The sequence below is a fragment of the Tubulanus polymorphus genome, chromosome 10 (genome assembly GCF_964204645.1).
Source record: "Tubulanus polymorphus chromosome 10, tnTubPoly1.2, whole genome shotgun sequence".
Lineage (NCBI taxonomy): Eukaryota > Metazoa > Nemertea > Palaeonemertea > Tubulaniformes > Tubulanidae > Tubulanus > Tubulanus polymorphus.
Genome location: NC_134034.1, coordinates 9,028,889 through 9,100,977, shown reverse-complemented (window position 1 = coordinate 9,100,977; position 72,089 = coordinate 9,028,889). Strand labels below are relative to the sequence as shown.

Genomic DNA, 72,089 nt, shown 5'->3' with positions numbered 1-72,089 from the left:
TTTTAGCCAAATTCTCTTTCGGAATTAGAGTTGTGTCAATAGGTAGTGACATATCCGTTCCGAATAAGACATGAAATGGAGAAAAGCCAGTCGTGTGAGACGATGGGGAAGCACGTAGAGCCATGAGAACACTAGATAGTATATCGGGCCATTCAGTCTGTTCCTCGCTAATATAGGAACGAAAAATTTGGGCAATTGACCTATTAGTGCGCTCACAGGATGCATTTGTTTGGGGGTGGTAAGCAGATGTGTGATATCTTTTAACTTGAAACATTTCGCAGATAGATAAAACTAGTTTAGCGAGAAAACATTTTCCACGATCTAAAACAAGCGACCTCGGAGCACCGTATCGGGCAAAAATTTCATTATATAAAACCTTTGCCACTTCTGATGCCTCTTGTGATTTTAATGCAAATGCTTCGGGCCAGCGTGAAAAGCTATCAACTACGAGCAAAATATGTTTCTCGCCATTCTTTCCCTCAGGAAGTGGCCCCAGGAAGTCGATATGCCAACGCCCTAATGTGTCCTCAATGGGCAGATTTGTCAGATGCGGGGTTTTGCGTGTGGATTAACCTTTGATTGCTGACAAGACACACAAGACTGCACATATTGGACCACATCCCGATACATATTTCGCCAAAAACATTTGGTTTTGATAGCGTCATACGTTTTTTGGATACCTGCGTGGCCACCCCCAGCACAACAATCATGATAAGCTACCAAGATATGCAACTGAAGGTCTTCCGGGACGACGATCTGAGCGACGACACTGGCCAACTTTTCCTTTTTGCTTCGAAAATCACGATACAAAATACCGTCATACATATGAAATAGGTGTTCTGCAGCTGTTATCCATTTAGCCAGTTTTGGATCTGAGGGTAAGGTACCATTCTCAAGGAAAGCAATCATGGGTCCATAAGTTGGAGAGCTGCATTGTTTTGACCTGAAATCTACATCTTGAATGGACGAAACCACAGGGGGTAAATCCTGTACATTCATTAGTTCCGTCTCCAACCAGGTTCCCATCGAGTCATCACTTGGAGTAACATTCGGAGTAACATTAGGGTGGCTGGATAGGCCTTCACCTATGCGACTAGCAGAGACTGAAACGTCTGACCGACTTGACGGTAGAACGGCCCCAAGTGGGGCGGGAAAATCGTCATGATCGCTGTCATCTTCAATTGGAGGGTTATCTCGTCGGGACACCCCATCGGCATTGGAATTCTGCTTACCCGGTCGGTGGACAATGGTGAATTGATAAGCTTGTACTTTTGTCGTCCACCTGGTAACACGTTGTGATGTATCCTTAGCCTTAAGAAGTTGGGTCAAGGACATATGATCGGTGAAAATGGTAAACTCCCTGTCCGATAGATATTCACGATACGAATCGATACCGAGAACAATGGCTAGACCCTCTTTGTCTCGGGTAGGCCAATTTCTTTGGGGAGTAGACAGAGAGCGACCCCCATAGGCGATGACCCTCTCTCGGCCCTCTTCATCGAACTGACCCAATATATAACCTACAGCAGTGTCTGACGCATCGGTTGACATGAAATAACGACGGTTATTATCAGGATAGACCAGGATAGGGGGTGATATCAGATTGGATTTTAATTGGTTAAAGGCTTGTCAATGTTCGTCAGTCCAGATAAATTTGGCATCCTTTTTCAAAAGAGGAGTCAATTTTGTAGATACATGAGAAATCCTTAACAAAACGCCGATAGAAATTGCATAAACCTAAGAAAGCCCGGAGGTCCTTTCGACACTTAGGTTCAGGGAAAGAATTTATGGCCTCACATTTGCTTGGATCAGCCTTGACTCCCTCTTTGGTGAAGATGAAACCTAGATAAGTGGCTGAGCTGACTGCAAACTTACACTTCTCAGGTTGTAGGGTTAGATTTACTTCTCTCAATCTATCAAAAATAAGTTGTAAATGTTCCAAGTGTTCTTCAAATGAGCTACTATAAATGAGAATGTCGTCAATGTATACAAGAGCAAATTTCCAATGAAAGCCCCTAAGAACTTCGTTCATAGTCATCTGAAATGTCATGGGTGAGTTTCTCAAAGCAAACGGGAGGCGTTTGATCATATACGCCCCATTCTGTGTTACAAAAGTTGTCTTATGGGCTGTAGTAGGATCTAGTTTGATCTGCCAGAAGCCACTTTTTAAGTCAAGCGTGGTAAAAAGCTTTGCCTGAGATTCTCCCACAGAGTCAATCACATCTGCGATTCTGGGCAATGGGTAAGCCATGGGCTTCGTTATTTCATTTAACTTGCGATAGTCGACAGCAAATCGGTATTCCCCATTTTTCTTCTTGACTATGACTACCGGGGATTGGAATGGAGAGTTAGATGGAGTGATAATATCAGTTTTAAGCATTTCGCCGATTTGTCTATTCTGTTCATTTCGCACAGTGGCGTTTTGGCGGTACGGGCGAGAATTCACAGGCGGGTGATCACCTGTATCAATTCGATGTTGTTGAATATTCGAGAATCCTAGTTCATGTAAGTTAGTGGAGAACCTGTCCCTGTTCTGATGTAAGAAATTTTGTAAGACCTGCTTTTGCTCTTCAGAAATGTCTGACTGAGATAAATCAAACTCAATCTTCTCCTGCGGAGGGGGCGGCGCTTTTGTATGAAATTTCAACGTATCTACCGTGTCGTGTGTATATTCAGAGGGTAAGCTCATGTTGTTGACCGAGTTATGAATGACCGGAGATGGGTCGGAGTCTTTTTCATCAAGTCACGACGAAATCGGTACTGAATTATCCAGTTCAGAGACAGAGGCGAGAGGTTGGTTATTCCTGATGGAGATGGATTTATTGGTTGGGTTCATGAGCCGCATTGTAGCGTTACCGTTTCGAATGTGAACCAGGCATTTTGCGCCGGAAAAATTCTTGAAAGCAAGCTCATCTAGAGGTGATAGTAGCACGAGCTCGTTACCTACGCGTTTAGGAATCCTAACGGGAATATTTAATTCTGACCTGGGGGGTAATTTCGTTTTAACAGATGACCTAGCTATAACCGAGTGTACTTCCAGAAGTAATGGCTTTTGAGGAGCACATTCCTTCATAGTAAAACATTGATCAGAATAGAACAAATCGACCTTTTTCTGATCCATAAAGTCGATGCCCAGAATTAGCTGTTGATGGAGTTTCTCAAAAACATGAAAAGATGACCGGAGTAGCGACATCGGGAAAAGTCAAGGGCAGTTCTATAGTCCCTAAGACAGGAATCAGATGCCCACCCACACCGACAACTTCTTTGATATCGGACTTATGTAACCTACTATGTGCAAACTTAGTCCTATTTAGGCATTGTTTGGATATACACGAAATGTGTGCTCCGGTATCTAGCAAACCTTTGACACGATGACGACCTATAAAAATGGTAGTCAAATTGCGTTCCAAGGTAGCCTTAAGTTGAACCTGTGGGTGCCCGTCCTGAGTACTTTGAACCGGGACAGGCGCGCACCCCTATCTTCTATCGGGGCATGCACGCACGACATGACCTAATCTATGGCAGTTACGACATTCTAATGATTTGGCATAACAAGTATCTTCTGATTCACAATCTGGCTTAAAACACCTTATACACTTACTTGAACCGAAATTTCGGTTCCGGGTCTGTGACGAATTTCTAACTGCCTCTTGGTTGGCCTCTCCCGCGACTAAATCTTGGTTGGCGTCGGTGGTCAGGAGCCCAATGTCGTGAGCGGTATTGTTCGCGGTCGAACGACGGACGGTCTTGGTGACGTATGTGTCGAGTATCAATGGCGCATACCTCCGATCTGAGGGTTTCCATCGCATCGTCGAATCGGTTCGATAACATTGCAGAGGTGTCTTTCAAATTCTGTTGAAACTGCTCGGCGATGACGGTCGTAAGAGCCTGCAATTTCTCCACAGCAGCATCCGTTGAAGTTGCAGCAGCGGCTACAACAGGTGTAGATAACGGCACGAAATTGCTTGAGTTTTCGACGGTCAGGGCGATTTTTCGCAGTTTTGGCATGCTATCGGGCAAATGGCCAGCTAGAGTCGCCGCAATGCGTGGCTGTAACCCTTGTATTGCCCGCGAAACGATTTGTTGCGGGGTCAGTGACGATTGTGACGCGAGAATGTCGATAGGTAAAGATAATAGTTCAACGACTCGTTTTGCGCTTGCATAATATTGGTCGTAAGCAACTGGTCCTCCAACGGCTGAAAGCGCTCTTTCAGTGCGGTTTTTAACTTATTGATATCTAGTTGGTCGGCAACCGGAAGGCTGTTCTTTATATTGGCCGCATGATGCCCTAAATGATATAAAAACACATCGACGTGTTTCTCCGCTGGTACGTTGTTCAGCCTGAGATATTGGTCGAAACGGTCCAACCAGGCTGGTACATTGGTACCATACCCGACGCCAAAATAATCTAAACTAACTTTCGGCATATTGCTTTGTTCGTCCCGTACTAACGCGTGCGCTTCCTGATTGTCCGTGCTGTGCACACGTATATCGACGGGCTGCAGACGTACCGGAGAGCTCGGTACAGCCAAATTCCAGAGAGGATCGTTCCTCGAAGTCGTCGATCTTGTTATTCTGCCGTTGTTTTGTGCTACCGAGCGGGGATTCATTTGCGAGAGGTTTCGGAAATCGTTAAAGGGTTCTCACCATTTTAGCAACGGACTTTTTGCGCGTTGCCAATTTTACAAAACTGAAAATTCAAACGATTGAATTTATGTGTTAATACCAGTTTATTTTACGTCTTAATCAGTTGGATGGCAGGCACAGAGTGTATGATAATTAGTTAACAGTATACACAGAATAGAATTAAATACCATTACTCGTTTAATCAAACTACATCAGATCGTAACTGAGATTGTCCTAAAATTACTTTTCTTTAACTACATACTTAATACAAAGGCCTATTTCTACAAACAAATAATCATTAGCTGTCATTTTAGGTTAAATACCTAATCTATAAAAATTGACTCTCAGTACCAAATGTACGTGTTACATAAAGGTCTGATTTCTCAGCTAAGCCTAGGTACACATTTATGCCAAAACATATGTAAAAATTAACTATGAAAAATGGATGTAACTCACCTGAAAATTCAAACGATTGAATTTATGTGTTAATACCAGTTTATTTTACGTCTTAATCAGTTGGAAAGCAGGCACAGAGTGATCAAATCTGTGCTGCCAAAAACTAAGTTGATTAAGACACTCCCATCAAGAAATTAGTGACCAAAACCTCTAGCGATTGGTTCATCCAAATCTTAGTGACATATTAAGACACTAATTACCTGATGAGAGCTAAACTAGTTGCGAGGGCAGGTGAGTTGAAAGTTGTTTATATTGCTATTATATCACTTATTCAAAAATAGTGCCAGTTCGCTAGGCAGACAAAATACTCAATAAACAAGACAGCCTACTTGAGCTGCCAAAACGGTATCCGGGTAAAAGTGACAAAGACTAAGGGTTAGATCCATTAATGGACATAGGAAAAATCTACAAATATGTTTTCTTAGCTACAAATGACCTGGCAAAATATTGATTACAATATTTAAACATCCGCAGCAATCCAGATAAAAATTATCCTTGCTAAAGACGGAAGCACGCAGCTCCTCGATCCCAGCCACTTTATATAAGGGTAATCCACGCACACAATTCACGCACACACGCGGCCCCTCGATCCCACTCTATATAAGGGCTCGATCCCAGCCACTCTATATAAGGGTAATCCACGTACACACCACCCCTCGATCCAGCCACTCTATATTAGAGTAATCCACACATACACGCAGCCCCTCGATCCCAGCCGCTCTATATAAGATTGTATAAACATGATTGTAGACATTGTCGACGAGTGAAATTTGAAATGTGTACATAGTTGATCTTTTTCAGTGTATTTGGTCATGTATCATATTGGATGATGGTTAATTTAAACTATCTATTGAGAAACGAGTCCCAGAGCTGTATCCTTTATTCCTGTAATAAAGGATGCAATCTATTTGCGACAAACAGCTAGTACAAATAGCTAGAAAAGGTAACAATAGTGCATTGGCAAACTTAGAGCAAGCGCACATTGGTTGTTTAGGTTTTTCGAAGGGGAGACTTTTTGGGAAAATTAATCATTACTGAGATATATCCGAGGCGAGCTTTTCCAGGGATTTAAAAAGTTGAGCTGTACACAAGGAATTTTGTGTAGTCCAGTATCCGTGATTACCTCTGGCGTGGAGAGATACAATCTAAAACCAACCCTAGAGTCAAATATTTTACCACAATGTTTTATGATCAATAAAATGATTGAGTAATAGACATTCAAACAATATTATCTAAATTCCACTCCATTTTAAACTCATTCATCTCTACACAAACTCCAACTTGTTGAACAGTCCACATTAAAATTAGGGACTACTATTCTTGCTCATCTACACTGGCTACCAATCTAACAAAGGATTGAATTTGAGTGTTTGATGTTATAACAATACCAGTCTGAATTATGGATTTTGTTTCTACTTTTTAATTGAACATTTATATCACATATTGGGCATCATTTTTACCAGTATATATGGAATAACCTATCCATATATCATGTTCAATTTTATATACTTTTGAGATGTCATTCAATCAATGCATTCGTATGCGGTCGTCGCTTTCAATAGCCACCACGCACTGGCTCCTTATTATTTCTTCGGCGATACCATTGGCGCACGATCCCACACGTTTCTTGCCCCAGCCCTAGAACGCTCAATATTCGTCATGAACCCCGATTTGAATCTAAATTCAAAATACTCCTATACTCCTTAACTAGATTACTCTAAAACACCTTTATGTGCAAGAATCAGTGAAATTGGCGCTTTATCAGTTGTATTCATCATTCGTACCCACGAATCTCGTATCGTATCCTATGAATGTGGAGACCCATCCTCGTAAAGAGAATGAATAGGCTCTGTTGCGGTCATATCATTTGATATGAGGTTACGTGTCATCTTCAATTGAAATCACGTTGTTTTTTTAAAGGGTGGGTGAGAATATATTCTTATGTTTTTGTTTCTCTGAATGTTGCTATTTAAGAGTTTTGCTATTTAATCATTTCAGTCTACCAAACAAAGGATTTTCCGTATGTTTCGTGACATGTTTTTCCATAACCCTAGGACAGCATTTTAGGTATTTATTCGCAGATGACCGAAAGCTGCTGTCCCTTTCTAGTAATTTGATGATATCCGTCGAAATCTAAATTTTAAAATTTTAAAAAGGAATCAGTTCCCATTAAACCACCGACCGCGAGACGAGTCGATGTGAGATGTAGCCTACACTGAAAATCACAAGTGCTATACAACCGGTTTTTTAGGTGCCTCTGAATGTCGGCCGTTAAACAACTGAACAATTCCCATTTGGAAAGGGCCTACGTAGTTAGAGAAAATTCAAGATGTGTATACCGTATCGTGTGATACAGGCTCCATATTTCATGTGCGTTTGGAATTTAACCTTGTTTATAACGAAACACACATGTTTTTATGATATTTTAGATTTTAAAAGAGCGCACGAAAGTGTTTCATGAGACCCGCAAATAACGTCAAGTTATTCATGCATTTTTGATTTATATAAATAAATTTCGTTTCGAAATCTTTAAATTGCTCAGGTGGATTATTCAATAAATTCACAACAGTCCATTATGGATTAGTTTGACGCCAATCGTTCTTTTAAAGATCTTTCTTTCTCGGTGAAAGATTTTCTTAAAAACTTTGGTTATGGCGAATCTTTTATGTGTCCGATAGTTAAACCTTCGGGTATTACACTAGAACACAAATTTTTAAAGATATTCATAACATACGAAGGATATCACAGTTTATACCCGAAGATATGCAGTTGATAGATCTTTTTGTGTCGAAAAGTTGTCCGATTCGTGTTAAATAGGGGGCTCGCATGCGACAGTAAAAACGGTACTTGTGTAATAAGTGAACTTCATCATTGATATTTTCACTAATCTACTTGAATTCCAAAAAAGAACTGACAATGAAAAAGGGTTACAGCTGTGACTGATATCACTCCAAATTTCAATTCCTATGAACACTTTTCATATAAAGAAAACTATTAATGAAACAGTTTTTAGAGGCGAAAAATCCGCGTTACCATCGAATTTTCAAAACTTGAAGGAATGCCTCGGTGACCACTGGTCTAGTACGCGGTTTTCTGAAATGAAAGTGGCCAAGTCTAAAGAACAACTATTGTATCACATGATTTCAAATATTAGGAACCCAATGCGTTTAATGATTTAATTAATTGGTATCGCGCAGATTGGTTGAAAGACGGGTGTTAGTCACCTAGTGATTTAATTGTTTTTCATGCATCGATTAATTAATCTTATTATAACTTATTTGTAGGCGCTTCCCGCATTTGTAGGCGATTCCGCAACATTTTCTATTCGTTGAGTTTTCAAACGCAGTACTGTTCAGATGAGTCAAGTAGTAAAAAAGTTTATGTATTAGCATTACTATGCAGTGAAAATAACGCACTGCGGCAAGTGAGGTGCTGTGATCCAAATGTGTAACCCATTTATGGGTAATAAATTTCCGGGTCTGACTATTTCAGATGGCTGGGAGTCACCTTCATTTCGGTCAACGAATTATACATTTAGACTTCACCTACGATGTAACGTAGCACAATACACTGGGTTCGAATCCCGTAAATCGTTCCACGAACTCGGTCCCTCAGCGCAATTCGTTCAAACAAAATTCCCATTTTTTGTCTGAATGAAATTCAATTTAATTACCAATAGAAACTTATTTCCAATCAGGAGATCTGCTAACCAAAAGGAAATTCCTTAAAAAGTCCTCGTAAATTACATTCAACTTGAACAAAAATATAAACTAAAACCATATATATGTACCATACAAACTTTTTTATTTCACAAATTTCTAAATTTGAATAAACACCACATTGTTCTGATATAAATCAAATTACACAATTTTAAAATTTGAATATACATGTACATAGTTCTGATTGACTTGGAAATTTGAAAATTGGATTACAACACGGCCTTACAGCATTTTAATAGTGCATACGGTTCAGATGATGTTAGGTGACATTGAGTACAATATGGTGAATATTACAAGTCATTGATATACAAATATGGTGATTGTCAAACATTTCTCTACAACGATCGGGTTACTAAGATATAAAAAATTATTATGTGTAAAAAGTTAAAAAGCAAACCAAAATGGCCAAATTAGCTCACCTGTTGCCGAAGTGTGCAGAAAATAAATGTTATCATATATATATATATATATATATATATATATATATATATATATATATATATATATATATATATATATATATATATATATATATATATATATATATATATATATATATATATATATATACCGGTATATATATGCCAATGAGTCCACACATTTACAATGGACAAAAATTTTCCACAACTTTAAATGTTCCTATATTAAAATAATTAGCATATTTTTTATGTAACTAATCGACACCACATTTGTGCTGTGTAATGATCCCAATAACCATTATCAAAAATACATCATATACATGTTATATGGAGTATTAGACAAAAACATTAAGTCAAAAAGCAGTAAGTGAAAGAGAAAAAAGCATGTTGCACCCCCCAACAAAAATATGTTTTGGTATTAAGTCCATTCAAGTCAAGCATTTATAGAATTAAAAATATAACCAGAAAATTATAGTTTAAGTAGGCTAGGCCAAGCAAAACTGGCAGCTTGTCAAAGCGGCATCATAGGGGGGGGGGGGGCGATGAAGCATCTGCCCCCCATAATTTTGGTTACGACCATTTTTTTTGTAATGATCACCATTAGGCTATATATTGTGATTTCGCTGAAATGAAATGAAGTGGTTTGCCCCAATAATACCCGTAATTCCGGTGACGCGCGCCTGCATGTATTAGCCTATAGACATACGATCATATCGAAAAACAGTACAGGAAGGCTTATTCGTACTGGTGCATATATGCTGTTTGCGAGGCCATATGTCAACACGACAAGTGTTTTCTTAACACAACACTCATCAGCTTATAAGTTATTATACTGTACTATAGGCCTAGATAGATAGAACAGAAAACAATTAACAAGACTAGAGTCAGAGAGACATTAAAATTACGGTAAAAGATAAACATACCACCACAATATTCAGAGAAATTTTCCTTCCACCAGACGCACCACTTAGTTCTTGACTTCAATTCGTGTTCATTGATGAGTGATGACACCGCCATAAAATCATGACAATCATGACAACAATAAGACGGATCGGAAGATGAAGTTGAATCGTCCGCCATTTTAGGTACGTAGGTAAAGTCTAAATGTATAATTTGCAGACCGAAATGAAGGTGACTCCCAGCCATCTGAAATAGTCAGACCCTAAATTTCCATCATGTCAACGCCATTCAAAAACAGTAGCAAAACTTTCTGCTGGTTTCTAGAAATAGCAATACGACGACAAGCACTTTCGAATTCGACCACGATATTTGAGAAGTCTCACTTGGGCAGTGGTGGTCAGTGATGGTCAATTTATTCTAGTAAATCCTTTCTAGTTCACACCAAATGTGGTACCGGTATATCGTTCTTTTCAAGAAGTTTCAATTGGTCAGTGGTGGTCAGTGATGGTCAATTTATTAATTTTCAATGGCGAATCCTTCCTTGTTTCACCAAATGCGGTAGCGGTATATCTTTCTTTCAAGAAGTTTCAATTGGTCTGTGGTGGTCAGTGATGGTCAATTTATGAATTTTCAATGGCGAATCCTTCCTTGTTTCACCAAATGCGGTACCGGTATATCGTTCTTTCAAGAAGTTTCAATTGGTCTGTGGTGGTCAGTGATGGTCAATTTATGAATTTTCAATGGCGAATCCTTCCTTGTTTCACCAAATGCGGTACCGGTATATCGTTCTTTCAAGAAGTTTCAATTGGTCAGTGGTGGTCAGTGATGGTCGATTTATTAATTTTCAATGGCGAATTGTTTCTAGTTTGACACCATAACGCGGTGGTCAGTGATGAATTTGCAATGATGATTCCTTAGTAGTTTGAAAACAAACATTACATCATAAATTTCCGAAATTCGACGTCAAGTGTTCAGACTCGGGGATATCTCAATTGGTCAGTTTCTGACCATCATGGTGTCACCATTGTGGTCTATAGCTCAAATGAAACATGTGGAACCGACGAAAGGGCCCAAAAGCGTTAAGTCATTTCCTGGAGTGACGTGATCCAAAGATGCCCTAACTGGAAAAGGCAGTCTCTCAATTGGATGAAACCAAATCGGACAGGACAATTAAAATTTGGGAAGGTCACAGGTGAGCGTATCATTATGAAATCTTTTTTTAAACCACCATGTACCACGAAGTAATAAGCATCGTTGTAAGCACTTGAAACAGCCATTTACCACTTGAAACTGTCAGATCAAACATCATACCGCATCCCCGCAAAGAGGGGTAGTTCAGCAAACCGGAGTTTTCATTGGCCTCTCTAGACTACCCCGCCAGTAGGGGTAGCCGAGCAAACCGAAAAACTCATAATGCCTACTCTCCGTGCGACGTTTTGGTCCGTAATTTCGTTAATAATCGGTTTATCTACCTTAATAACGCATTAATTTGTTCAGTGAGGAATTTGCATTCAGAAATAAACAACAATATTCACTAAAGTTGTTTTTGTTTTCATTTATGAGCGATAGTTCACTCAGCATACGCTCGCATAATGCTGAAAAATCCGCTCCGCGGACGCTCGGAAACGTAACAGTGACGTCATCACCTGCTCATTAGCATATCAAAATACAGTAGGTGGCGCCACGTGACGGGCCATAAAAGCCGTTTTTTAGCATTACGCGAGCGTATGCTAGGTAAACTATCGCTGATAGAAGAAAACACAAACAAATTTCTGCCAGTTCATGATTTATTTCTGAATGCAAATTCCTTACTGAACAAATTGATGCATAATATTTACAGATCAACCGATTATTAACGAAATTACGGACCAAAACGTCGCACGAAGAGCATGTGTGACAGACAGTAAGTCGCGGAAGCCATATACGCGGTGATTTTAAATTCTTTTTAATTAAACTCTAATTATATCATCACTACTCAGCTCTCATTCAGCCGATTTCAAAAAATAAACCATCATTGCAAACCTCTGATCTTTCTCGTTCTTACTGTTGTGTTTATTTAGTCATTTTGTCATCGTATTTTGTGTATGATACGATTTTTCATGACTTGTCAAATATCCACAAGTCCGCGCAGAGCGGTATCTATTGTAGTGTTGCTAAGATATAGAATTTTTCATGCGGGTGAGTCTCGCGAGGAACCGTTTTTTAGTAAAACAAAAGCGGTACTAAAATATTTCTAGAGGTAATTTCCAGCCACTTGAACTTCAAATGTATTCTTTGGAGTGTAAACAATGAAAAGATAAGAACATAAGGTCAGTGTAGGTAGTTTATTTATTGAAATCGGATGAGTAGTTGCCGAGTACTGAGTGGTTAAAGTGCCGACTGAGCGCCAGTCGGCAATTTCGACGTAAAATAACGACTACGTGACTGGGTGGGTGGTTCACGCGAGCTCTTTAGTATGGCAGTATACGGAGCTCCGCGAACCAGCCATTCTCAGGACTGGGTGAATATGGGCTTTGACCTTGTTGGTGTGTTAAAAATGATAAAATTTATCGTAATCTACGATAAAAACACCAACGGGGTTGCCATCTTAGTAATAGGGATAATAGGGGTTCATGCCAAAGGTCGAAGGGTCGAGCTCATGAAAAATGAAAAAATAAATTCTCGCACAATCGAATTTATTTTTCATTTTTTACTCACTCGCCCATTCAACCTTTGATATGAACCCCTATTATCCCTATTACTCCTAATAATGTTCATATATATGAATAACATATAAATGAATAACTTCTAAAATCAATTTAGTAAAAAAATTTGATATTAAAATGGAACCAGAACAATCACAAACTATCAATATTACAAATAACACTGGTGTTATAAATATATACTATAAGAAGTGTTCTAAATATGAATTAGATAAATTAGCTAGAACAGAATCTAGTAAGCGTAAGATTAGCAAAGAGTCTTTAGTAGTTCAGTAGTTTTGAAAATAATTTTATTCAGTACTAATAAAATAAATATTTATTCTTTATGTACTAAAAGTACTAAAACTACTAAAGACAATAAAGACACGCACCTAATACGTATCTAATATGTATTATTTGAAAATCAATTTTAATAAAAAATTTAGTATTAAAATGAAAGCAAATAAGAAGTACTACTGTCCGGCATGTAAAATCAATATAGATAAATCCCAAAAAGCAAGGCACAATAAAACTAGAACACATTTAGAAAATAAATTTAAGGTAGAATGTAAAGATGATATATTAGAAACTAAATTAGGTGAATTAAAGAATGAAAAAGAAACATACGAATGTGATACATGTAATCAATCATTCAGTGATAAAAGATATTATAAAGAACATTTAAAACCTAAAAGTCATATTAGAAATATGAATAATGATATTTTAGGTGAAGATTATTTTGATAATGACAATGATAAGAAACAGAAGACAATTAAAAGAATAGAAAATGAATAGACTTTGAATTATCATCATGAATTGTTAAAACACGCGTAATTTTAGCTAAGTTATCCAATATAATATTTCCTTGATCAAAACATTCTTTTATTTCATAATGGGTTATTAGGGTTTTCTGTTGCTTCACAGAAAACCCTATTGAAATTCGCGTGATTATTAGGGTTTTCTGACTTTCGTCGAAAACCCTCTTGTAATTCTGTTTCTGTAATTTTTTCGCACATAAAATTCATCTTCTATCAGATTCGACAACTATCAGCTTCTAATTGAAATGTAGAATTCTGATAGTAGTTTAACACGCATTCGCTCCGCGTAGATTATATCTATGCACTCTCCGTCCTATTTGAAACTTTAAATTACTTACTGAAAGATAACACCGGATGTAATTAAGACCGATGACTCGCCCCGTCCGGTACTCCCACTAACGATAAAAGCAGCGTCCTGTCCTGTGGCGTAGAGGATAAGGTGTTTGACTCCCAACTGAGAGGTCGAGGGTTCGAATCCTAGTGCAACCATGCATTTAGGTAGGACACGTAGCTGCGCCGGCGCGCTTCAATTTGTTTATTAATGAAACAATATGGTGGATGGTTGAAATCATTTTCGGCTTAAATTTATCGCGAGTTTTAGGACTTAAATGAATTTCACGAAACCATGATTCCTAAAATGAGTCAATTGATTAATTCTATACGTAAATCAATTTACGTTGGCTACATTTCCTGATGATTTCGGGCTCAAATCAACGTGATATGGATAACAACACCACGAAGGTACAGAGCCGCAACTTTCAGCGACCTTGACACCAAACACGTGAACTATCTAGGTGCGCGAATGTTGTTATGACGTCATAATACTCTAAATAAACAACACCGCGCGGTCTCGCGATACGCGCGTGGAAGGATCTAAAATCTATTCTGCGATGTATTTTAAATAATATTTATAAAAGAATCCATTTAAAGACTATAATTAACATATAAAACATAAAATTAATTGAAAGCAACATCGCTGGATTAGTTTTAAAAATTTGATTGGTGTCAATCATCAATTACGCTAGTCAAAATGGCGGCCGTCATGATAAACAAGACGGAGAATTTTCATTAACTGATTGGATCTGGTATAAAATGTAGTATTTCACATCACAAATGGCCCAAGTCCGTTTAAAAGAATAACTGTACCGCACTCAAGGCACCAAGGTTGGAATATGGCTATGGATCATGATAAAATAGTGCGCTACGACCGATAAGATATCAGCTGTCGGTACTCGGTGATGCCATGGTATAAATTAGTTACCTAATCGTTGGTGGTAAGCTTTTTATAATCGGATGAGCTTATACCAACGTTAGGGATGACAAGGGCCAAAACACGGTTGAAAAAAGTAACTCTTCAAAAATATACTTTCTATTCACTTCAGTCCACAATTAATGGCTTAATTCACAAACTAACACAGGTACCTTTCGAAATAATCCAATTTTATGTATGTTTCGAGTGATTAATCAACATTATTTTGAGAAATTAATTAATTTCTCCACAAATTTCGCCATTGGCCGCCATTTCTCTGTATTGCACCTGTTGCATGATAAGACAATGGGACCTACAAGGATTTATATAAAACTTTCAAGACGAAACGACAATTTTAATTTTTGATGGTTTTCCAACTTTGATTCAAATCTTCGTGTTTTATATAATAAATATTAAAATAATAAATTCTGGTAAAAGAAAAATGGGAATAAGTGTTGATTTCTTAATTTTTTTCAATTTCGTCGTTTCGCTTCGTGAATGTGTGCTGTTGTCCTGGCGTCAGTCCACAGGTGCCAGCACCTCCAGTAATTTTAAAAATGGCAGCTGTTGACTCGACGGAAATTTACTCTTACTTTACGGCCGATTTGCACATGGATTAAGATCGTCAGATGAGGTGTTACAGGTATCAGACAAACTACGAATCTGTTGTGCGTCGATTACAACAAAAATTAGACGGATATCTTAAGAGACAATGAAATGCCAGGCAAATTACTCGTCAGTCAAATTGGCTGACGAAGATTTCATACAAAAATGACCTTCCCATTCCTGACTGTGGTTTGTGAAAATATCCGATCGTGAAACTAAACCACAGACAGGTTACTGACTAGCCATGGTACAGGCCTACTACTACTCTTCTGTCGCATCGAATCGGAACCTGATTCCCGAAGCAGCCAAGGTCCTAACGAGAAGAATAAACGAAACAAATGTAAGTGTCCTGCACTCAATTCTACGGTGTCTAATTATCTTCAAGTGTCTACTCCATCCACACTTTAATGTAGTCTACAAAAACATGGACAAGCGATACTTTAGTAGATTAGGTTCTCATCAAACAATCTACTGGGGGTTGAGTGTACGTGTAGGTAGTGGACTCACTGCTACTTATCTTATTTTTAGGAAACATTTTTGACAGACCACCTATCTACTATAATGATTTTTCCATGGACCCGAAAAGTAGGCCTAGGCCTCTTAGAGTCGTAAGAAGGTAGGCTATTCATGTCATTTATTTACATAACTATGAAGTCTTGAAATAAATTTCCACATGCAATGTTTTTATTTCAAAGGCAATGTTTTTTTTTCAGAGAGTTCAGCCTGTTACAGGAACCCGAACAATGCTAATTTAGAGGTCAACTTGTGACTAGATAAGCCAGGTTTACAGGATTGGAGATGATAAAAAGTGAGTAGGCCTCACTGACTGAATGGTAAATACATCATCTGTAGTCATCGCTGCTGTATTGAATCATTTAACTTTCAGCAATCAATTGATTTTTTTGTTTGCTTTTATTCATCTTTAGGTGATGCCGATATCAAGTACAAAGACATGAAGTTGAATCTTTAAACTGGGGATTGTCAAGATTTTACTTGTTTCCATCTTTTCACTTAGATGTTTGAATAAATCTAAACATATAAAAGAGCTTTTTCTTATGCGTATTCCTGAAGTCGTGAATTCCTATTCATTCCTACTAACAGAAGAAAATAAGAGAAGCTTCGTCTACACTTGCATCTTATACCGAGGTTATGCGTCTACACTAAGCTCGAAACACGGGTTGAATGCAAAGCCAGGTTTTTGAAAAAGGAGTTATATAACCTATTGAGAATTGAACCTATGTTCACGAAAAACTCTACAGATGTGGATTCAGTTACTGGAGCTAAATTGAGTGTAGATGCAGCCCTGCAAACGCTGGGTTTATATGAAGCCGCATACTTTGAAACCCGGGTTCAACGAGCTGTAGACGTGGTAATATATATCGCAGTCAGAAAAAGAAGCAAATTGAAAGTACATCAATATTTTATTTCCAACCTAAAACAATGAGACAGAAGGTTTAGATGCAACAAGCCATTTGAGCAATTGCGGTTACTAATTTGTAAAATGTATTGGTATGATATGGAAGGCCAACTGCTAAATTCCATGGGTACCATCAGAACCAAATGCACGCAACTTGCCATCTACCTGAAATAAACAAATGTCAATATTATGTTATAAACAAAATAAAAATATGAAAAAAATGCAAATTTCCGCTTGATACAACTTACATTGAATGGGAAAAATCGGTTATAAAATATCTGCTATGTCTGACAAATAACTGACGAATCCTATAAAACAAAAAATATATTATCTTTAAAATAAAATTAACAATTCAAAGATTTTTGGCAATCTTCAAATACAATATACATAGGTCCCTAGTAGGCCTACGCTAAACACTTACTGAGCCAGACAACCTGATATCCTTTCAAACAAAACTGAATTCGACATTAGATGTGAGATGCGTGAAAATGAGCCATAGGCTGGTTTTCCACGAGAAACAGATCAATCAAATTTATTTCCCTTTAGCCGTTTCCACAACAAGGGTGCGGCACTGTTGGACAGGACAGAAACACATTTTCGAGTCTGTATTAATCAATTGTTTGCTGTGACTGCGCAGTAATTAGTCAGAATTTTCAGGGAAATCCCCTACAAAAATGGCCCCACCACCCGAAGACCTGCACACAAATTTCTGTGTCAGAGCCAAAATTGAGGTAACGCCTGCGCTTTTACGCCTTTCTCGTGGAAAATCCTAGTTTAGGCATATTACGCAACGAATTCAATATTCCCTTGTGCCAAATGATTATTCTCATAACAGTCCTTCATTTCAGGATTCAATAAGTCTCAGTATGTGTTTTATAGACTGTGGCACTAGTCCAATTACAATAATTTTCGAATTTGGTCCGCAGTTTACGATTAGGCCTAACTTGATGACGCAAATTCTAAGTCAACTCGCAATAGGGAGTACACATTCTATATATCAAAATTGACAGGAGAACAAGATCTAATTACGTATGTTTTCAGATTTCGAATGAACCCAATTATATTCGAGTAAAAGTCATCAAAATTAATAAGGTAAAAACGCTAGCTAATAAAATTAGTTTTGAAGTAGTACGAGAAACTGGGAATTGTAGCGGCAATTCCGTGATGATGTTATAGGCGCCAAATAAACCATTTTACAGTTGCTAGCCGCCATTTTGTTAGGGTACTTTTGTCCCGTATTGTTGGGTCATTTTTTTCTCTTTTTTAAAAACTATCCGTGATGTGTATTGTATCATATTTCATCTGTCCATGGATGGATTTTGACAACTTTAGCAACATTCAAACCACGTGAATCTCTAGTTTTCAGTTATGTAAAAATCATTTCTCAAATTTACAACAATGCGACATGAGAGCGATATAAAAATCGGTGGTCAGTTTTTGCCGTGCGCATAGAAATCCAGGGTACTGAACTTTGAAGTTCGTTATTTTCAGAAATAATTTTCTAAAAAATCCAAACATTTCAAGCACTGTGCGCATAAATGCCCCCTTTTAGGTGAACTTTGAAATTTCAAGATATCTTGCCTAGTTTTTTTCCTATGGCACTTTAACTGCAGTGCGTGTATTGTCATTCCGAGATTCGGCGCTGTTTTCTTTGCGTGTATTTCAGTATATGGGAGTTATTTCTTCATTTTCACTACACTTGTCTCTACGGAAAATGGTTTTAATTGTTGGTACGAGTATCAGGTTTAAATATCACGTCGTTTATGCAATATAATAGATCGGAGACATTAGAGATGTTGGGGTTTAAGGGATTTTCTGACCAGTTTTAGCAGCGAGACTGAGCGGCATTTTGATCACGCATTCGAAGTTGCGCGCGGGAAGAGAATATATGGGCCTATATTGAGATGGAAGAAGAAAAGAAATATAGCACTCAAAATCGAGTATGATGACCATTTAAATCAGTAGTCTATCAATAAATTTACATAAAAATCTACTGAAATTAGATGGATGGAGAAGTGGTCAAATAGCTGGACAAATGGGGTGGGGCAAATATTCAGCTATTTTCTATGAATACTTACCATTAAGTACACTCAAGATTGATTAGATTGGGAAGAAAATATAGGAAAACGTTTTCTTGTTTTGGTGGTGAAATATCAAGTATCAAGTTCGAATGTCAGACGCAGGTGATAAAAAGTAAAAAGTGACATCTACCATCACAATAACGCAAGAAGTGTGTGGATTGCATTTACAACAAAAGAGTTTTCGGTTTTCTTGGGTGCATGTACGTAAGCCTCTGCCTGCCGTAAAAGCGGTTACCATTACAGCCATTACGAACTAGCGCCGGAGAACGGAATACAGTATTAATGCCGTAATATTTAAACCTGATACTCGTACCAACAATTAAAACCATTTTCCGTAGAGACAAGTGTAGTGAAAATGAAGAAATAACGGCTCAAGTCCATTATAGCATTAAATAGTTCCAGCAGAGACTTATTACATCGGACTGGTATTTGAAATTAATCCGCCAATATCAGACATATTGAATCTTATATTACGCACGAATACGACATAACGCTATACGGACAAACCGACAAACCGACAAACCGACATACCGACATACCGACAAACCGACATACCGACAAACCGACAAACCGACATACCGACAAACCGACAAACCGACATACCGACAAACCGACATACCGACAAACCGGCAAACCGACATATCGACATTGGCATTTAACAAAAGAGAAATATTATTACGGAACTTATTATTAATAGCAATAACATACTGAATGCTTGGCGGATTATGTATCTTTGGGTTTCACACGTTTAAAAGTTTTTCCAGTTATTTCATTGTATAAATGCTTTTAATATAAGTCTATGAATTGCAACGATTATAAATGATATCGGCCATAATATCGACGACGAGCGACCACCCATAATTGGTTATCAAATCATGGGATAATCTTCAGATACTTTAAGACGGGTTTACGGTTACTTGATGAGGTTCAAGATTCATCCGACTCATCCGTGTCGTCGACCTGCGTTAACATTTCTTCAAACGCCTCTATTTCTGGATGATGAATTCGACAAGTGGTTTTCATGGCCTCGGACATACTACTCGTATCATTAAACCGATATACGTCTAAAGTTGTGTCTGTGCATTTGAACAGACTGTCTTTTTCGAAAAGTGCGTCTGGCAATTTCTTGAAGAAAAATAGTGTTGATCTTCCAGCTCCTGCTTGTTTTAGTGTTTTCAAGTGACCCAGGTTTTTCCTGCTCAGCTCCTGCAGACTTACTGGAATAAGAGAGACGAAGTATATCAAATACGTGTGCATGTGATGGCTTTTGTTGAATTTGCATTCCATTACATATAAGCCAGCCAATTAAAGAATATTCTATTAGGCCTTTTTTAATGTTATAGAAATTATCCTTTTTTATCGGACGAGTTTAGCCGATTGTTCATTCGTTCGTTCGTTCTTTAAATTGATACTATAGAAACCAACGTAGTATTATTAACAATCCTTACAGTTTCAACCGAAATTGGTAAAATAAGAATGGCGAATTTCGTAGCATGTCCCGGTCTATTGGAAATTTCTCCACTTTTTCATGATTGTAAAAAAGCAATTGATTTTCTGCTAGATCATGAAGTTCTTTATTCAGCAAATGATTGTGATGTGTGCATTAAACCAATGTTATTAGTACCAAGAACATCAATTACTGATGGATTTATTTGGTTGTGTAATGAATGTGGCTGCAATCGGTCTATCCGAACTGGAAGCATCTTTGAGGTAATATTGTTGTTTTTTCAACGTTATGATTTTGGGACGTGTGTATTAGCGTGTATTACACTTTATAACATTATAGAGATCGAGGAGCCGGGTGTGCCCGTGTATTACACTTATATAAAGTGGCTGAGATCGAGGGGCTTTGAGGTGCGTGGATTACCCTTATATAAAGTTGCTGAGATCGAGGGGCTTTGAGGTGCGTGGATTACCCTTATATAAAGTGGCTGGGATCGAGGGGCTGTGTGTGTGCGTGGATTACCCTTATATAAAGTGGCTGAGATCGAGGGGCTGGGTGTGTGCGTGGATTACACTTATATAAAGTGGCTGAGATCGAGGGGCCGGGTGTGTGCGTGGATTACCCTTATATAAAGTGGCTGAGATCGAGGGGCTTGGTGTGTGCGTGGATTACCCTTATATAAAGTGGCTGGGATCGAGGGGCTTTGAGGTGCGTGGATTACCCTTATATAAAGTGGCTGGGATCGAGGGGCTGTGTGTGTGTGCGTGGATAATTACCCTTATATAAAGTGGCTGAGATCGAGGGGCTGGGTGTGTGCGTGGATTACACTTATATAAAGTGGCTGAGATCGAGGGGCCGGGTGTGTGCGTGGATTACCCTTATATAAAGTGGCTGAGATCGAGGGGCTTGGTGTGTGCGTGGATTACCCTTATATAAAGTGGCTGGGATCGAGGGGCTGTGAGGTGCGTGGATTACCCTTATATAAAGTTGCTGAGATCGAGGGGCTGTGAAGTGTGGCTGAGATCGAGGGCTGTGTGTGTGCGTGGATTACCCTTATATAAAGTGGCTGGGATCGAGGGGCTGTGTGTGTGCGTGGATTACCCTTATATAAAGTGGCTGGGATCGAGGGGCTGTGTGTGTGCGTGGATTACCCTTATATAAAGTGGCTGAGATCGAGGAGCCGGGTGTGCCCGTGTATTACACTTATATAAAGTGGCTGAGATCGAGGGGCCGGGTGTGCCCGTGAATTAGGCTGCATTATAAAATATTTTTTCATAATTTCTACAGGGATCCAAACTGTCGTTGTGCTCTGCTCTGTTGATCGTGTACGGATTTGCAATTGATCTACAGATTTATCAAGTGCAGAAATTGGAACCTAATTTGAACGTGAAGACCATCATGAAATGGTATGACAGGTTGCGTGAAGTTTGTAGCGATTTTCTAAGGCGTAACCCTGTCGTCATAAAAGGTGATGTCGCAGAATCAATTTCAGAAATTGATGAATCACTTTTCGGAAAAAGACGCAAATATAACAAAGGAAGCGGAAAACAGGACACATGGGTTTTTGGAATCTTTGAACGTGGAACACGGAATGTTGTAATGTCAATTGTGAACCGTAGAAATCGTGAAACTTTATTGCCGATTATAAAGAAGCACGTTGCAAGTGGCTGCACAATTTATTCAGATGGTTGGTCGGCATATTCGGCGTTAAATGAAACGTATAACCATGGTGTTGTTAATCATTCCAAAGAGTTCAAATCTGTCGAAAATGTTTGCACGAATGGCATTGAAGGTATGTGGGGTATGATGAAAGGTAGGATCAAGAAAATGAAGGGCGTTGTCCACCAAAGAATTGGAATCTATATTGATGAATTTGTGTATAGGTATAGATTTGGACACTCAAATGGAGACATTTTTTGGGCATTTTTCCGTCATATAGGGCAACTAAAAAGAATGGAAAAATTGAGACGGCCTAACTTACATTGAACATTTGAAGCTGTGACTGCTCGTCCGCTGAGATTTTTCTGGATCATACGGAGAGTAACCAGTGGCCCAGGGGAATGAATGGCAACTCTCCAGACTTTTTCGTCGAAACTCTTTATTGATTTATTCATTCTGATGGTTTTTGTGTCATTTCTTGAAAAGCTTTTAACGGCCTAAAATGATCAAATAATCATAAATGTGTTCATATTTTCATTAATTAGCAGTTAAATAAATGTTACCAGGTTATATTGTACTATATTTGTATGTTTAAAAAAAAATATATTTTCATTTACCTGTAAAATCACATCTTTTTGTTGAACAATTACATGATATAACGTTTTGGCGGTGATGACGGATTCTAATCCAATCGTCTTATTGAATCGGAATTCATTTTCTTTGTCCGTTAAAAAGTGATGTAGGTATTGACTTTGGATACTTAAGATGGCTGCAATCCATAGAATATGCATAGCATCTTTTGAACTTACGAGACTCGTTTCTTCAATATTTTCATCTGGAACAAACATGATTTTTGAGTGCAATTGAAGGCACGAACCCGTGTTTTAATATTGGTTATTTGAAATAGCAACTGAGACTTGAAATCCTGAGTTAAATTTTTTTGTGAATTCTGTCATTATGCAAACTGAATTTAAACGAACATATAGTGGTAAATTAGATATAAACTTTCTTTATCAATGATTTTCTTTAACTTTCTACTTGAAGAGGTTTTAGGATACATACCGTCACTCGAGTCTGAATCGTACATTCGGTTCATATACATTACGAATTCGTCACGAATTTTGTTAAACGCGGTTGTTGCCTCTAGTGAAAATTTTAAAACCGTGTCCTTAGATTTGAAATCATTGTAAATTGCCTCGAATATAGGAATGAAGCTTTCTAATCCTGATTGTGACAACAGTTTATAATTGTCTTTACAATTGCTCGATGGTTGGATCATTGGTTTTGAGACGAGGAACAAGAACCTATCCCAGAATCCGTCACCACATTGCTGACTTGCAATTAATCATTTCCCTAAACATGGGTTCTGGTTGAATGAAGACAAGCATAGATATTGCTGTTTTTTCGAACCCTCTGGTTCCTGTTGACAATGTTGATGCATCGCCATGTCCACCCCATACTTTATTAAGGAAACTCCTTTCTGATTCGCCATTGCGTTGTTTCGTATTAATTTCGGCCATCAGCTTCGCACCTTCATCCTCGCTTATCAAGCCATACCCACGGTTTTCTTTTTGATGGTTTTGTATTCCAGCGGAGGTGTATTTACCGATCAACAATGATTTACCACTTTTTTTTTGCATAAACCCTATCGGCTGGTATTACGATCTCATCAAATGCTCGCGATTTACCTCCTCCACACTCGCAAAGACATGCAATAAACGTGTTCAGGGTTGATGTAAAATCACCGTCTTCCGTTTCAGCTACACATCCAGGCCCTATCAGACTTGCTGTTATTGGTAGCAATGCCCCAACTAAAAGATCGAGTGGACAGTTTTTTGCCCTTGAGTAGATCCTTAACCATTCTAGTTCCTGTTCGTTGACAATTTCTGCCCATGGTACTTTAATTTTCCATGCTTTTTTATATATTTTAGCAATATCGGAGCTGCATAGAATAGATCTCGACATCTTGGCAATTATCTTTGATCTGACTTAACAGTTTAATCAGTTTAATTACGAATTCAATTAAGATATGTATCCATAGTAACACTAATGACAGTGGCTAAAAGAAACTATGGACGCAGTGTTCTATAACAATAGAATTTTCGGTATCAAACGAATGACACTGTAGGTAATGAAATCAATTCGCAAATTCTTATTATATTTTCATCATTTAAATATAATGATGTTATTGGATTAAGTAAAACATGTCATTAATTAATTTGTTACAGAAATACAAGTAGAAACCATTAACAAACAAACATGGGGACCCAAACATGCTTACAAACATTACATTTAGTTTAATGAGAAGAGATATGACACAAGAGGAATTTGCAGTACCAACTGAGCCACAAAATTTCCAACAAACTTGAAATCTATTAATCAATTTATTGTTTTAATGTGTGCAATATAATAAGTCTAATACAATAAGAGCATCGCAAGACGCGTGAAACCCAAAGATACATAATCCACCGAGCATTCAGTATGTTATTGCTATTAATAGTAAGTTCCGTAATAATATTACTTTTTTTTATTAATGCCAATGTCGGTTTATCGGTATGTCGGTATGTCGGTTTGTCGGTTTGATGGTTTGTCGGTATGTCGGTTTGTCGGTTTGTCGGTATGTCGGTTTGTCGGTTTGTCGGTTTGTCGGTTTGTCGGTATGTCGGTTTGTCGGTTTGTCTGTATGTCGGTTTGTCGGTATGTCGGTTTGTCGGTATGTCGGTTTGTCTTGAAAAGTATGCAGCCGAATTACTCCCTTTAAAAAAATGTATCTTTGAGCGGGGAACTATTCCACGCTATACTGGACTTGAACCGAAATAACACCCATATACTGAAATACACGCAAAGAAAACAGCGCCAAATCTCGGAATGACAATACACGCGCTGCAGTTAAAGAGCCATAGGAAAATTAGGCAAGATATCTTAAAATTTCAAAGTTCACCTGAAAGGGGGCATTTATGCGCACAGTGCTTGAAATGTTTGGATTTTTTAGAAAATTATTTCGGAAAATAACGAACTTCAAAGTTCAGTACCCTGGATTTCTATGCGCACGGCAAAAACTGACCACCGATTTTTATATCGCTCTCATGTCGCATTGTTGTAAATTTGAGAAATGATTTTAACATAACTGAAAACTAGAGATTCACGCGGTTTGAATGTTGCTGAAGTTGTCAAAATCCATCCATGGACAGATGAAATATGATACAATACACATCACGGATAGTTTTTAAAAAAGAGAAAAAAATGACCCGACAATACGGGACAAAAATACCCTAACAAAATGGCGGCTAGCAACTGTAAAATGGTTTATTTAAATCATTTTCTTGCCTGTATAGCAGTTTTATAACCGGGCCAGAGCGCCAGTTTTTGAATCCCTCATGTATCGCCATAGATAGCGTCTAATATTTATAGATCCATAAAATAGCATCAATTATTCAATTTCCTTATCCTTTATTCCCGTTTATAACCTGGTTACCTTTCTTACTGCGTTGCGGGTCGAGTTGTTTTCGTTGGGGGATTTTACACAGACTATGTTGTCTTACCGTCTTTATAACTATTCGGCGGAACCAGTTGTTCAAAGAAATCAAACTGCTCTTAAAGCACATCAGTACGTCTCAAATCTTCTTACCAATACGTTCGTATTTATATCCTAACGATATTATATTGTGATATATGAATTCCGCTCTAGTAGAGTCGAGTAGCGCCCGTATTCGGGCCGGTTCAATTTGGTACTCCGCGGTGCCGACCGCTTGAGTGCTCCCTCTTTCGGTGAACTACATTTTTTTAACTAATTGGAAGTTAAATATTCTCTTGATAATAAATCTTTTTTTTCGGAGTTTTTAATGCTCGACTCGGACCAGAGTTCGTATAAATAAATCTATGCTTGTAGGTTCCGATCGAGCGTCGTCGTGGACGGCGGTCAGTCACGCATGATCGTGACGTCACGCCGTACCACGTGATTTTCAACCTATTGGAGCGTAGCGGGGACAAAGGCGGGTAGCCAATCAGGACAACGCAGGGACAATGAGCCCTATATAAGGCGGGCAGCGCGCTAGTTTGGGATTCGACCTGAGCGTCGACCACTCGCATGGTTCAATTTAGCTCTCTCTAACCAACGAATACTATATTCCAAGTTACAATGTTAGCAAATTGTACCGCCCGCGTCCCGACGGGGACCGGGTTTCCTTTCCTTGGGGGGATGTGATTGAATTACGTTGCTTTTATTATTAGGGTTTCTGCTGCTTTCGCAGAAACCCTCTTGTAATTCTGTTGATTATTATTATTATTATTATTATTATTATTATTATTAATTTTCCCCTTTCCAGCCAAAAATTTTTCATAAAATGTAACTCCTCTCAGATTCGACTACTAGCAGCTTATAAACCTAATTTTCAATTATGAAAGAAATATAACTCAGCGCCTGACCATTTCCAATTTGCGTATTATAATTGATTATGAATTAATCCCGCGTAATTATTTGGTCTAAACAGGAAATAAGAATGTCGCAAGAATCATCATCCATTGATAAATGTACATCGTGAAAAGCCTGCAAATTACCCGACGACCTTGAGCTTCAAAATAAATCACGGATTCGGATTTATAAATCGGGGTTCGACCTACGACATCCATTCAATGTTTTCAGATTTCGTGCGCATGCGTCAATTTAGCTCGGACGCCATTTTCTTTATTTTACAACGTGCGACGCCACTCTACGTTACTTGCATTTTTACGACTTTGTTGTGTGTTTCTGTGACCAATCTTCAGAGAGGTATGTATATATAACGGTTAGGCCTAATATGATGTATTTTTCCACGTAATCTGACGACTGGTATTAAAAGCCGACCGGAATTCGTCTTGATCCGCGCGTTGTGGTAGCAGTCGGGTCTGGTTGGTGTGAGATCGATATCGAATCCCGCATGACTTACGCATAGAAGTAGCTTTTAAAAGGCCAAATTTGGGCTAGGTGTTAAGGTTGACCCAATGCGTATGATTTAATAATAGTGTTTGTGGTATGGGTAGAAAATATTTAGGCCTATATAGACAGCAGCTTAAATATTGAATAATGGGATTTGAACTGCACTAGTGTGTGTGTGTCTGTGTGCGAGAGCAGGGAGCACTCCATCTCCCTGACCCTGTGACTTATGATTAAGCCACCCGATTCTGCTGAATGCGAACAAGTCATCAGGTTTTCGTGAATGTGAATAAATACTATAAGAAGGGACTGCCAATTTTAATGAACACAGAAATATCTTAATTGAAATCGTATGTCAGCTAATTTCAAATTGAAGGCCTATTATACATAAATTACAGTACACTCCGCCCACTCATGTCAGACCATTTGGGAGTGTAAAAATGTATCCTGCTTTCTGGATCTGATTCAAGCTTAAGTCTACTGTTTGTATATTCAATCTACCTAGGCCCATAGGCCTAATTGTGCCTGCCTAATTATTGGGGAAATCGACAATGTCAGGTTCTTGAATTTCTCGACTGATGGCGCTAGTTAGAACTGGATATTGGTACCTAAATCTGCCATGTTCTAGTTTATTTGCAATAAAAATCTGGCCTCTCAATTTTTTAGTAGGCAGTAGTTATTTTACTGGATCTGGTCACTGACTTCTGAACGCTATTTTGCAAAATATTGTCTCTAAATTGGCTGATTTACTACGCACATGCGCAAAGAGGTGCGCGGCTTAGATAATTGGAAGGAAGTGTGGAGAACAGAGTTTACCCGGACCAGTGAATTACTAGCCTAGTGTCTTCCTATTAGATCACAGAGCTCATTGAAAACCATCCGAATGTTTTAGCTACATTTAGCCTCACCTAACCCTAACCCTATCCCTACTTGTGAAATCGAACCCTGTGGACCCTCTTCTCACCCTCTTGACACTAACCCTATCCAAACCCTTACCCTAAACCCAATAAAATGATTTAATTGTTACATAATAAATGGATTTGGCAAAATAGCGTTCAGAAGTCGGTGACCGGATCCAGGTTAAATATGCACTTCCTTTTTAGTAAGTGTATTTTACGTACATACATCATCACGTTTAATCCTTTAAGTATGATATCCTGGAAATCTGTTAGATTGGACAAAACGTCAAAAATTTTCCAAAAATCACAAATTTAGTGAAAAAAAATGCTCATTAAAAACTTGAAGCGAGAGATCTTTATTGCAAATCAACAAAACAAGGTGGATTTAGGTTCCAATTTCCGGTTCTGACTAGTGCCATCATACGAGTAATTCCAGAACTTGAATTTGTTGATATTTGTATTGGCATCATTCCTTTTCTAAAACGGAACCTGACGACCAATTATTCAATTTCCTATTTATTTATTTTTTTAAACAAGACTCATCATGCAGGTATTCCCCGCAACAACAGGTTTCAGAGGGAAGACCACCCTTTTATTTTTGTTTCAACCCATCTTAAAATGAGCCACCAATCGGTAATCGGGCGAACCATAATAGTGTTCACTGCCTGTTTTAATACTCGTCGTTGCACATTTGTTCAGGATACTACGTCTAGCCTATGTGGGTTATAGGGTTTATTCCAAAAGTTTGCAAACAAAATCCAGTTAATTTGTTTAGTTTTGGAGACATTTTTGATGCATTGTTTTCAACACATTTTATTCAATTTTCTTCCAATCTTGCCATCAACCAAACCCAGCGGAGCTATCACAGCTGACAGGCTGCTTGTTCAACACACCATACCTATTTGTAGCAGGTGTCACCTATTGTTTCGAAATTTTAGAGAAAGTTCCTACAGGCTGATTAATAATGCTGTGATAATGTTTCTTTTGTGATAGGTCACATACTTGATACTTGTTGATACTTGAAATAGGATATTGATCAGTACATTACTCATCATGCCTAAAAGGAAAAGAAGAGCTGGTAGCTTTCAGCCGAAGAAGGTAAGACCCTCTTTTCATAGGCAAATGTTAATCTTCTAGTAAGAAGTATGTAGGCCTTTTTTCCGAGTAAAAAATTCATTAAGCTGTTCATCACATGTGTTAGCTGCGCAATATTTTGGTGCCTGATTTTGGTATTTTATCAGAAAAAACCATATCAGTAAATCATAAACCAGTTGCTTAGAGGGTGTGTAACTGACCAGTGTCGTATCATCCCTGGTTCTTGTTGAGATAATTATAAGCTATTGAATTGAATTGAACTCATTAGAAAATTCTACGAACGTATAGTGAATGAATTTTTTTTCTATTTTCAGAAGGTGGAGGTGGTTGGAGTTCCCTCAGCCCTAACTGGACAAAACAGAGAGATGAAAAATGATCAATGGAAAAAAATTATGAAAAATCTCAAGATGAAGACTACAGAAGAGTTGAAAATGAAATCTTAAATGAAAACCTAAAAAACGCTCAAAATGAAAACTTTAACGAAACGCAAAAAGAAAACTCTGATAACAATCAAAACAAGAAGTATGAAGTGAAAATCAATGAAAACTTTGAACCAAAAACTAATGAGAACTATGAATTGAATGCAAATGAAAAAGATGAAATGAAAATGACTGAAAAACATGGAATGAAAATGAATGAAAAATATGAAATGCATATGAATGGAAACTATGATTTGAAAACAAATGAAAAAGATGAAATGAAAATGACTGAAAAACATGAAATGAATATTAATGAGATCTATGATCAGACTATGAATCAAAATTGTGGAACTAATTCGAATGAAGATATGACAAAAAACAAAGTTGAGACAATTGAAGTGAAATCAGTTTTTTGTGACTTCAATCATGACAACTGTGATACGATTATGCATGACAACTATGATAAGACTAAACAAGGCAACTATGATAAGGCTATATATGGAATCTGTGAAAAGATTACACTTGACAACTGTGATAAGATTCAACATGATAACGCTGGTCACAATATACATGAAACCTCATCGAAAATGAAAGCTGACTCATCTATTCAACCAATTTCGAGTATGATTTCGTGTAGAGATTGTGATGGCAATTTTGGTAACAGTGAGTCATGTTTAAGTGCTGAGAATATGAGATGTTCATCAATTCATGGAAATTTCCACCAGGGTCATCCAAAATACGATATTCATTCAGGTAAGCAATGTAACAAATGCATTAGCTGCAATGATTCATGCATCAAATAAAGCTGTAATAAACTGGATGCCTCATGATATTGATTCAGTATTGAATATTGGAAATGATTTATACGCAACATTGACTAATATGAATACAATAACAAATATGTATTTATTGATCAGTGAGCTACCAACTGCTGTTGAGATTGGAAATTCCATTTATAATGTGACTGTTGGATCCCCTCAAGTTGCTATATCTGAATTATCTGATGAAATGAGAGCTGGAAATTTTGGAATTATCAGTGAACTACATGAATGTTTGCACAATAATCTGCTTAATTACGACACATGCTTTATAACATTTGCTGGAAATACATTTTGTGTTTTAAAACAGGATGACATGTACTGGGTATTTGATTCACATTCGAGAGATGCATCAGGAATGATGACCGCTGATGGACATGCTGTATTAGTAAGGTACTCTTGTGTTAATTGTATTGTCAAACATTGTCAGAATCTTGCAGCTTCAATGAATCAGAGGCAACCAATACAGTATGAAATTACAGTGGCTTCTATCAACCATGAAATTGAAACTACTGTAGAGAATAGCATTATCGAAACAACGACTACATACTCTCCAAACTACCAACAAACAAGTAGTGAAGATGAACTGCCCTATACAAACCCAAAAGTAGATGAATGCGATGTAATTGTTACTAGTGAATCCGTGCAGCATGATGATTTAATTTACAACCCACTAGAAAAAGGTCAGTGCAAAACATTATGCTCTATTCTAGGTATTCATTGTCGACCCTCAACTCTCGGATATGAATGTATGCCCAAATATGATGGACAACTCTACTCTCCATGTAATACGCAGAAAATTAAAGGCGATGGAAGCTGTTTTTCCGGGCAATTTCATATTCAATCTGTGGAACTGAGCAATATCATCGGGCTATACGCACCGAAGTTTTAAAGCACATGCGGCAGAATTCCGACAAATTCCAACCACATCTGAGAAATCCACAACTTACTATAAATGAGTATATTGATGAATCCCGTATGAAATATACAGGTACTTGGGTGACAGAGGTTGAAATTCTTGCAACAGCTGATTTACTGCATGCTGATATATATACATTTGTAGGCAATGGTTGGTTACGATTCGCTGGTTCTACTTTCAGTGCACCAAATCGTGTGTGTGAATTAATTGGCAACATTTATTTGAAAAATTGCAGAGGTGTACACTATGAAGTTGTGTCATGTGTGAAACAATCTGAGGAATGTATTTGCTCTTGGTGTGGCAAGCGACAAAATACTGAAAAAACTAATGAGTAAATACAGTTTATAAACTGTATTTACTCATTAGAAAATGAGGTTTTTAATGTTATCGCTTTTATGGTTATTCAGGCAGATTTGTTTATAGGGGAGTTGTGTGCTGGTGCAAATGTAGTAAATGTTTCGATTATCAGAGTCTCCTATTTGGATGGGTTTTGTAATGTTATAATATGATAATGTCACAAGTTGGTAATAGGTTTATGTTGTTTAATTCTGTCCACTTGTACACATTTGAATTTCGATGTTGTTTGCTTATCATGACACATGTGTAGGAGGTTATGGTACTGGGTTGTGTAAATGTGTATGGGAGGTTATAATATTTCGTTCTGTAGAGTCTCCTCTGCGAATATATGTCAGAGGGTGACGCGTATTAATGAAGCAGGGTGTTGTGAAGTGGTGTGTATGAAGTGTATGTTTTGATTTCGATATGTGGAAACATCTATGTGGATGTATATAGGAGGGTCAGGTGTGTTACAATAGTGGGGTTTTGTATATACAGGCATGTGTAGTTATGATTTTAATTTTATGTGACCTTTATGTGAATTCATTTATGAGTGACAGGGTTTATATTTTAGTGTTTTTGAAGATTGTGTGACAATAGTAAATGGGTAAATTGATGTACCTAGTTTCTAGGGAATGAAACAGTGTGTATTTGGAATTGATATGTTGTTAAGTAACAGTGGTATAAGCTGGGGAAAGTATGTAGATAGTTGTAATGGGGCATGAATGATATTTGACATTGTGATTGATATGTAGCAATGTAACAGTAAGATATGGTGGTGGATGTATATATCTAGCTGTCATGGGGATGAAGCAGTCACTGTGTGGAATGGATGTGTTGGAATGTAACAGCTATGTACAGTGTACAAAATGAGTATTATTTCATGCTGGGGGATATTGATGCGTTGTTGCCATAGGTTTTGATGTGATAACACTGTACATATATTACCACCATTAATATTACTAAACACATATGTACAGTCTTATGAATGATTATGTATGGAACTGTATGAAGGATTGTATTGAATATATAGGAAATGGTAATTGATCATGTAGCAATCATTTGTGGCGATGTATGTATTTTGTATTGTGCAGTGAGATAGTATTCAGAAATGTTTGTAATCAATGTTGTGGGATGAAATATAAATAAAAGGTGGATGGTATGATGATATGTGTTGTGTATAATTATTGTTTCCAAATTTGGTGCTTATCCCCATATGCTTGGCCAAGTTCTGATGTCATTTACTACATTGTCCCTGGCAAGGATTTGAGCTTGATGGCATGGCGACTGCCACAGTACAATGGGGTTCCTGCAGTGCTGCTGTGGCAATTGAGGATTCCACTCATAGCTAGTGACAATCCGCCAGGTTGCTAGTAAGTAGTTCGTCATTCGCCAGTGCGACATATGAAAGTTAGGCAGAAACCCGTTATCGCTGCTATGCAGCTATATTTGGTATTTGTTATTGTTTCCGTGCCGCGAGGTCCTGATTGTCCCCGGCCCGCCATGTTATTCTATAAACTTCTGTAGTATTCGCCAATCATCACTGCGATACTATTAGGTTGTCTCCAACGACAGCCCTTGTTTAAAGCTCGACCGAAGGTAATTCCCGTCCCGGGTGGGTGGATTTTGGCGATGGTGACTGGTTTGGGTAGGTTCTTTTGGTCTCAGTCCGTTGACGGTCCAGATAGCTAGGCTATTGAAGAAGACGAGGGTTACTGGTGTGGATGGTACAGCCGCCTACGGGATTTGCCGGGTCCGGAGAGGACGTCTGATGTCGATGGTTCGACCACCTACGGGAATGGTATATTGGTCCACGGAAAAGCGAAGAGAACGAAGAATGGGGTCTGCCGGTCAGCCGTTAGACGAGAATCTGCAGAGACTGAGTTCCAGTCGGGTGCTGGCACTGTCGCCGATTTCTTCCCTCCCCTCCTTAAGCATTAATCGCCTTAATCATGGGGCATTACCCGTCCTATTCCACGGGAAGTATTATCGATCGATGATCGACCCCTCTAGTATTAATATACGGACATTAAGTATTATTCTAACGAGTTTCCACATCATTGTGATGCTGGGACTGGGACACAGCGAGGACTATTCCTCTCTGTCTCCCACTCGCTCGAAATACCTCACGCTTGAGTTCTAATTTGAGTTAGATGATAATCAGGCAGCTAAGCCGTTTGACTTTAGTAATGCGCCGGCGGGACCTAACCGTTTCGGCTATATCCGCCTCGCGTTTCAACCATTTATGCAATGCATTCGTTGTAGAGTCGAATTTTATTCGGGGTCGCCTAGGCCTCGTTGCATTTATTTCCGCGAGCGATGTCGCGTACGGTCCTGTAGTCTTTTTTTTTAAACTGAGTTGAGAGAGAAGGGTGAGGGAATATCATTTTTGACGGTATTTTATTTCGTTGGGTCACTTGACCCCCCATGAGTTTCGGAATTTGTCGGGTGACGATCAACCATGCTGCCAGTGGTAGTCCAGGTCGAAACCAAGTCTCCCCTTGATGTCTTACTGCCTAAGAGGACCAGAGATGAGTGTCCCGAAGAAAGAATGGCGGACCAGGGAACTGATCAGTTCCTGCGTCGGACCACCAGTGAAGGCAAATTCCAACCAAGATGAAGAATCCCTGTAGTGGTAGTTCAAGAGGAGGCATTATCGAGTCGGTCCTTGGCCGGGTTCAGATATTGGGATCTGCTCATCGTCACCGACATTTCCGCTTCGGACTCAAGCCTTTTAATTATTTGACTCTCATAGTTCAACCCCCCCCCCTTTTCTCTCTCTCTCTCATTCTTGGGTGTGAGCCTAATCGCGCCTTCGTACAATATTATATCCGTGGAACATGATTAGTTCTACGAGCCGTCGTTATGCCTAAGGACCAGTTTATAAATGTTATAAACGTCCCTTGTTCCTGGGGATTTTTGAGAGTACATACATTTTATTACGAGTATTGGGAGATTGCTTTGATCTTGAGTGATGAGCAACACCCCGTTCTTTTAATCCGTTGTTGAGCTGAATAAACATGGCAATCGTTAATTTTTCACGAATAACGGTCTTATGTCTTATTTTGAGTGGATATCTGAGTCCGAGTCAGTTCGACCTGTTTCGGGAACAACCTTGGAACGAGGACGCGCTACCATGGAAACGAAAGGATTCCGAGTTGTTGATGATCGCCTTCATGTTAAGGACGATTGGACCCGAAGACCCAAGTAATAGGGGTAATGGGCTTTCATACCAAAGGTCGAAAGGTCGAGCCCGAGAAATTTTCCAAAATGTTAAAATAACAACAATTTCTACTTGAATTAGTCGCGTACACTCCTAATTCAAGTAGAAATTATTATTATTTTAACATTTGGAAAATTTATCAACCTCAACCTTTCGACCTTTGATATGAAAGCCCATTACCCCTATTACTCTTAAAATATTCATATATATATGAATAACATTTAAATCATTGAACTTCTAAAATCAATTTTAATAAAAAATATAGTATTAAAATGGAAGCAAATAAGTACTACTGCCCAACATGTAATATCGATATAGATAAATCCCAAAAAGCAAGACACAATAAAACTAGAACACATTTGTTTTTAGTCCAGTTGGTTAAAGCAAAGACATTTATCGAATTAAGGAACTCAACATATAGTGAAAAATATGTTGAATCGTTATAAACACCCGATAATACTCAGCTATATAGTTGGTTGTATTAGCTCTAGTAAACATATGTTACCAGCTTATATTTCAATTGTAAAGAGTTAATTAATTTCATTGATCTAAATGCCTTTGTTATTGATTTTTTTTCAACTTCAACGCGTTGTGTATACGGCGAACGTAGCAAATCACAAATCTCATAATTTACAAGTCTCAACACGTTTGTTCTAGATGTTTATACTAGAACATGATTCTATTTTAACCTATATACATTCAATGTATAGAGCTATGGAATAAATCTATAAATTCACAGCCGTTACAGTTGTTACTATGACGACGAGACATTATGACTCATAATATTACAAACGTGTAGAGAATATTCTAGAACCGGAACTAGATGACGTGGCATAATTAACAACGTGTCATTCTAGAAATCACCCCGGAAATGGATATACGCTGTAATATTGTGCTCAGGATATTCTATCTTTCGAAACGAAATTAGGAGTTTATAGTTTACAATTATAAATCTAAATGTAAGTACTGTTTTTTGTAGTTATTGGGGCTATTAAATATGAAACCTTTAGATATATTTAAGTGTATTTAGTATATCTTTTAGATAGCTAGAGTTACCGCTAATATCTTTTAGATTAATAAAAAGTCATATACATCAAGAAGTGAAACTCAAGATACTCTTTCTACCTGAGGAATCAACAGCAATGGATATCAAACCAATAGAATCACCAAAAGATCGAAGAAGAAATATAAGAATTTCAAAAACATTGAGACTCCAATGATTAAGTTTAACATTTGTTGATGTAGTTAAATATTTACCAGCAATTGAAAAAATGTTTGTAATTATAAATTGTATTTATAGAAATCAAATGATGTATTAGAAGAAATGACTGAACAACTTGTATAATGTATTGTGTAAATCTGATTGGTGAATTTTCTATGTTCGGTCGTTTCTATTCAGAATGAATATATAATTATGATTAGCGCATGCGCATTAAGCAAAAGCGCTCCTATAAGAGCGGTTTTACCTAATGCGAATACGTTTTGATATTTTATGTCGGTCGTTTCTATTTACATAATTATATATTCATTATGTAAATATAATTATGATTAACGCATGCGCATTGATCAAAAACGCTCCTATAAGAGCGGTTTTGCCTAGTGCACATGCGTTTGAATTTTCTATGTTCAGTTGTTTCTATTTCACAGAATGAATATATAATTATGATTAACGCATGCGCATTAAGCAAAAGCGCTCCTATAAGAGCGCTTTTGCTTAGTGGTATTATTTAGATATCAAGGAATCGAAACAACTTATCAAAAGCAGCGAGGAATGAAAAAGGATAACGTTGGTCGAAGAAATGGAAGAGGATTATAAATTATTAACCAATTTAGTAAAAAAATACGTATAATAAATGGAACCAGAACAACCACAAACTATCAATATTACAAATAACACTGGCGTCATAAACATATATTACAAGAAGTGTTCTAAATGTGAATTAGATAAATCATTAACAGAATTTAGTAAGCGTAAGATTAGCAAAGATGGTTTTCAATATTACTGTAAAACTTGTACTAAACTATATACCAAACGATATCGAGAAGATAATAGAGAATCTTATAATGATTATATGACAGAATATATGAGAGAAAGATATCAAACAGATCTTAATTTTAGATTGAAACAATGTTTACGGTCTAGATTAACACAATTATTCAACAAAGAAACATATTCAGAAACACTATCTAATCTATTGGGTTGTTCAGATGAATTTCTCAAATCATGGATAATATATCAATTCGATGATAAAATGAATATAGATAATTATGGGGATTATTACCATATTGATCACGTGTTACCAATATCTAAATTTAACATGAATGATGAATACAATAAAAAACTTATTTGGAGTTGGAAAAATTTAAGGCCTTTAGAAAAGAAGGAAAACATAATTAAATCTAATAAACTAGATATGAAATTATATTTAGATCAACTGGATAAAGCAAAGACATTTGTTGAATTATGGAATAGTATTTCACAGAATCAACCGCATTCTGAGGTTTTGATCAGTGGTTAGAAAGCTGGTAATTCTATTTGAGCTTTGTATGTATATAATACATAGCTTTTGCTTACTACTAAAACATATGTTGCCAAATATATCTTGTTTTCAATTCTAAAGAATTAATTAACTTCATCACAAAGAACATCTGTGCAGAAATAATTAGTTTGGTCGAACGTGCGCCACGTTGGTAGTTAGAAATCAACATTCACATACATAGATTAATAAAATATGAAAAATTCAAAATATTAGGATTAGCATTTAGTGAAGTAGTAAGACATTTACCAGAAATTGAAGAAATGATTGGAAACAATCCAGTAATTAAAGAATTCTGGACAAAATTATAAATTATAATACTGAAGGTCTTAGATCTCGATTGTATATATCTGTTTTAATATTGTATTGTTTACTGTTAACTGTGTATTGCGCAATAACCGGTCCGATTGGACCGCATTTCTATTGTTCTCCATTGTTCTATTATCGATCGCTAAAATGTGTATAATAAATACATGTGTTTATGAAATAGTAATTCCACCAGTCGTTTCTTTGAATTTATTTTCAGTTTGAGGATTTATTATCGAGGATCCGAAATGACTTATCTGGACAGTTATAGTTACCGCTCCTATAGATAGACAATAGTAGTGAGATAATCTAAATCCTAATTTAAATAAAATATAATAAAAAAACAATAACTTCAACTAGCTAGTGAATTCTGTTATATTTTTAATATTTTCTTTTGGTAATTCTAATTGACATTAGATTGAATAGATTTTGAATAGATTTGAATAGAAATTCTTTAACTTTAACTAACCTAGTCAATTTAGTATTAACCTAAAGAGATACTAGTATCATTTGAAGAATACTTATAATACTATTCTTATTAAATTTCTCTAATATAAATGTCAAAGAAATCTAATAAGAATAGTATTGATATTGAAAAGACATTAGATGATTTGGGTATAAGTGATAATAAAGATACAGTTGTAACTAATTGTGCTCAAGTTAATAGCAATATAGATTATGAATACTATTTATATTGTAAGCATCATCTTGAATTATTAATTGCTGGCGGGAAATCTAAGGATTTCTTGGGAAAAATAATAACTTTTCAAGAATTAGATGCTATGAAACCCGATAAAGCAATAAAATATTTTAAGATTTATGAAGAAGCTCGATTAGCTAGAATAAATGATTCTATTTCAGATGGTATTGTCAAATGTTATTCAAAATTATGTAACCAGTTAATACCAATTGATGATGAAAATAAATTATATAATGATTTGAAAAATGACTACTTAGTTATGATTGAATTACAAAAATGGGTCGGTTATGCTTCATTTCAATTAGGATCGGTTATGACATTGATTTCTACTGGTGTCATAACATTTTCGAACATCAAACCTATGGAATATAAATCAGGTAAGAACGAAACAGATGTACTACAACCAAACGTCGAAACAGAAAATGAATCAGAACAAAAATTAACTAAAATAAATGAGTGATAGCGTTAAGAAGAAGCCTAGATCCGAGAAACAAATTAAATGGGCAAGAGAATTAGGTAAAAGATCTTCAGAATTAAAAAAAGCTAAGAAAAAGAAATTCACTGATATAAATGAATCACAGACTTTATCTGATGGTGCCGTACAGCACCCACACGGTGGTATTGATTCAAATGATAATCCATCTAATTCTTCTAATGCTGGAAGTAATTATAAATTATATATTACAATTGGATTAGTAACATTTATTATATTATCTGGTGTAATATATAAATCAAAATTCACATCTGATGATAAAGATGATTCCAATGATGATCGGAAACTTAGTTATCCGTGTACAGACAATAAACCTATTATACCAGAAAATAAATCAAATGAAAATAAATCTAAAATATTATTAATGGATTAAAATATGATGAAAAAAGAACAATATTTAAGAGCGTTATATTATAACCCAGAAAGTGAAGTATCATATTCAAGTGTTTCGGAATTATGGGATAAAATTAAATCTGATAAAGAAAAAATAAAATATAGTGAATTAAAATCATGGTTACAAAATCAACCCACATATCAAATTCATAAAAAGATGGATAAAAAATATTTAACAAGAAAAGTAATGGTTTCATATATTGACCAACAATGGCAAGCTGATTTAATTGACATGAAAAACTTAGAAGAATACAACAAAGGATATTTTTGGATACTAAATGTTATAGATATATTCAGTAGATACGCATGGAGTATCCCGATTAAAAATAAAACTGGTATAGAAGTTACAAATTCTTTCAAATTAATATTTAAAGAAGCTATTCCAGATAAAATACAATTTGATGAAGGTAAAGAATTTTATAACAAACATTTTAAAAAACTATTAACTGATAACGATGTAGAATATTTTTCAACACATTCAGATAAAAAAGCATCCGTTATAGAAAGATTTAATAAAACATTGAAAACTAGAATGTGGAAATATTTCACCGCTAATGAAACATATAAATATATCGATGTGTTAGATGATTTAGTGAAAGGTTATAATAATTCTAAACATAGTTCTATAAATATGAAACCTATACAAGCTAGAAAAGAAGAAAATTCAGAAATAGTTTGGAATAATTTATATGGTGCGTTTGTTACACATGATTTTGGAGAACCTAAATTTAAAATAGGACAACATGTTAGAATTTCTAAATATAGAAAAACATTTTATAAAGGTTATACCCCTAATTTTACTGAAGAAATATTTAAAATTAAAAAGATAATATTAACTAAACCTTTTGTTTATAAATTAGAAGATCTAAAAGATGAAGAAATATTAGGTTATTTCTATGAACAAGAATTATCACTTGTACCAAATCCAGATGAAATAGAATACAAAATAGAAAAGGTATTGAAAACAAAAACTCTTAAAGGAAAAAAGTATTCTTTGGTGAAATATAAAGGATATGATGATAAATTTAATGAATGGATTTTATCTAGTAAAATTAAAAGAATAAATGAATAAAGATTTGTTTATATTTGAACCACATAATATGTTAGTTACTGGAGTAACAAACTGTGGTAAAACACATTTCATATTAGATTTGTTAGAAACTATTTATAAGAATCATTTTGATAATATAATATTATTCTGCCCAACTTATGAAATGAATGAAACGTATAATAGAGATATAGTTTTTAAAGATAAAAAGTTTATTATATTAAATTCTAAAACAGTGAAAGATAATTTAGATAATTGTATAAAAATAGCAATTGATACTTATAAAGGATCAAATACATTATTCATTATAGATGATTGCGCAAATTTACATGATTCAAAAGTTAGAGAAAGTGAGTTATGTTATTTAGCTTTCTCTGGTAGACATTTTAGGATAACAACATGGGTTTTAAATCAGAAATATAATTCAATTGTGAAAGACTTTAGAGAGAATATAAGATTTCTAGTTTTATTTTATAACAAAGATAAAAAATCTATGCAACAATCATTGGAAGAAAATCAAATTATACCTACTGAATTACATGATGAATATATGAATAAATTAAAGAATAATAAAGGTTCCAAATTACTTATGAGATTACAATTTCCATATGAATATAAATTTATAAAATAAAATCCTAATTCAAAATATTATAGAATTCACTGTATACTAATGGATGAGTGGATGAATTGGATGAATTGGATGAATTGGATGAGTGGATGAATGGATGAGTGTAATAATATATAATTTACATATGTTTTTTATTTTTAAAACAGTAAGAGTTTGATTTGAAGTTATTTTATCAATTTTATACTATATTTGAATATTATTTTAATAATATATATATATATTGTGTTAAATTTAATAAAGAATATAAATATTATATTTATACTCATACTATTCTTCCAATTTATGTGTTAAAAAGTAAAATATATATATTATTATACTCATCCACTCTTCCACTCATCCAATTCTTCCAACTCATCCAACTCATCCATTCATCCATCAATATACAGTGAATTCTATAATCTTTTTAATTTTCATTTTCATATTTTTCTTTAAGCTTATTGTATTCTAAATATATATCCCTTTGCATTTTCTTTGGTATAATTCCTAAATAATTCTCGAGTTTATATTTCCTGAATGTTTCTCTTGAAAATATTTTTGGAATATAATTTTCGATTTCAGTTTTAGATGGAAGTTTATTTAAAATCATCATATTTAAGTTCAAATAAGTTAATTGCATAAGTAACATTTGGTTTAAAGTTATCTAACTTTTTCAATATGGTTACTATATCATTACTCAATAAATAATCTATAAATGTTTTTCTATACCACCGATAATCTAATATATTCTTATTATTAAATTTTGGATTTATAACTGTTGGATTTTCTATTACATTATCTGTACCAATATGTTTAATTGAGTATTTATGATTCAATTGTTTATCATATATTACATATTCTTTACATTTTTCACACCAAGATTTAAATACTTGTATTGCATGGGCTGAATCATTTCCACCTTTTGTTTTTAATTTATAATGTTTTGCCCAATTAGCCTTTGTTATACATTCATTACAGAAGGCACAATAATTCTGATCCTCTTTGCATTTATCTTTATATATATTGGCATATGTTTTTACTAATTGTAAAATATGTTCATCTTTTTTGATGTGTAATAAATAATCATTATAATTATCAAAATCTTCTTCACAATACATACATCTGATGTTATCTTTTGGTTGAACATTTGATTTTTCTATTTTAGGTTCAATATTATATTCTATTTTTGTTTCAATCTTATCATCATTCGATGTAGAAGGTATAACATTATCTTCTATTTTAGATTCAATATTATCTTCTATTTTAGGTTCAATATTATCTTCTATTTTAGGTTCAATATTATCTTCTATTTTAGGTTCAATATTATCTTCTATTTTAGGTTCAATATTATCTTCTATTTTACTTATTCTATATTTGAATTGATTAAAGTAATCTCCAAAATACTTACTGTATTCATCATAAGGTAATATATAATATATATCTGATATCATTTCACTTGGAGATTGTATTTCATATATTCCACCTTCCATTTATTATATACATTTTTATTAAAGTTAAAATTCTAATACATAACACTATCTAATTGTGAATTTACAATATTTAATTGCGCGTCAGATATAATATAAATGTGCATTTTAAAATTTTTGATTCCCTTTTTCTTTGTCATGAATAATTGTATTCCATCTTTAGTGTTCTGTAGTTTTTTTCCAGAACCATGTAATAAGTTATCTTCAGTTGTTCTAAAATCTAACCATAATGCATATTTATTACCGGTATAATAATCAATTTGATTAATGTTACAATTTTCAAATGATTTTATTTTTTCATTCATAAAATGTTTTTTAATTTCTACCCATTGATCAATCATTCTCATTCCTTGACAAAATATTTTATTTGCTATACCTTCGATAGTTATTTCTACTTTTGTTATTTCAGGATTATAATAATTGTCAACATTTATTGCGCCATTAGTATACGTTCCAATAGTAAAAAATATTAATATACCTTTAATAGATCTTCTAGGAAAGTTAATATTCTCATTAATTATTTCATCATTTGCATTAATAGTTACAGTTTTAAATTTATCAATATAATCATATAATAATGAAAACCCTTGATTGTATTGAGTTTGAATTATACTTGAAATATTTTCATCAGTTACTGTGTCATATTCTAAACATATATTCGATAATTTATAACTCATATCTTTATTAACGCTAGATAATACAATTTCATTTACAGGAGCAAATGTTATCTCAAATATAATATCTTCTTGAATTACGTATTTATATAAAGGTGCATTATTATTTATCAATTCAAAGTCTAATGGAATTTTATATTTGCTTCCATATATACTTTTTATCAATTTATCTACATCATTTGTTAATATTGCGCTATTAGCTTCTGATCTTAATTTATTTTGGTTTTCTGATTGAATACCCTGAAATATCATATTATTTCTATTTTCTTTAGTTAACCATAAATCTTTATAATGCATAAATAAATTATAATCATCTAATGAGAAAACTGTTTCTGGACCAATCTTTATTGTTAACTTTTTAATCAAATATCTTCCAACATTATCAACAACATAATTATTATTATTACCGGCTACTGTTATATCGGCTGATAAATAAATACTATTTGGAACATAAAAAGTATTTTGTGTTAATCTAGGAATTCTAACGTATAAAGTTTCATCGGGATTAATATTTGAAGGGTTATGAGTAATTATATGATGTGATCTTTCTGCTTTAATAGCGTTAGATATTCTAGAAATCTTAGAAGGACTTATATAACTCCCACTCATTTATTTAACAAAAAAAATTAATTATTTATTTTTTATCATGTTTACTAACCCAAAAATAATAGCACTTACAACTGTAATTAAAAATAAAATAATATGTTCAGCAGCAAAGTTAATAATGTTTCCTCAATATGAAACCAACAATTGATGCAATAATTCCTGGTAAAGCTGCAGCAGATTTTTTAGATAGTTCCCATAAATATTTTGCTAATTTCTTTAAACCATCTTTAACTTTATCTTGTATAGAATTATTACCTGGAGGTTTATCTGGTTTATTTGGAGTAGGAGTAGATTTTAAAGCATTTGATATAGCTAAACCAATTGTTGTAAATAACATAGTTACAGCTGTTAGAATTGAAAGAATTGTTATTCCTTCTAATTTAAATAATAACTTTATTCTATCTTTCAATGATATTTCAGAATTTGGTTTAATCAACAAATCTTTAAAAATAACTTTTAATCTATTAATATTATAATCATATGATTTTAACAATAATTTAATTTCTTCTTTTTGTAATTCTATGTTATATTCTAAATCATCTTTTTCTTTTTCTAAATATGCATTTCTTTTTTTAAATTCAATTTCTTCAATAACTTTATTATCTCTATCTAATTTTAGTTGTTCTATTTCTTTATTTTTATCAGTTAATTCTTTTTCTAAAGTTCTAATTTTAAAATCTCTTATACTTTTATCATGCGCAATTTTATCAGATGCAAGTCTTATACTAATAATTTCTCTAATTGCTTTATCAGAAAATATATCTAAATCTTCTAATTCTTGATCTGTTGCATCAAGTAACCCATTCGGTAAAAGTTTTTCAATTGGAACTTTATTTGATTTAAGTTTACTAGTTTTGGAAGTTATATTCTGTTCAGAAGTTGTTTCTGTTTCTAAATTATTATCGATTGTTTCAAATAATTCATTAATTCTTTGTTTAAATACTCTTTCATTTTTAATAATTTCTTCTTGTGTTACATCTTCTGGTTCATTACTATTTCTTATTCTTTTAATTCTAGATAGGTTTAACTTAAGCAAAGTTGATTCTGCTAATATTTTGTTTTGTTTTTTATAAGAGATATCAATATAATAATCATCTTTCAAACGATAATAATATTCACCATCTAAAGATTTTAATTCTTGTACTAAAAGTCTGGCGCCTCTAGCATTGATATTATATCCAGATTTTTCAAATATAGGTTTGAAATTATAAATATATTCATTATATTCTAAATTTTGTTTTACTAAATCTGGATTTTCATTTTCAGGATTTATTCTCGATCTAGTTCTTCTATCAAATTCATCTGTTCATTGACCTTTAGAACCACTATCTGCTAAATTAGAATTATATGCTGATTCATCATCATTATCAATATTAGTTTCATTAAAATCAGGTTGTGGTTCATCATCAATATATCCTTCATTATTATTTCCCATTTCTCCCATTTCATAATCTTCTCCACCTTCTACATCCATTTACATAATAAAAAAATTAAAATTTAAAATATAATATTCCTCCGATTACAATTCCTATACAAGTTATAGCTAATTTAGTATTTTCATGTGATTTATTATCATCATTTAGTTTAATTATATCATGTTGAATTTTATCAGTTTTTATATCTTCTGATGTATTGTAATCTTTTATTTTAGAATCATTATTTAATTTAATATTCTTAGTTTTAGTTTCTGTTGATTGAATATGTTTTTTATTTTTTTCACCTTCCATTAATTTTGGGGCAGTAATAATCTTTTTATTTATATCATTTAATCCAAATGAATTATTTATTGTTGCAGTTTTAATTAGATTATTGTAACCAATTATGTTTCCCATCTTTAATACTAAATCATTAGAAATAATTAATAGATTAGGGCCTATACAATAATTTAGTCTTACATGAGATTTATCTAAATAATTTTGATATCTTATAATGTTTTCTGGAATCGATCTATTTTTATCATTATGAATTGAATCTTCAAATAAAACTTTAAATTGTTTTTGTGTATCGAATGATGTATTCAAATTTCCAATTATCGGTGATCTTGTTTCAACTTGTGATCCTAGAATACAAATCAAATAAGTTCTAATAGATTGATTTATTCTTTCTATACCTGATTTTGTAAAACCTTCACTATTCTCTAAAATAAAATATACCCAACCATTATTGTTTTCTTGTTTTAAATGATCATAAAATTTCGGTAATTTATTGAAATTTAATGTTTCTAAATCCTTTGTTTCTATTTTACCATAACCTAATTTATTATTATAGATATTATAAAAACTATTGAAGATGGTATAGGAAGTGCACAATATTCTGCAATCTTTCTAGGGCAAGGAAGTGATCTTATTGTTCCAGTTTTTGTTCTAAAATCAGAATTATTTATATCTATATTAAATTCATTACAAATTTTATAAAACTTTGATAAATTAATATTATTATCTAATTCTTTAAAATATCTAGATCCTGGTAAAGCGCACTCTAATTCATTTAATATTATTCTTATTTGAAAGTATGTATGAAATCTAAATAAACTTTGAATTAATTTATATTTAGAATTATTTAAATGATCATTCCAACTAATTCCACATCCTGTTGTTGCACAATAAACAGCAAAATTTAATTGATTCTGTCAATACTTCATATTAGATTTTAATAACCATTGTTTTTCATCTTTCAATTTTTTAAAATTAATTAAATATACATGAAATATATTTTCCATCTTTGCATTAAAATTATTAGTTTCAGTAACATAAATATATAAATCAATTAATGAATTTAAAACTTCATTTCTATATGTAATATCTTTATTAAAATCTATTGCTGGAATATTATATTTAATTGATTTATTATATTGGAAAGCTTTTGGAAAACTATCTACCATTTATATAATTAAAAAATTAATAATTTATTAATTCTTTTAATAATTTATCTTGTTCTTCAACTGTTATATGACCATTTAAACTCATTATATAATCTAGTGTGTTCTTTAATTTATTAATTTCTTTTATATTAGATTTTATTTTTTCTTTATTACTTTTTATATTTAATTTTGAACTTATACCAGTTAAAACACTTGAACTTAATCCTAATACACCAATTGATATAGCTAAAGGTGTTAATGGACTGAATATTGCTAGAAATGTTATTACAGAACTAATTGTAACCGAACCACTTATAATCAAATAATATATAATTTTACTTTTTAAATATTTTTTCTTTTTAACTTTTAAGTCACTTTCAAATTCTAATATTTGTTTTTCTAAATATGTTTTTAATTTAGTTTTATTTATATCATGAGGAATAATATCAATACTATCAACTTTATCTTCCATTTATTTAGAATAAAAATTACTAATTCGTAAACTTATAAGCAATAAATATAACAATAACAGTTCCACCTAAAATCCATATTATTTCATATTTCTGTTGTTCTTTACTTGGGGTATAATAATCTGATAATTTAGGTTTGTATAGATGTAATTTTCCTTTATTTGTTACTGCGTTATATAAACTCATTGCATCATCAACTGATTGAAAATCTCTGTGTGAAATCTTCTGATCATATAATTCTTTATTGATGTAATCCATATAGTTTTGTCTCTTTTCTCTATATTCTTCTGCAGCTTTATTGTATTTCTCTAACGCTAAGTTATGTCTTCTTTGTTCTCCTAATGAACTATTTTTATCAATATGTTTAAATAAATAACCACCACCAGTAAATGCTAAAGCGTTAACAATTGCTGATCCTATAATAGTTATAATTGCAGAAGCCATTTATTTAACAAAAAAATTATGCATTTATATGGAAGGAATATATTTTTGTTTTTCCAAATAATCAATAGTTAAATTAGATAAAGTAACTGCTAACGTTAATTTCAAAATATCATTTATATCAAATCTATCAACATTAACACTTCCCATTTTGAATACTTTTTTTAATACCATTGAATAACCAACCGTTCCAACTGATAGTAATGCGCCATTATATAATCCAGTTATTATCCACTTATTATCACTCATTTATTTATCAAAAAAATTACTATCTTCAAAATATTTAGTTAACTTATTTATGATTAATTCAACATTTATTTCATTACTAGTTTTATGATTATCATATATTTTGGATAATATGTTTTTAATATCTTCAATAATTCCATCTTCATTTAATTCATAATATTCTAAAGGTGATTTAATTAAATCAATTACTTTTTCTATATCATACTTTTCTTTATCAATCATTGATGCATTGTTAAATGATTTACTTTTTATATCAGTAATTACATCATTTAGTTTAATTCTCATTTCTTTACCATGTTTAAAATCAAACCCAAAACATATACACGGTCCAACAGTTATATTCATTTATATAGTGAAAAAAATTACTCTTTACATCTTATAACTAATTCATAAATTACAGGGAAATTATTTAAATCAATTAAGTATCCATTATGATTTCTAATTTCTAATCTAAAATTATTAAAACTAGGAATGCATGGTTTGAAATCACATTCTGTTAAATTATAATTTATTTGCGTTCCAAATTCTTTAACATTTTTTAATGGTAAAATATTTAATATACTAGAATTACATGTTGTATCTTTAGTTGCTTCAAATGTTTTTGTTGGGTCAATTAAATTGCAATAAATATAAAAATGTGTAAAAGGTATTATATTTGAAATACCTTCTACGTTTACTGTAACAACATCTGGTTCAATTCCTAGCAATTTAGCTATAGGTTTTTTTACCATAAATGCATGTTGACTTTCATCAAATACCTTTATTTTAATTCTATTTGAGCTATCACTTTTTATAAATCTTATTAAAAATTTATCATCTTTTCTAATTTTCAACCGTGCTCTACGATTAATTTCTTGAGATAATGTTTCTAAATTATATAATCCTGGTCTTAGAAATAGATGAAACCATTTATTTATATTTCTAATATGAATTAAAAAAGTATTATGTTCAATAGTTTTATTTGATATATTATAAAAAGAATTACATAAACTTATATTTACTAATTTTAAATCTACACAATTCTTGAATTCTCTATCTAATTGTACTAATAAATTATGAGATTTATAATTTGTAAGTTTTCTAGAATCAACAAATATTCTGTATTCTTTTAATTCTACCATTTATTTTACATAGTTTCATTCGAAATCAATATCGTGGTGCCCTTTTTCATTCTTACCTTTGTATACGAAATAGAAATCTCCAGAACATAATTCTTCTAGATCTTCACTTGATAATCTATGAAATCTATCTGGTAAATAAGTTCTGAATTTATATGTATTTCCTTTTAATCCTTCATATTCTAAATGAATTACTAATTTATCTCCATATTTATTAGTAATTGTTTCAATGTTAGTAATTAGATATTTCTTGTGAATTGTTAACTCAGTTAGTTTTTTAAATTTATAATCTACAGATTTGACGCTTGAAGTATCTTTAATTCTATCTAAGAATTCACTGTGTACTTGTTTACTCTCCATTTATTATACAAATTTTTATTGAAATTGATTAACACGATAGAATCCTTTTCATAATCTCATTTTCTTTTGTTTCTTCTCTTTTGAATTTTATATATTCATCTAAATTGCAACCATAGGCGACTGTGTGGATTCCATCATCTAAAATATATCTTTTATCATCAAATGGGTTTAGACTTATCTTCTCTATCTCTTCAATATACATTTCATGATCTTCAGATCTTAAACATTTCATCTTATGTTTTCTAACTTCTTCTTTGAATATACAATTGATGTAATCTTTAAAATGAATATTCTTTTCAACAACGCTTTTGGTAATTCCTTTTAACTTTTTAGCTTCATGAGTTTTGGTTTTATATGAATACATTTTAGATCTAATACCAATGAACTCTATCATTTCTTCACCACCTAATTCATCCTTAAACTTCCCAGGAACTTTTTTATTATCATTGCTAAACAATTCATGATTTTTAGGATAATTACTAAAATCAAAATGGTGTTTTAATGTTTTTAAATCATCTGTTATGTTATCAGTTTTTATCTTTAATATGTAACTGTCGGTATCAAAGTATAGAATTTCTATGTGTTTTTCTCCAAAATTGGGTTGTAATATGTTATAGTAAAATTTATACATTAGTAATTTTGAAATTTCTAAAACCGATGCTCCAACATAAATAGGTTTATTGAACTTCATAGAAGTTCTTTTTAATTTAACTGCTGCTAAATTTTCATCGAATATTCTATTACCTATGAATTTCGGATACGATTGTAAATGTCCAATTCTTTTACCATTACTAACTAACTCAATATCATTTCTATTTCTAATATTTTCACAAGTCTTACCATAGAATGCATTATTCATTAGTTTGAAGAAATCTTTTTCAAAATCAGTTTTAGATTTAGTTCTCTGTGTAGTATTAAAATCTATATATTTTTCTAACCATTTAGATTGACTGAATGAAATATATCTATGTACTTTTTTTAATATCATTCCTTGATAAAACTTCAACATTCTATAATGTACTACATAATTATATTTATCTTCTTGAGTTACCATTAACTTTTCAGTATGAATATGATTATCGGGTTTAATTCTTTTTTGATAATTTGATAATTCTTCATGTTTAACAGTTTTATGTTCGGGACAATATGCTAGATTTCTAGATTTGAATTTAATATGTTCAGGGTATTCTAAATCTACAACAAAGAAGTAACCAGTATCTGAATCATCTGCAATATCTAGAATTCTTTTCTTCCAATCAAATTTATCAATTTGTAAAACTTCAGTTATTTCAAACATCCCATAAGGTTGTGGTTCCATCATTGCCCAACCATAAAGATTATTTGCATCTATGTATAATAATTTATATCCAGGATTATCATTTACATTGAAATATCTATCACCCAATACACCTGAAACACCTCCTCTTATAGATTTTTCAAATAATAGTAATTGATCTATATTTGTTAACAAATCCATTTTTATATCTGTAAATTTTAATCCACAATCCCATGTTAATCCTGGTGATGAATAACAATGACAAGGATCAATGTTAAAAATATTTTAGGTTTACATCTCTAAACCTTTCGAATATATCGGTTAATAATAATACATCTGATTTTAAATATAAATCTACTAATTGCCCATGATTTTCTATTTTGAAATGATTCCAAATATTCCAAATATTCATTATGATTTTTATAGAAAGAATATGGAATCGCTCCTTTATATCTCATTAATTTAAAATCATCATAATTTGGGTAATATTCTTTTAATATCTTTAATTCATCATCAACTAATGATTTTGATAAGTTATCTAATGAACTACTTAAAAATCTATATGAATCTATAAATCTTAAGCATCCAAATTGGAATGATATATAATTCTCAGATGTTTTAGCTAACATTCTAAATTTATAAGTTGGTATTTTATCTTTTGATCTATTTGAATTTAATATTTCTATTTCATTATTGATTTCTTCTATTTTATGACATAACTGTTTGATGAATAAATGCGCGTCATACCCCGATAGATTATGAAATATAACTGGTACAAAGTTAATTTTCTTAGCTTGTAAGTTACAATTCTCATGTGCAGCGCCTCTAAACTTTCCATTCAAATGATCATGATCTCTTACTTTTTTATCTTTATAATTAAATATCTTTTCACAATAATAACATTTATCTGCAAACTCAAATTCTTCTTTATCTTCTTCTGTCATAATTATTTCTTTATTTGTATTCAATAATTTACTAAATCTTATTTCATATTCAATTAATAAGTCACAAAAATGATTGATAACATTTTCATTTCTATAATTATAATATTCACTTTCGATTAGTTCTGGATAATTAGATTTAATATATAACCCGAAAGCAGCAGCTGATTGATGAATCTTTTTAATTGTATTTGTTTTTGGTGCGTCTTCTGAATAATCACTTTCATTAGAATTTAATTTCTTTCTTTTATAATATATATCTTTTCTATCTTTATCTGTTAATTCTTTATTTAATGATTCAAAATCTCCATATATTACAAATGGTACTTTATTTTTGTAATCATATTTTTTGAATTCTAATATTTTATCCTTTTCATTTGGTAAAACTAATTTACAATAATCATGATTATCACATAGTTGTTTATGATTTAATAATGTACTTTCATTACTGAATCTATGTAAACATTTTCTACATAGATATATTTTATGGTGATCATTTTCTGATTTGAAAAATAAATCTATTTGTTTAATCCACATGTAATGATTCTCATAATATAGTATATCTATAACATCATTTGAATCATAATCTTTTGATAGGTATAAAGGTTCTAATGTATAATGTTTAATATTATTTCCTTTTGTATTTGGTAATTTGATTAAATCAAATACATTTATTTTTAGATTATTATCTCTTTCTATTTTTGGGATGTTTTTAGTTCTAACAGGATACTTATCTATCTTATAATTATTTTCAAATGGTTTATAATGAGTTAATCTAAAACTATGTGTAATATCTTCTGTTGGATGTAAACAACTTATTATAGCCCATAGAAAACATTTATCATCTTCATTTTGTATATTTATTACACCATTAGTTTTAAATGGTAGTTTAATATAACTTGTTCCATTTATACTATCATCTTTATAATATGATAAATTATTTTCATCAATTGGTTTTGATTTAGTTAACTTATTATATTTTGTGTTATAAACATGTAAAGTTATAAATATTATCTCATCAAATATTAAACCAGATCCTTCAAAATATTTCTCTTCTATTTTAGTTTTTATTTCATTATAACATTTATCTAATTTATCATCTATATGTTGTTTAGATATAATATGTTGTGAATGAGAATTTATATTATATATTGGTTTATCTTCAGATTTTATAAACTTTACTTTAGAAGATATACTTATTTTAGGATATTCTACGTTTGTAATTATTTTTATTATTTCTTTCATATTTTCTAAATGTTTTTTATTTTCTTCTAATGTTTTACCTTTATGAAATTTAAACTCGATAGCTGCTGGACCAATATCACTTTTAAATGCTTCGGTTATCTCTATATCTTTTTTATTATCTAATGAATTAATATAATTTCTTACATCTTCCATATATGGTCTTTTATTGTTTAATTTATTTTTTATTCTTTTAATTGTCTTCTGTTTCTTATCGTTATCATTATCAAAATAATCTTCACCTAAAATATCATTATTCTTATTTCTAATATGACTTATAGATTTTAAATGTTCTTTATAATATCTTTTATCACTGAATGATTGATTACATGTATCACATTTGTATGTTTCTTTTTCATCCTTTAATTCTTCTAATTTATTTTCTAATATATCATCTTCATATTCTAATTTCAATTTATTCTCTAAATGTGTTCTAGTTTTATTGTGTCTTGCTTTTTGGGATTTATCTATATCGATATTACATGTTGGGCAGTAGTACTTATTTGCTTCCATTTTAATACTATATTTTTTATTAAAATTGATTTTAGAAGTTCAATGATTTAAATGTTATTCATATATATATGAATATTTTAAGAGTAATAGGGGTAATGGGCTTTCATATCAAAGGTCGAAAGGTTGAGGTTGATAAATTTTCCAAATGTTAAAATAATAATAATTTCTACTTGAATTAGGAGTGTACGCGACTAATTCAAGTAGAAATTGTTGTTATTTTAACATTTTGGAAAATTTCTCGGGCTCGACCTTTCGACCTTTGGTATGAAAGCCCATTACCCCTATTACTGACCCACCTGGAACCAATAGGAGGCACGACGTGTAGAGGGGATCCCCGACGAGGTTATTTGGCCCGGCCTTGCGCAAGGGAGGCCAAGCTGTGGGTCAGTACTGAGCGGCAGTATATTGTCTGGCGCAGCCCTTGTGTTGAAAATCTGGCCCGGAGAGCCAGTCGGTTACTGTGCCCGGCCTATTCGGTTACAAAGTGGTGGCAGCGGTGGGATACTTCGAGAAACACAAAGAAGAACTGACGCGGATGGGAACGACGTTGAGACCCGGATGCCAGCCCTCAACTGTTCGGACTCGGATATCTCACTCTCTTTTAGTTAAAGAACATTGATTCATATTTATTTTGTGTCATGTTACACGTGTTGAAGGTTGCTCGTTGCTCTTGATAACCTGTTAAAATTTCTCTTGCTCGTTCCCGTAGGCAACCCTCATGACTATACCGTTCATTTTCCGACCTAACGACTTTCCCCTTCCTCTAGCCAGCAAGATGACTGATAGTAATAATACGGACAAAACCGTCGTCTCTGACGGAGAGGTAGAATATGAGACTACGACCCTTTTGAGTGGAGGAGACGGGCCTCAGGTAACCCCCGACCTTGGATCTTCTGATGACGAGGAGCCGATGGAGACCGCGGCCGAGGAGGAGGACGAGGACACAACTTCACCACCCAGGCAGTCAGCGCCCACCAATTACCAGTCTCGCATCACCTGCTACAGCTGCGGACAACCAGGTCACATTTCGCGCAACTGCAATCAAAATCGCCCGGGAAATGCTTCCTCTCCGGTGCCAGGGGGCGTGGGCCGGAGACAGTAGATCAAATTGAGCAGCCCCCTCCAACAAACATCGTCCGAATTGCTAATTGCCACCCCGATAAAATCGCCGATAATGGACTTTACATAATTACCGAGAAAGGACAAGTTCAGATGGCCCTCTTGGTAGATACTGGTGCCTGCCGAACTATACTCTGAAGAGCCGCATACGAAGCTATACCCAAGTCACACCGACTACGGCTCAAACCATCCGACTTGAAACTTTTCGGACCAAGTAACAGCAAAATAACTGTTGGTGGGGTAACCACTTTGACCTTCCCGTTAGGTCAAAAACCGTTATGGATTGACGTCATCATCGCGGATATCGCTGGCGACGGGATTTTGGGGATGGACTTTCTGAAACGAACCGGCTCGTACCTGGATGTGGGTAATTCGTTGCTATTTTGCGGTAACGAAGAGATCGTCTGCCACACGAAGAATTCATTAGAACCCGAAACCGAATTATTAGCGAGGACCCTGGAAGCGGTAGAAATACCAGCTCGACACCAGATGGTCATACCCACTTCTATCTCTGGGGATTCCGATATTCCATCGTTTGGTATCATCGAGGGTACAGGACGATACGAGGGCGGAGATCTGGCTGTGGCCCGAACACTGGTCGACACTCGAGAGCGGAGTTCCACTTGTGTTCGAGTGATGAATTTGGGATACAGCCCTATCCTTCTTCCGCAGTCTACAGTCCTGGGAAGACTCAATACCGTGTCCACGATTCGAACCGTTGAGATGGAAGAAAAGAACTCGGAATCCGAAGAACCTAATGCGAACCACGACATTCCAGAACACCTGAAAGAACTGTATCAAGCCAGCGTAAAGAATCTCAGCCAGGAAGACGCTCCCTTGGTGGCGGAGCTACTGATTAAACATGCTTCAGCTTTTTCGGAAACCGATGAAGACCTGGGAAGGACAGATTTGGTCACCCATGAGGTGGACACCGGGAATCACCCACCCATACGACAGGCGCCGAGACTTCCTCCCCTGACCAAACGCAAGGAAACAGAGAATTTGATCGAAGACATGCATCGCCGCGGGTTGATAGAGAGGTCCCGGTCCCCCTGGTCGTCCCCGATTGTATTGGTGACCAAGAAAGACGGAAGCACACGTTTCTGCGTGGACTATCGCCGACTAAACGAAGTAACGACCATAGAAAGCATGGCTATCCCGAATATCAATCGTTCGCTGGAATGTCTGGGAGGCGCCGTCTGGTTTAGCACCCTAGATCTGAATTCCGGTTATTGGCAAGTTGCGTTGAGCGAGGACGCGAAACAGAAGTCCGCCTTCATTACGCAGAGTGGATTGTGGGAGTTCACTGTTCTTCCTTTCGGTATATCCGGAGCTCCGGGAACCTTCGAAAGATTGATGGAAATGGTCTTAACTGGGCTCCAGTGGGAGATTTGTTTAATATACCTCGACGACGTGTTGGTGTTTAGTAGCTCCGTTAAAGAGATGGTCGAACGGTTGGACCTCATCTTCAGTAAATTGGAAGAAGCCGGACTCAAACTTAAACCCCGCAAGTGCTCGCTTTTCCAGCGGTCGGTAGTTTTTCTCGGGCACGTGGTTAGTCACGAGGGCATACAGACAGACCCGTCCAAGATCCAGTGTATACGGGATTGGCCAACGCCCAGAAATGTCAAGGAAGTTCGTAGTTTCTTGGGCCTTGCAACTTATTACAGGAGATTCGTCGCTGGTTTCGCGAAGATCGCGGGCAGCCTCCACAGACTCACGGCTAAAGACCAAGATTTTATCTGGGGGGACTAGCAGGAGCAAGCTTTCCGGGAGCTGAAAGAGAAGTTGACCAACGCACCCATCCTAGCATACCCGAATGTCACGGACCCGTATATATTGGATTCCGACGCTAGTGCCTTCGCCATCGGAGGCGTGTTGAGTCAGGTGCAAGAAAATTAGGAACGCCCGATCGCATTTGGAAGTCGCACGCTCAACCGCGCGGAACAGAACTACTGCGTGACTCGGCGTGAATTATTGGCGGTCGTGTTCTTCGTGAAGCATTTTAAGCACTATCTCTACGGACAAGATTTTCTCCTCCGCACTGATCACAGCGCCCTCTGTTGGCTGATGAATCTGAAGGAACCCGAAGGTCAAATTGCCCGTTGGCTGGAAGCCTTGTCGACTTATCAGTTCGAGAAAACTTTTCGGATCGAGAAAACTTTTTCCAAGTTACAACAGAGGTATTACTGGCCCGGGATGAGAGAAGATATTGAGTTATGGGTGAAGCAATGTGAGCTCTGTCCTCGGAAGAAACCCCCGGCAAAGAAATTTCAGGCTGAACTTCAGATTTACAACGTAGGAGCACCCATGGAGCGTATCGCCGTAGATATTATGGGCCCCCTCCAGGAGACCACGGCCGGCAACGTCTCGTAGAGTAGATACAGAATTTGTCAACAATTAATATTGATTTTCTGAGCCTCTTTTGAAAACCGATTGATGGCAGCACAATAAGTGCGCGCACCTGCTTTGTTCATTCTCATAGAAAACTAACCGAATACGACCAGCTGTACGCGCGCAGTTCCGTAGAGAAAACGGATAACGGGATTCGAGCCCACTTCGTTCTAATGTATTCTCAACCAGGTTTTGAAGATCTATATGTAGTCACAAGTTGAAATTTGTCAGTCGTCTGCGCCTGGTTGGCTGCTGAAAACCGGTTAGGCCAAAACTAACGACTTTCGAGGTACATATTCGCTAATTATTTCTTAGGGGTTTGGGAAAACGAAATTATCTCAACATACCGATGTAGATGGTGCCATAAGCTTTCCGATGATATATGATACATATGGTTAGATACCTCATGAGTGGCTAGCGAATGTCATTTGTTTTTAACGCAGTCTCAAATGTTTTGTGACTTTCTCAAAATGTATCAAAAATTTAACTAATTTTTAGTTCATAAGTCCTCAAATATTCATAAATGAACAGTTAAAAATTGTTGAAACATGTCGACTCTGCTGTAAAATCAACCTATTAACAGTCCGGAATTTGGGATAATATTGGGCTTTAGAGAACATAATGCCCCCTAGGTCTTCACATTTACAGAAAAGATTACGTAAGTGATTCACGCGCAGCGCGCGATAGGCGCACAATAGAAATCTGAGCCGCGCGTTCTTTGAGTGTCACCAATTAAGAGGACCGCTATTGTGAAAATTGACTGCGGGAGGAATATTCCTCCCAATGTCAATCGATGGAAACTTGACCATGGGGTCCGATACTTTAACAATTGACTTTGGGAGGAATATTCCTCCCAAGGTCAAACGAAGAGAATTTGACCTTCAGGTCTGATATTCAAAGTATCGACGTCGGGAGGAATGTTCCTCCCTATGTCAAACCATGGACGTATAATCTAGTTTATACGTCCATGGTCAAACGAAGGAAAATGGACCTGGTCTGATATTCGAAATATTTTCATTTGTCAACTGAAGGAAAATGAACCCGAGTCTTAGATTCAAAGTATATTGATTTAGGGAGGAATTTTTCCTCCCACCACTAAACGCTATAACCTGAAATTTTAGAAAGATAGGTGTTTTGGGTGTAATTAGTTTTTTTTAAGCCATAAAGCCGGTAGATTTATGAATTTCGAGTGATACGATACACAGTGTTCGAGGTAATGAGACGGTATGAGACATAGGCCTACATACAATTTTAGAAAACTAAATAGATTTTGTATTTTCTTTGTCTAACAGTAAATTGCTATAACTTTGTTGACAATCAATTGTAATCAGATTGTAATCAGGCCCTTCCCGATAAACATGTAGAGGGGAAATCGTAATTAAAACACGTGCATAACATAGAAATTAAGTTTTGATTATACAGGGAATATATTAGGACTGCTTACAAATTTTCACTAGACTGCGATAAATCTAAATAGCTTAACGGCACGAGTTTAGCTAATTTACGGGTTTAAAGTTTCATTTTCGGAGTCAATGGACGTAATTTGATAAATGCATTCTTTAAATGGAAATTCTATAGTAATCGATACAAATAATTTATATTAAGTGTTTTGTGTTAATTAAGAATGGTCATTCAAGGATTAAAGATCAAAGATCATCATGAAGCTGATACATTTCATTCGTGTGGATTCTTCTCTCATTACTAGCGTTAATAGGAGATTCGCGTGTCACGCATGATAAAAAAAATTATTCGAGTCGTATTTCTTTCATTTACGGTCGCAAATTAGCCATTGTCCTAGTGAGCATTATTCTCATTTATACGTAAAAGTGTATTCGGTATGAGGGTTTGTTTCTTTCTTCACTCCTTTATATACAATTCAGAAATAGGAGTTGATAAGGAGGTTTTTACTCCTAACCGAACTCAGTTCCCATTCAGTTCAGTTCAAGTTTATATGCATGGAGATCTATGAAATAAGGGAAAATACAATCCAGCCTACTAGCCACTGAACGTTAGCACCCAGAAAACGTCAGGAATTTGCAGAGAGAAAACATTATGTTACAAAAATATTGGATAAAATTCATTCTAAACATGCGTTACTAAGCCCAGAACTCCAGATATCGGGATGTTATGTCTAAGGCAGATTTCTCCCTTTGTGACACAACCATTCAATTACCCATGTGACCATTATGTTTAAACACCTCTCACAATCAAGCTTAAGATTAAGTGGCCTGCGGTATGAATGCTTTAGTATTGATTCATATAGGAAGCATTATAGTCTTTACATTGAAATTAGTTGATAGAATGCATCTTACTTTTTCTCGACTTAAAAATTATTATTTGATTGACATACCACGGATTCGGAAACTAGTTGATTAAAAGCACAAACGCATATAGTCGCTATCCTGGTAATTAAATCGACTTAAAAATCGATTGATTGTTATTGAAATGATGAAAGTTGAAAAAGACAATCAACGTTTTTATGAGATATATGTTTCGTTGTTCGTGATATTCAGCATACACCAATGTCCAGTAAAATTTAACAATTCAAAGTTATTACAAAACTTGCAAATTCTAATGTTTATTTAGCGGCAATTTTCCCCTTGCCATTTTTCCAACGTTTATCCAAAGATTGAAATACTTCATTAGTACTAAACTAATACTAAAAGTTATCGCACTGGTAAAATAATATTTCAAATTTCAATAGTATTTCAAAGATATTTCAAATAAAAAGTTTCAATAATTTATCGCATCGCACAGCAAAATCCGTGAAATACATTTTTGATTTACGGGTGCCTCATAGGCCTGTCATCGCTTGTACATTGTCATAATGAATTCTATTTAATTGAGCAATATTTACTTAGGACTTAATCACTGACTTTCTATAGATAATGAGCTATACAAAGCCTAAACCGATAAAATTCAGTGGCTTGTTATTGTCAGCTTGCTTGTATACCAAGCTTCGCTAACATAAACGATGATGTTGCCCTTTTTACTGAAATCTTGACGTATCAAACCATAAATAAATAAAACTGCAAAAATTGCTTCAATCGTTTTTACGCATGAGGAATCGATCTTGATTTGAAAGGCACTTGTTGAAGTGTGGGGAAAAATTGAAAATTTTCACAGAAATCCTTTAAAACGATTCCAGTTATTTTGGACTTAATTTTGCAATACAAACGAAAACATACCAGCGGCAGCAAATCATAATGCTCTTTAATTGGTATTCTTAGGGGATTTTTACCGGGGAATTTCGACCATTACCGTGTAGACGAGCCGGTAACAAAAACCTTTGGAAACAACAAATTATTCGCTTGTATGAATTTACGCCACTTTTGATAGGACTGCCTAATCAAATATTTCAATCATGAAGATGGCGAGTTGACTGAGCCCGAGGCGCACAGTCGATAGTAGTTATATAGAAACAACACACATAATGCATTTTCCTTAACAGTGTTTGATCCGGTTCCTGAACTTCGCTGAAAAAGCTGAATCACTGAAACGCTGAAATGAAAACGCTGAAATTACAGGGAATTTCCGAAAAACGCCGAAATTTCAGGGAATTCCCGAAAAACGCTGAAATCGTGCTAGGTACCAACAATACACGTTTTGAAATATTTTCCGGGCCGGTGTCCGCTGCCGAGTCCTGAACCGTGTTTTAGTCTCTACCTTCGGTTACAGAGACACGCATGGACAGTATGTGTGGAGTATACTTTTAGAGGGCCACTTGTTGGACAAATTAATTCGCTTGAAATCCGGATTTTTAATGCATACAGGCAGCATAATGAGGAAAACCCATTCACAATCCGTGCAAGCCAACTTAAACACTATGCTCAATATTCCCTGCAAGACGCAAAATATCTTATTTGAACGTTCATGTATAAAACATGGAGCAACTTTTCTTTTGTCAACACGTTGATGGGCGACGGACTATGTCACTATGGTATTCTCTGAAGGAGGTAAATTAAATTTGACAGCTAGTTATATAAATGATGCAGCTTTTGGACAAAAGGGATCTAACTAAATTTCTTTTTAATTCACTGTGGAATGGAATGGAATGGATCGACGCCAATGGCATGCAGTAGGCCCCTACGTATGGGTCATACTGATTAGCGTCAACCAATTAATCTAAATCGGGCTAACCATTCAACAACTGTGAATAATTTATTTGCTGTGGCGTGATAATAATTAGTTTTTTTGAAGAAATGACATACCAACCGTTAGAAAAATGTACCGATTCTTATTTTTAGACTACTACTGAATCTATAAAAGGAGGAGTCATAGACAAAGTTGATTTGCTTAGCTTGTGACACTTCTTGTCAAGTACATCATCTCAAGTACTGGGTGTTTTGTAAGTTTAATTTCAGTATTTATTTACTAAGTGCTGTTCTCTCGGACCTCAGTGCTTTCAAACTAGGCCCACCCCATAGGCTATATAGTCCAGGGTGTATTAGCCACTATTCTTTTATATCCGACTAAAATGCACCTTTTTCTATTTTTAGATTCAGGCTTAGAATGTGCAAATTTTTTGAGATACTGAGAAATCAGATGGCACCAGTAAACTTCAACTGCGAAATTTGCAGCAGGATAGCTGAATGACACAATTTTTAAAAATAAAATGGCTATTCGAATGCTATTTCAATTATAACTTGATTCAACCAGAGAGAAATAAGTCAATTGCGGATGTACAGTACACCCACTTTTCTTCCCTGTTTCCTGGTACCAATTTTTTAGTCTTAAGCTAAGCGATATTCTAAGGTATACTAGTGGATTTCATTAGAATATGAAGCAATGGAACCAGAATTCTAGTTAAGCGAACTATTGATTCTGATATAATGTAAGAACTGATTTCCTTTGTATACTCTTGCAGAATGTGTTATGTATTATTTCAAGCTGTTAAATAATATAGTTAGACAAATGTCCAATTATTGGATCTTTCTTGTTGACTCGTTTAATTTTGTGAGTTAAGAGTTCCAGTCAATCCACAATGTGCAGTGCCTAGCCTTCATCTACACTAAAGCCATGCCTGTGTATGGGAAAAAAATATCGTTCGACTCCTATAGGCCAGACACATCAAAGCATGCAATACATTGCAGATAGTAGTCTCCGGCAAGTCGAAAGAGAAAGTAAACCAGGTTTTACCCCGTACCCTACCCGGGAACAAAGACACTTAAAGATTCCTTCCTCCTTGTAGAAATATGGCACCCAATTGTAGCAATGCTAAGTACAGTATACTATGACGGTTGAACCTTTATTAACGAATTTCAATGACACCGAAAATAGAATCAAAATAATCATTAGTTCCATGCTAGCACTTAATTTGGGTTATCAGGTTCAGCCTGATAACCCAACTGTACTTTCATTCAGCTACTACTTGTATGAGACTTGGCAATGATAAGTTGCAAGAAATCACCAAACATAAGAAAAAATATTGTGAATTAATATTACTGTGATTAAGAATTTATTCAAATGAAGTGATAACTTCATTGTTAGATCGTACCGGTATATGCACATAAAACTATGGCAAAAAACACATCTAACAATCCACGCAATCCGCAATCGATCAAGTCGATCATGACGACGACCTTCGGGCATGTCTCTGTAACCGAAGGTAGAGCATAAAACACGGTTCAGGACTCGTCAGCGGACACCGGCCCGGAAAACATTTCAAAACGTGTATTGTCGGTACCTAGCACGATTTCAGCGTTTTTCGGGAATTCCCTGAAATTTCGGCGTTTTTCGGTAATTCCCTGAAATTTCAGCGTTTTTATTTCAGCGTTTCAGCTTTTCAGTGTTTCAGCTTTTTCAGCGAAGTTCAGGAACCGGTGTTTGATCTATAGAGATTTAATACAACTTGTCATCAGTTCAATTTCTATAATGCGATGACCTATGTATGAAAATATGTTTTCTGTTTGTTTTACGCGTGATCCAGGGGGATAATACCTTCGCCCAAACGTTCTACACACACATGATACCATTTAATGAATCCGAAATATATCCAGGCCTAGAGTTCATGCTGAAGGATGAAGACTAAGAATATCTTAGCAATATAATTTTTAGAAAGAGATTTTTGTCCACTGAAGTTTAGAATAGCACGCCGGACTCTTTGTTAGGATCGACCACAGTTCTATAGTGAATTGATTACAAGTAGTTAATTTAGCAAAACAAAGTAAATTGTTCATTACAGTGGATTGCTAAGGGTTAGTTGTAAAAAAAACCCAGAATGTTGGAAAAATGGCCAAGGAAAAATGGCCAGGAAAGAATGGCCAAGGAAAAAATGGCCAAGGTAATTTGTCCAGGAAAAAATGGCCAAGGTTAAAATGGCCACGGAAAAAAAGGCCAAGGAAAATTTATGAGAACTACTGCCAATGTTAATAAAACATTAAGCTTTCAATATAATGACATCACATATTTTTCATGGGGCTTAAAACAGTTAAAATCGGTATTAATGAATTCAGAAATGTGATGAACTTACATTTCATTTCATTGCATATAGTGAATATATCGAGAACTATCATGCAAGTGGTCAATGAATAAACTTACTAGTGATTAACTTAAACTTAATAAAACAACTAAGTCAATAATTCAAAACATCTAAGTAAGCGAGTAAAAATCCCCTCGGTAAAAATCCCCAATTCTTCAAATTAGGTAATCCCCTCCCTTTGAAGGGATTATAAGTAGATACAATCTTAAGGTCAATTAATTCGTATTATTGATACGTATATCCAATTTATTCATATTTTACTGTCGAACACCGTAAGGATATCAATATGCCCATACAAACTATGCTATTTAAATTAAAACATACTACAAATTAACCCTTCATTGATACTAAATTAGTACATATACATGTAGTTATTGCACAGCTTAGTGAAGGGGTTCATCGCACATTTCAAATATATAACACTAGCTTGAATCTAAAATATTTAATATCAAAAGTACGTTATTTCTAATAATTCATGGCATCGCACAGCTGAAATTCAAAAATATTCCAGTTCGAATCTTAAGATATTACAAATAAAAGTTTATTACTCTTATTAATTCTTACAATTTATTTTATCCGTAAGAATTTATCGCAACGAAAGATTTCATTTAAAAGTTCAAACATATTTCAGTCTCATTGCAAATTCGAGAAACATCGTGCTTTGACATGTTCTTGACAATCACCAAGTATGAATATTTGGGGGATTTTTACCCAGGGTATGTTTACCATGTTTACGTAGGGTTTAGATTTTTTAGATTTCTACATAGGAAATCTTTACCAGGTGATCTTTTTTGAACGGATCAAGGTATTTTGAAGGAGATATTCTGGGGGATATTTAATTGTCATATCTAGCTACAGTAGATACTTTGATTATTCGCTACGATACTTATTACATAACACACAAATCCGCGTATACGCTAGAATCCATACTGTTAGCAAAAATCACTAAGAATCGCAATTTGCTCATTTTGTAATATTTTTGAAATCGTCCAATTTTATTGCAGAGATTCCCCGATATATCAACAGATATCACGTTTAAACGTAGATTTTTCTTTTATTTTGAAATCCATAGAGCAAACATTGGAACCTAATGTTATTGAACATAAAGCTCCCAACCCTCCCTGCATTTATACATCGAGAAATCCTACTCGACTATCATAGGCTTTTTATCATGGTGTAATATAGCTTGTGCAACAGGACGTCACTGAGTCATTACGTTAATTGTGAGGTGTTTATACATAGTAGTTTCGTGAGCAATTCATATGGTGGGATCATAATCGGGAAAGATCCGCCTTAAACACTTTATCGCCTTAGGGAGTTTGAGCTTCTCGATAAAATTCCCCAAAAATAATTCAAAATCGCCCTATCCAATATCTAAAGGCCATTCAAAGCAATATATTTTGTCAATTCATTTTGAATTAATTCATAATCAATAACATATTCTTAATAGTAATGATTTTATTGTTAGGAATCTGATCTAATATATTTCTAGTTGTAAAATGTAGCTGTCGGATTTACGAGCAATTATCACATCATGATCGCTCGTAGGTCGGATGGATGGACATATTAGTGTGTACCGGTCTACAGTGTCTTTAATCAAAGATTCCATTTGATATCTGTCGTATTTCTATGAAAGAGTACAAACAGAAATATAAACCCTATACAGGGTACAAATCAGAAGTTAAAACTAGGACAATGGCTAATTTGCAAACATAAAGGGAAAGATTACTCCCAACAATCATGACCCACATAAGCCGCGATCACACGGAGACGATTTGGCCCGGGCCAAATTAGCACCGATCAGGCTCGGGCCAAATTTGGTAATTAGAGAGCGCGTTCACACGCAAACCATTCACTCGATACTAAACAATGCTCAAACAAAGCGAAGTGGATCATTTACGGTGCTAGTTGTAATTCAAACGCAGTCATTTGTCTGGTGCTCGGGCCTGGTCCGACGTTTTTGGTCGGGCCAAATTTGGCCCTGGCCAAAAATACACGTGTGATCGCAGCTATAGAGACGATTTGTCGGGGCTAAATTGGCTCGAATCAGGTCCGACTTAAATTTTACGCATGGCTTACCAAAGAGCGCGCAGATTTTCATGTTCAAATTCATTTCACATTCAAATTCAAACACATTCATTCGTTACTAAACAATGCTTAAACCATGGAATCTAAAACGAGTCCATACTTAAACCAAGCGAAGTGACTGACTTCCAGAACCAGTTTAAATCAACACGCTTAATTTGACTCAGGTCTGGTCCGTAGTTTTAGGTCGGGCGATTAGGCAAGGGTCCATTTTGCGCCCATTACTGTTTTTTTTTCTTCGCCAGATCTCTCCGTCCCTACACCTTTTAACTTGATTTTTATCATCCACGTATTTAAATTTCGATTCTTTCAGCTTGTGTTGATTTTATACTCATGCAAAGCACACTGATTACAATTTGCAGCAGTGCGCTATATAATGAAATAAGTAATATTGATTATAGTTAATTATAGTCAAACACTCAAGATCAAGTAAAGAAAAAGGAAGATGCATTCTAACAACTGATTGCGATGTGAAGACTATATTAGGCTTATTATTAGAACCTGCACTACAGCTATTCAACTTTCTATAAATCATTCGTCGCAGACCCTCAAATACCGTGTACATTATCACTCAAATTGCCTAAATATGTCTGATGTCGTCGCTATAGTATACTACTTATTAAAACAATTATTACACCAATATAATTAATATATATATACCTATCATTCTAAAAGCTCAGGTTTAAGCGTTTAGTGGTTTGGAAGAACATTCATCCCAAAGTCTATATTTCGAATAACAGACCAGGTCCAGTTTCCTTCGTTCGACATTCGGAGGAACATTCCTCCCGAAGTCGATACTTTGAATATCAGACCTGAAGGTCAAATTCTCTTCGTTTGACCTTGGGAGGAATATTCCTCCCAAAGTCAATTGTTAAAATATCGGACCCCATGGTCAAGTTTCCATCGATTGACATTGGGAGGAATATTCCTCCCACAGTCAATTTTCACAATAGCGGTCCTCTTAATTGGTGACACTCAAAGAACGCGCGGCTCAGATTTCTATTGTGCTCCTATCGCGCGCTGCGCGTGAATCACTTACGTAATATTTTCTGTAAATGTGAAGACCTCGGGGGCATTATGTTCTCTAAAGCCCAATATTATCCCAAATTCCGGACTGTTAATAGGTTGATTTTACGGCAGAGTCGACATGTTTCAACAATTTTTAACTGTTCATTTATGAATATTTGAGGACTTATGAACTAAAAATTAGTTAAATTTTTGATACATTTTGAGAAAGTCACAAAACATTTGAGACTGCGTTTTTTGCGTTTTAAGGACTTTTTTAAGTTTGGCGTTTTTCAGCGCCTACAACCTACGTAGCGCTAGCTGCCCAGGCCTTGCCCCTCCTTCGAACAAGAACTAGTCACTCTTGCACATCCAAAAAATAAGTCTGGTCTCTTAATATCGTTAAAGTTAAGACCTGAATGAAGCCCAGGGGCTGAAGTCAGGTCTAGCCTGACAGGCCTAGCCCTATAAGGATAGTGAAAAAAAAAACAAAATGATTGATGTTGGAAGTTGAGAAATTATCAAGTTAGTTAGGCCAGTTATATAATTGTTTCGTTTACATCCTAAAATAGGTTTGGCGGCAGGATTTTATGTAGATTCGGATGGAGTCTCGAACCCCGAGTTAGTTGGACCAACTATTTCAAATCTCGGGTCGGAATCTGGTCAGTATTTCAAGTCTCGTGAATTAGTCATACATTTGATAGTAAAAAAGTCTAATAATTGTTTGTTTACTTTTTAAAACAAGTTTTTCAGCAGCGTTTTTTGTAATTAAGGCGACCTACATTTGTACGGAGTCTCGAACCCCGAGTTAGTTGGACCAACTATTTCAAATCTTGGGTCGGAATCTGGTCAGTATTTCAAGTCTCGTGAATTAGTCATACATTTGATAGTAAAAAAGCCTAATAATTCTTTTACTTTTTAAAACAGGTTTTTCGGCAGCGTTTTTTGTAATTAAGGCGACCTACATTTTGTACGGAGTCTCGAACCCCGAGTTAGTTGGACCAACTATTTCGAATCTCGGGTCAGAATCTGGTCAGTATTTCAAGTCTCGTGAATTAGTCATACATTTGATAGTAAAAAAGTCTAATAATTGTTTGTTTACTTTTTAAAACAGGTTTTTCAGCAGCGTTTTTTGTAATTAAGGCGACCTACATTTGTACGGAGTCTCGAACCCCGAGTTAGTTGGACCAACTATTTCAAATCTCGGGTCGGAATCTGGTCAGTATTTCAAGTCTCGTGAATTAGTCATACATTTGATAGTAAAAAAGTCTAATAATTGTTTGTTTACTTTTTAAAACAGGTTTTTCGGCAGCGTTTTTTTGTAAGACGATGGATAGTGATAAAAGTCTTTCCTCAAAGTCTGGTTCCAGCAAAAGAAAAAAATATTTCCAGGGAAGCAGTTCGAGAAAAAATTAAAAAAAATTGTTCAAATGGTTTTATCTAGTAAGTTATTGATACAAATATTGTGATGTTTAGTACAATTAAATTTATTCAAAAGTTACTAATTTGTTCTTGTAATTATTGTTAGAGGATTCTATGTTCTGTCTCATTTTCGTTCAATTCCCGTATCCAGAAGGTATCGTATACTCCATTTCTTTGCAATTGACATTTCATCTATACTTGGAGCAATCATTTAATGGTCAAATCGTTACTCCAAGATCAATTGTTATTAACTTGTGGTACATAAGTCAAACGTTCTTCGACTTCAGCTGAAAATTGTTGTTAATTTGCAGTAAATTTTTGGAAGTTGCATTTGGATTTGTGCCTAATAACTTTAAACAAATTGGGATCACAAATTTCTTCAGAGTCAAATGAAACAGTATGAATTCGATGAATCATAGTAATTAGGCATAGTTTAAAAACTTTATTTTACTCGTTAACTTAATTTCATCGATGCTTGTCAGACCGTCATTTCATTACAATAAAAATGAATCTCTACAAATGAATACAGGCAATGAAAATATTCTGAATTTCATTAGGACAAGGCAATAAACTACACGACACAGAAAACCTTCTTGCGAGTGAAGATGCCACAACACCAGTACATGAACAAACGACACAGACAGACATATCTGAAGATTATCTGGAACAACTGAATTTATTAAAAGAACAGCTGAAAAATGTCGAAAAGGAAAATGGCAATTTAAAAATCATTAATAGTCGCTTGGAAAAATTAATGACGGATAATAATGTTTTTACTGTATCGGAAGGTTCTCTAGATCATATATTCAAAGCTATTATTCCATCAGGTTCTCGAACAAATGAACATCATTTTTGCAAACTTGAAAAACCAAACACATCCATTTCAGAGTCAAGTCGACGGACTGTTGAGAAGAGAGCTTCCAAAGCAAAATCAATACTACAATTTATTTCATCCAAAGACCAAAGTATCACTGAGGCTGCTAAATTAGTTGCACATATGTTGAAAAAAGATGAAAATCTAAAAAATCTTGTAATCAATGAATTTCCAGAAATGAAAGGAACTAAGCTCACTCCTGAACAGTCAGTTGACTTGAAACTGAATTAGCGTCTTACAATGACCAAAATGCTAGAATTAGACCGTAACTTGAAAAGTCAAAATGTAAAGGTGTTTCCCTCATCAGATAAGATTCGAGCAGAACTAAAAAAACGCAGTGATCACATCGATCAGAATATATTCACTGGCGAAATGAATTTAGTGATCAATGCTCGAACTCTAGAAGAAAAACTTGTCCCCTATGTATACATAGTGAATTTAAAATCACATCTTGAATACGTTGTTAACAATTTGATAGTCACCGGAAAATTTGTGACGGATGAGCATTTTCATGATGAAATTTGGGTAATGATCGGAGCCGATAAAGGTGGTGGCTCTTCGAAGCTAGTACTGTCTGTACTAAATAGTACACTAGTAAACAGTACCGATCACACCGAGTTGATTTCATATTTCGAAGCTGTCGATACTTACAGCAATATGAAGATCATATTTGGCAAAATCTTTGATCAACTGCCACAAATTAGATATGTCGAATGTAGTAGAGGAACTTTGGCTATAAGATTTTTTCTGATCGGCTTTTCTGTGTACATGTATGGGCCACCAGGGTTCATCGGCTTCTTATCCATGCCTTTGGTGTGAAATTAGATTGGAACAGCTGAGAAAACGTGATGGTAAACCACACACACCTGATCATATAGTAGTGCAGTGTAGAACTGTAGCCGATTATAATGTTAATGCTGAAAAGCAGCAACCAGGGCAAAACACAAAAAGCATTTGCAATGAAATGCTAGTGAGGATTGACGATTTGGACCATTTAGTTCCTCCTCCACTGCACATATCTTTGGGGTTAGGTCTATTATTCTTTGAGATGTTGGAGCAGAAATGTCAGGAAGTCGACAATGAAGGATTAAAAGATCGGGATATCGATTTGTACAGAAACTGGAAAGAAAAATCCCTAGATGTATGCGCAGTGCAGGAGGAATTAAATCAGTACAAGGAAATGATTGTCACTCTTAATCAAACTGTTGACCTTCTAAAACAATCCAAAAAAAGGTCGTTGTGTTATTAGTTGTTCAGCAAAGATTTGTTTGATTAGAAACATTTCGAATGCCAAACAAAATGATTTTGTTGAGTGCATTGATTGCGATTCTCCCTATCACAAGCAATGTATATTTGGACCTACAGCTAATTTCAAATGTATGGAATGTTGTACGGGGAAAACTATGTCAGCGGATAGTATTGTCAAGCTGAAAATTCAAGCAATATCGGAAAAGAAATCTGAGTTAGCTGATCTAAAATCGAGATTGTCTGAAGCTCAAAACCAATTACAGGAAATATTCAAAGTTGTTAATTCATCAATGGGGCCGGTTACAAAACGGCTAAATGAAATTCTTGCCGAAATAGGTATTGATCGGCAAGCGTACTATGGTGGTTGCATTGTTGGAAACCATATAAATAAAATGCTCAAAAATGATGACAAATCCAACAATCCACAGAAACTATGTAGTGTTCTCTCAGGTCATGCTGATGATGATTACACGAAATTTCTCGAGCTATTCGAGAGACTTAGTAACTTATATGCACTATACACGGCATGTAGATTTCTCACAGCAGATGAAAAGTCCTTATTCCGTAAACTGTGTCATGATTTCGGACGATTTTACACCGACGCATTTCCTAGTTTCACTATCACGCCAAAACTCCATATACTTATTTACCACGCTCCTGATTTTGTTGATATGTGGGGTTCTCTGGGGCTCTTCGGTGAGCAAGGACTTGAAGGTAAACACGCAAGCGTGAACAGAGACAACAGAATCTACTGTACAGTCCGTGATCAAGTTCTGCGAACTAAATATCTATTCATCAATCAAGGTCTTTACGCGACAAAACCACCAAAATCCGAAGAACGAAACGAAAATGCGAGTGTGGTGGCTTTTACATCAGTCAAGATAACACTCGACAGTGTAAAAAGTGTAAAAGGCTTGTTTGAATGTATGTACCGTTACCTGAAAAGAAAACGGAAAATTATTGTAAACGTATACCGCACGCATGTATATATCTTATATTTCACTTTTATTCGTTAAAATCACACAGGTCGGTGAAATAAGGCAGAGTATTTCTTGTTTGCTCTTAATATAATTGAGAGAAAAAAATTATGAGATTTTATTTACTCACCTTTTTACTTCACACGAACAGTTGTCGGTTTCAAGATTCACGATATATATACAATTGTCTTCTCTGCATAAAAAATATCAATTACTGTAAAATATTAAATTGAAAATTTGGAATTCTAATACAAGTAGATTATGAGATTTTGTCTGGTTAGCTAATGATAGCTTATTGATTAATGTTGTGCAGTGATAAATGGAATAACAAATAAATTAATATATTTGGAACAAAAATACTGACAATCATTTTCATGTGCACAATCGTAAGTATCATGTTGGTTCTGCCAGAATGGGTTAGCTGCGTGAATTGACTTGGAAACTTGGAAACCAAACAGCACAGACTACAGCCTCGAATCAACATTAAATGTTTCCCATGGACCCGAGTCGACCCAGTTTTCCAAATGAATAGTAGACCCAAATCGAACAAATCAACTAGCCACCAGAAACAAACATGGAAGTGGTTCAAAACTACTTACTTTATTCTAAAATATTCCTGGGTTCAATCGCCATATTAGTTTAGGGTTCATTTCATTTTCGGTAGCCAAGGCTAAGTTTTGAGTACGTTGTGAGAAACTTTTTGATTTCCAATCACTGAAATCAAAAGATGAAAGAAACTAAGCCTCCCATACTTAACCTCACTGCCATATATACGGCAATCAGTGGGTCTTTAGGCCTACTATTAGCTTAGTGTTCATCAAATAAAAAGGAAGGACAAAAAGGCCTACCAGGTACACTGGACCAGGAGACCTAATCAGCCTGTAATTTGCCTTACAAAAGATCCTATAAATACTTACACGCTTATTTGGCAGCACACATTTCCTAAATAGACTTAATTACTCTCTGCAGTTAAGGGAGAACTCTCTTAAGCTTTTTTCTTCGTTGAAACATCGCATTCATCATCGATTCAATAAACCCGGAAGTAAAAGTAAACGTCAATATCAAGTAACTAACAAACTGCATCTTCTCAAGAATTGTCTCAAGCTCAAATATGAACCGATTGAGGTATAAATATGTTGCGATAGTCCGTGTTTAAACTGATACAGACATCTAAAATACGCGTGAAACGGCAATAATCCGCGGTCGTGTCGCTAGCGAAAAGGCGGCCATTGTTATTTCTCGGAACCTATGTATCGGCTTGCTGTCACCGATTCAATTCAATTAAACGTCGGTCAAGGTCATTTATAGTTAGTATTAGCTCTACGGTCGTGCTATGTCGTCGTTGCTATGGACTATTTTACTAAATGGGTTGAATGTTACGCTATTCCCAATATGGAGGCCGAGACGGTAGCCAACAAACTAGTGACAGAATTTTTCAGCCGTTTTGGCGTACCTCGTGAGCTCCATACTGAT

At 34.8% G+C, this 72,089-nt stretch overlaps 2 protein-coding genes across 10 annotated transcripts; both read left to right on the top strand.

The window, feature by feature from the left end:
• Window positions 1-26,748: 26,748 nt before the first annotated feature.
• On the top strand, window positions 26,749-32,662 carry LOC141911913 (uncharacterized). 9 transcript variants are annotated; one of them, XR_012620095.1, is made up of 5 exons: window positions 26,749-26,843; window positions 28,880-28,984; window positions 29,296-30,153; window positions 30,529-31,209; window positions 31,319-32,662. XR_012620095.1 is itself a non-coding variant. In XM_074803014.1 (3 exons), the coding sequence occupies exons 2-3, from the start codon at window positions 29,361-29,363 to the stop codon at window positions 30,531-30,533; spliced, it is 798 nt and encodes a 265-aa protein (XP_074659115.1). In that variant the 5' UTR covers window positions 26,869-28,984; window positions 29,296-29,360; the 3' UTR covers window positions 30,534-31,274. The 9 variants fall into 9 exon arrangements, 1 of the variants encoding a protein (XP_074659115.1); XR_012620101.1 differs by lacking the exon at window positions 26,749-26,843 and having other exon boundaries at window positions 26,867-28,984; window positions 30,529-30,611; window positions 30,932-31,209; XR_012620100.1 differs by lacking the exon at window positions 26,749-26,843 and having other exon boundaries at window positions 26,867-28,984; window positions 30,529-30,611; window positions 30,701-31,209.
• Window positions 32,663-68,640: 35,978 nt separating this feature from the next.
• LOC141911568 (uncharacterized) lies at window positions 68,641-70,673 on the top strand. The gene is made up of 4 exons (XM_074802555.1): window positions 68,641-69,155; window positions 69,217-69,561; window positions 69,668-70,563; window positions 70,666-70,673. The coding sequence occupies exons 1-4, from the start codon at window positions 68,641-68,643 to the stop codon at window positions 70,671-70,673; spliced, it is 1,764 nt and encodes a 587-aa protein (XP_074658656.1).
• Window positions 70,674-72,089: the final 1,416 nt, after the last annotated feature.

Coding starts and splice junctions, on each gene's coding strand:
- LOC141911913 (XM_074803014.1), top strand. CDS start 29,361: ATGGAAAAAAATTATGAAAAATCTCAAGATGAAGACTACAGAAGAGTT.
- LOC141911568 (XM_074802555.1), top strand. CDS start 68,641: ATGCTAGAATTAGACCGTAACTTGAAAAGTCAAAATGTAAAGGTGTTT. Junction 69,156..69,216: donor TTTCTGATCGGCTTTTCTGT/GTACATGTATGG, acceptor GTGTGAAATTAG/ATTGGAACAGCTGAGAAAAC. Junction 69,562..69,667: donor GTGCAGGAGGAATTAAATCA/GTACAAGGAAAT, acceptor TTGTTTGATTAG/AAACATTTCGAATGCCAAAC.